Genomic DNA, 72089 nt, shown 5'->3' on the forward strand with positions numbered 1-72089 from the left:
TCTGAGGATCGTTCTGCAGACACTGAGAGAGCATGGTTTATATGCCAAGTTCTCGAAGTGTGAGTTTTGGTTACGGAGCATTGCCTTCTTGGGACATGTGGTATCAGCAGAGGGTATTGAGGTAGACCCCAAGAAGATAGAGGCTGTAGCTAACTGGCCCATACCCACGACAGTGATTGAGATTAAAAGCTTTCTGGGACTGGCAGGTTACTACAGGAGGTTCGTTCAGAACTTCTCAAAGATAGCAGCTCCTATGACCAAATTGACTCAGAAGAACCAGAAGTTTATCTGGTCAGACCAGTGTGAAGAGAGCTTTGAGGAGCTCAAGAGGAGATTGACAACAGCACCAGTGTTAGCTCTGCCTGTCAGTAATGAAGAGTTCACAGTGTTCTGTGATGCATCTCGAGTGGGATTGGGTTGTGTATTGATGCAGAGTGATAGAGTAATCGCTTATGCTTCTAGACAGTTGAAGAAGCACGAGTTGAATTACCCTACCCATGACCTAGAGATGGCAGCAGTTATCTTTGCACTTAAGATGTGGCGGCATTACCTCTACGGGGTTAAATGCGAGATCTTCACTGATCACAAGAGTTTACAGTACATCTTGAGTCAGAGAGAGCTAAATTTGCGGCAGAGGAGATGGGTAGAATTGCTCAGTGATTATGATTGTAAAATCCAGTATCATCCGGGTAAGGCGAATGTTGTCGCAGACGCCCTAAGCCGGAAGTCACTAGGCAGTTTATCCCATATAGCAGCAGAGCGGAGACCAGTTGTGATAGAGCTTTATAAGCTCTTCGACGAGGGATTACAGCTAGAGTTGTCTGGTACAGGTGCGTTGATAGCACAGATGAGAGTGACACCTGTGTTTCTGGAGCAGATAGCTCAGAGACAGCATGAGGACCCTGAATTGATGAAAATTGCCAAGACTGTTCAGTCAGGCAACAGTGCAGAGTTTCGTTTTGACAGCAAAGGGATCCTTCGCTATGGGAGTCGACTTTGTGTACCAGATAGGGGTAGTGTGAAGGAAGACATTATGAGGGAAGCTCATAATGCGAGGTATAGTGTTCACCCAGGAGCCACCAAGATGTATCAGGATCTGAAAAGGGTCTATTGGTGGCCAGCCATGAAGAAAGAAGTGGCGCAGTTCGTGACAGCCTGTGAGGTTTGTCAGCGGGTGAAATTAGAGCATCAGAAACCAGCCGGAATGCTTAACCCATTACCGATTCCAGAGTGGAAATGGGAGAACATAGCCATGGATTTTGTAGTGGGTTTACCAGTAGCATCCAACAGAATAGACTCGATATGGGTGATTGTGGACAGACTTACGAAATCTGCTCATTTTCTTCCAGTACGGAGTAACTATTCTGTGGATAAGTTGGCACAGGTCTATCTGGATGAGATAGTGAGATTACATGGAGTTCCAGTGTCTATAGTTTCAGACAGAGGACCTCAGTTTACCTCCCGCTTTTGGCGGAGTCTGCAAAGTGCGATGGGCACGAGATTGGATTTTAGTACTGCTTTCCACCCACAGACTGATGGACAGTCAGAAAGGACCATCCAGACCATAGAGGATATGCTTCGACTATGTGTGTTAGACTTTGGCGGTTCTTGGAGGCAGCATCTACCTTTGGTGGAGTTTGCCTACAATAACAGCCATCATGCGAGCATCGGGATGGCTCCTTATGAAGCTTTGTATGGGAGGAAGTGCAGATCCCCTGTTTGCTGGGAAGAGGTAGGCGAGAAGGCTCTTGCAGGGCCAGAGTTAGTAGACATTACCAGTAGAATGGTGCCCATGATCAGAGAGAGAATCAGAACAGCTCAGAGTAGACAGAAAAGTTATGCAGACGTTCGCAGAAAGCAGTTAGAGTTTCAAGAGGGTAATTGGGTATTGCTAAAAGTGTCTCCAATGAAAGGAGTGGTTCGTTTTGGAAAGAAAGGTAAATTGGCTCCACGGTACATTGGACCCTTTGAGGTGTTGCAGAGGATCGGAAATGTGTCGTATAAGCTGGATTTACCTGCTTCTATGGAGAGAATTCACCCGGTATTTCATGTTTCTATGCTCCGACAGTTTGTGTCAGATCCGAATCAGGTTCTGAGTGAGCCTGAGGTGGAGATTCATCCGGATCTCACCTATATAGAGCAGCCAGTGCGGATTCTGGACACGCAGATCAGACAGCTAAGGAACAAGGAGATTCCGATGGTGAAAGTTCTATGGAACCACCATAATCTAGAAGAGTGCACCTGGGAGACGCGGGAGTCTATGCTCCAGCAGTATCCATATTTGTTTTGAGGTTAGTTTTCTCCATTTCATGTGTTAATTGTGTGTTTTAGGAACCTTCGAGGACGAATGTTCTTAAGGGGGGGAGAATGTAATACCCGGCTAGAGTCCGGCACCGGAATTCTTGTCGTCCAGTGGACTCCAGGATGTCGGAATCCTCTAGAGGGTAGGAGATATGAGTTTCTCACGAATGTTGTGTGGTTTAGGTAAATGGAACCAAGTTTTGAGTTGAAATGAACCAAGGCAGAGGAGCCAAGTTCGGCCGCCGAAGGTAAGTTCGGCCGCCGAAAGTGCCCAATGTTCGGCTTCCGAATTCAGGTTCGGCCTCCGAATGTTGCATGGTTTTGCATGCGATTCGGCAGTCGAAGCTGAGTTGCTTAGCCAGCAGTTTGGTATCCCTTAGTCAGCTTTGTGGACAGGTGTTATCACCAGATCATGTCCAGAAGTTGGTCACATCTCCCATGCTTTATCTGCACGCTTTGAGCTGCTCAGGCTAAGGGTTTCACAGGTGTGGAAAGTTTTGAATGTTTTGAAGCAAAAAGCTTCGTTTGTGTGAGTTTGAGAGTTTGAGGAGAGTTGGTCCGTTTTCCTTAGTTCAGAGTGTTCAGCTTCTTGTTACAGGAGGTAAGTAATGCTCTTGGACCATGTTTCTATGTTTTCTGAAGGTTTTATGGGAGTTGTGGAGAGAGAGATGCATGTTTAGGTTTTAAATGGGAGTTTTGATGAGTTATGCATGTATACATGATTATGTGTTATGTTTGTTTTGTTGTTTGGGGTTATTAGATAGTTTTGGACCCCTGTGCACATGTACGTGAGTATATGTGAGTTGAGTAGAGGAGGTAGGCATGTTTGGAGAGATTGAAGGGAAGGAGGAGATGGTTTGCCGTTGAAGCTGAGTTCTGGATGAACTCAGGTTCGGCAGCCGAAGGATCATTCGGCCGCCGAACCTCTTGCATGGTGGCTTAGGCTGCCACAGCTTGCCCCCGCGAGTTTTGCATGTTCGGCTCTGTTTGGGGGATTCGGCCGCCGAAGGTGCCGCCGAAGGTGCTTGAGTTTCGTCTCTGGAGAGGACTTTCGGCCGCCGAACCTGCCGCCGAAAGTGTCCTGTCCAGCTTTCTTTTGCATGCTTTGCATGGATAGTTGAGTGAGTTTAAGGGGATTCTTGGGGAGTTTAAGAGAGTTATTTCTACGCTTGTTTGGTCCCTCATTTGAGTCCATCTGTATAGGTACAGACCAGAGGAACCAGAGAGAGCAGCAGTGAGTACTGCTCCAGAGGTTCAGAGCCTGCAGAGTCAGTCAGTCCAGATAGCCAGAGGTGAGTGGAACTAAACTTATGACTTTTAATTGAACCACAAACTGCTTTGAGCATATCTCATGCATCATGTTTATGCCATAGGTTGATTGCATTAGTATTCACGAATATGTTGCATTGCATCGTTATTTGGTGATGTGAGTGAATGCTGAATGATCCAATAGTCTCAGACAGGAAGTCCAGGAGCCTTTGACTACGCCCTGGCAGGTATAGCAAAGTCCAGGAGCCTTTGACTACGCCCTGGCAGGTATAGCAAAGTCCAGGAGCCTTTGACTACGCCCTGGCAATGGTAAGTACAGAGGTATTATATACACATATACATATATGACAGGAAGACCAGGTGCTCGATTCTACGCCCTGGCACAGAGTTACTGGGACTATGTGGTGACAGGTTTACTCTTGATGTGGCTTGTCTGTGATATGGCGCATTCCATGAGATCATATTTTACTGAGATGTTTTACTGTTCTACTCACTGGGCTATAGAGCTCATCCCACTCCCTTAACCCCAGTTTTGCAGGTTCAGTGTTCAGTGTACAGGGACAGTCCAGCAGAGTACAGGAAAAGAAAAGAGATCTGTAATAGCTTAGAGTGGACATGTAATATTACAGAGATGTAATAGTTGTTGCTTGACCTAGTGATGTATGTTTTGTACATGATCTGTATATGTATATATGTTTTCCTGTATGTGAAAACCAGGCTTAACAGGTATGAATTAACCCATCTAGAGCAAGCTCTAGTCAGGGATACAGAGTACAGAGTACATGAGTACAGAGTACAGAGATAGTGCATGCACAGGTTAAGCCTTGGTTCAGAAAAGAGTTTTATTTTCACAGAAAATGTATGATCATGTATGAGGTTTACAGGTACACAGAGAGTATAGCAGGCTTGCTACGGGTTCTGGCGGCCTTAAGCCGACCTGAATCCTAGCGCCGGTGACGGTCCATTTTGGGGTCGTTACAGATTGGTATCAGAGCCCTAGGTTCACATGATCGGACCTATAGAGACAGTGTTGGGCTCAGACAGGTTAGAAGTGGTCAAGCACAATAGGAAATTATGTCCACTAGGATAGGGTCTTGAGTCCTATCTGCTATGATATGCCATGAGTGTTGTATGTGTATGATTGATATGTGATGTTTATGTGCTAAAGTGGTCTGTTATATGTTGTGGTTCCAGAGTAAAGATGCGAGGTACTCGTCGATCAGCTCGCTTGACTGGAGTCCCACCAGAGAATGAGAGACCAGCTGCTCGTCCTCCTGCATTGCCAAGGGCAAGGTCTCAGAGATCTAGCAGGGAAGGTACGTCAATAGACCCTAGAAGGTCTGTCGACGAGAGCAGAAGAGGAACAGCTAGGGGAGGAAGATCAGAGGAAAGGAGGGAAGCTATGGAGATTGAGCAGTCCAGAGATGACAGTATGGGTATAGGCAGTTTTGAGGAAGGTATGGGAGAGTCGCAGGGAGGTGCTCAGACCTCAGGGTTTGGCTATCCAGAGTATCCGATGGAAGGTATGTCGGAGTACTCGAGTTTTGTGCCATATCCTCCTTATATGCCTTATATGCCTTATCCTTACTATCCACCATATCCTATGTATCCCTCTTCCCCTACCCATCCAAGTGCAGCACACCTAGAGCCAAATGAACCAGTACTACCACCAGAACCAGTAGCCCCTGTTGTTGACAGACATGAACCTAGCTCATCTGGAGGTAAAGTCCAAATGACGGAGTACTTGAAATTGGATGCTCCTAAATATAACACGGGAGATGATCCATTTGATTACCTCAGAGCAGTTAGGATGATAACCAGTGAATTGGGAGCAGATGATAGGAGAGCCATTGAGATGGCAGGTTTCACATTCAAATGCAAGAAAGCCAGAGAATGGTTTAAGAATTATGTGGAGCCTAGAATGGACAGCATGTCATGGGGAGCGTTCGCCAATGAGTTTGCAGGGTGGGCTTTTCCTGACAGTTCGAGGGAGATGAAAGTCATTGAATTTGAACAGTTGCGACAGACAGATGAGATGAGTGTTGATGAATTCACAGATAAGTTCCTGGATCTGCTTCAGTACGTGGGTCAAGCCTATGATACTGATCAGAAGAAAGCAAGGAGATATACTATGAGACTGCATCCCAGGTATGCTTCCTTGATTCTTCCAGCAGAAAAGGAGAGTTTCCATACCATAGTAGACGCAGCCAGGAAAATGGAAGCTAGTGCCAATATTCAGAAACAGTCAAAGGCACAGGCTTCGGGTTCTAAAGCCCCCACACCAAGCAGTAAAAGATGGGATAGAGCAAAAGGAACAAAGAGTAAGTTCTGGAGTAAAGTCAAGTCAGGTCTGGGAATAGGTAGTGGCTCCAGCTCTGGCACAGCTCCAGTCTGCAGAAGATGCGGAAAACCACATGGAGGAGTTTGTCGGTTGGGATCTACAGCTTGTTTTCGATGTGGACAGGAAGGGCATATTGCTCGGGATTGTCCGCAGATGACTTTTGCACCATCCCAGCAGATGAGTTCAGGCAGTGTGGTACAGCCAGTTGCACGGCCAGCAGCTCCAGTCATGCCTCAGACTAGTGGCAGAGGTAGAGGGAGAGGGGTAGCCTCTACTTCAGCAGCAGGTTCCCGAGGTGGAAATCCGGTAGCCCCAGCACGGATCTTCACAGTGACACAGGAGGAGGCTAACACGTCGAACACAGTGGTATCAGGTAATCTCATCATTGGGTGTTCAGATGTGTATGCTTTGATGGACCCCGGTGCTTCTCATTCCTTTATTGCTTCGAGAGCCATAGAGCAATTGGGTTTGATCAGTTCTGAGTTAGAGTATCCTCTCTGGGTCAGTGGACCCAAATGTGACCCATCAGTTGCAGTGTCAGTCTGTCGTTTCAGTCCAGTGTTCATAGAGGGTAGATGCCTTCCAGCTGACCTTGTGGTTCTAGATTTGACAGATTTTGATGTCATTCTAGGGATGGATTGGCTATCTGCATATAGTGCTACGTTGGACTGTCGAGAGAAGCTAATGAGTCTCAGAGATCAGGATGGGTCAGAGTGTGTCTTCAGAGGAGACAGGAGAGGTACACCCAGAGGTATGATTTCAGCCCTTCAGGCTCGTCGTTTGCTTAGGAGGGGTTGTCAGGGGTTTCTAGCTCATGTGAGAGAGCTCGACAGTCAGGTGAGGGAACCAGCCACAGTACCAGTAGTCCGAGAGTTTCTCGATGTGTTCCCAGACGACTTACCAGGACTACCACCTGATAGGGAGATAGGGTTTGAAATTGAATTGCTGCCAGGTACCAGACCTATCTCTATTCCTCCCTACAGGATGGCGCCAGCTGAGTTAACAGAGTTGAAAGAACAGTTGCAGGACTTGGTAGATAAGGGTTTCATCCGCCCTAGTACCTCACCTTGGGGTGCTCCAGTGCTCTTTGTCAGAAAGAAGGATGGATCCCTTAGACTTTGTATCGACTACAGACAGTTGAACAAGGTCACTATCAAAAATAGGTATCCCTTACCTCGGATTGATGATCTATTTGACCAGCTAGCTGGAGCAGGTTGTTTCTCGAAAATAGATCTGAGATCTGGGTATCATCAGTTGAGAGTCAGAGAGGCCGATGTGCCTAAGACAGCTTTTAGGACCAGATATGGGCATTATGAGTTCTTAGTGATGCCGTTCGGGTTGACTAACGCCCCTGCAGCATTTATGGATCTCATGAACAGGGTATTCAGTGAGTTTCTGGATCACTTTGTCATTGTGTTTATCGATGATATCTTAGTGTATTCCAGAGATGCAGAGGAGCATGCCCAGCATCTGAGGATCGTTCTGCAGACACTGAGAGAGCATGGTTTATATGCCAAGTTCTCGAAGTGTGAGTTTTGGTTACGGAGCATTGCCTTCTTGGGACATGTGGTATCAGCAGAGGGTATTGAGGTAGACCCCAAGAAGATAGAGGCTGTAGCTAACTGGCCCATACCCACGACAGTGACTGAGATTAAAAGCTTTCTGGGACTGGCAGGTTACTACAGGAGGTTCGTTCAGAACTTCTCAAAGATAGCAGCTCCTATGACCAAATTGACTCAGAAGAACCAGAAGTTTATCTGGTCAGACCAGTGTGAAGAGAGCTTTGAGGAGCTCAAGAGGAGATTGACAACAGCACCAGTGTTAGCTCTGCCTGTCAGTAATGAAGAGTTCACAGTGTTCTGTGATGCATCTCGAGTGGGATTGGGTTGTGTATTGATGCAGAGTGATAGAGTAATAGCTTATGCTTCTAGACAGTTGAAGAAGCACGAGTTGAATTACCCTACCCATGACCTAGAGATGGCAGCAGTTATCTTTGCACTTAAGATGTGGCGGCATTACCTCTACGGGGTTAAATGCGAGATCTTCACTGATCACAAGAGTTTACAGTACATCTTGAGTCAGAGAGAGCTGAATTTGCGGCAGAGGAGATGGGTCGAATTGCTCAGTGATTATGATTGTAAAATCCAGTATCATCCGGGTAAGGCGAATGTTGTCGCAGACGCCCTAAGCCGGAAGTCACTAGGCAGTTTATCCCATATAGCAGCAGAGCGGAGACCAGTTGTGATGGAGCTTTATAAGCTCTTTGACGAGGGATTACAGCTAGAGTTGTCTGGTACAGGTGCGTTGATAGCACAGATGAGAGTGACACCTGTGTTTCTGGAGCAGATAGCGTAGAGACAGCATGAGGACCCTGAGTTGATGAAAATTGCCAGGACTGTTCAGTCAGGCAATAGTGTAGAGTTCAGATTTGACAGCAAAGGGATCCTTCGCTATGGGAGTCGACTTTGTGTACCAGATAGGGACAGTGTGAAGGAAGACATTATGAGAGAAGCTCATAATGCGAGGTATAGTGTTCACCCAGGAGCCACCAAGATGTATCAGGATCTGAAAAAAGTCTATTGGTGGCCAGCCATGAAGAAAGAAGTGGCGCAGTTCGTGACAGCCTGTGAGGTTTGTCAGAGGGTGAAATTAGAGCATCAGAAACCAGCCGGAATGCTTAACCCATTACCGATTCCAGAGTGGAAATGGGAGAACATAGCCATGGATTTTGTAGTGGGTTTACCAGTAGCGTCCAACAGGATAGACTCGATATGGGTGATTGTGGACAGACTCACGAAATCTGCTCATTTTCTTCCAGTACGGAGTAACTATTCTGTGGATAAGTTGGCACAGGTCTATCTGGATGAGATAGTGAGATTACATGGAGTTCCAGTGTCCATAGTTTCAGACAGAGGACCTCAGTTTACCTCCCGCTTTTGGCAGAGTCTGCAAAGTGCGATGGGCACGAGATTGGATTTTAGTACTGCTTTCCACCCACAGACTGATGGACAGTCAGAAAGGACCATCCAGACCATAGAGGATATGCTTCGACTATGTGTGTTAGACTTTGGCGGTTCTTGGAGGCAGCATCTACCTTTAGTGGAGTTTGCCTACAATAACAGCCATCATGCGAGCATCGGGATGGCTCCTTATGAAGCGTTGTATGGGAGGAAGTGCAGATCCCCTGTTTGCTGGGAAGAGGTAGGAGAGAAGGCTCTTGCAGGGCCAGAGTTAGTAGACATTACCAGTAGAATGGTGCCCATGATTAGAGAAAGAATCAGAACAGCTCAGAGTAGACAGAAAAGTTATGCAGACGTTCGCAGAAAGCAGTTAGAGTTTCAAGAGGGTAATTGGGTATTGCTAAAAGTGTCTCCAATGAAAGGAGTGGTTCGTTTTGGAAAGAAAGGTAAATTAGCTCCACGGTACATTGGACCCTTTGAGGTGTTGCAGAGGATCGGAAATGTGTCGTATAAGCTGGATTTACCTGCTTCTATGGAGAGAATTCACCCGGTATTTCATGTTTCTATGCTACGACAGTTTGTGTCAGATCCGAATCAGGTTCTGAGTGAGCCTGAGGTGGAGATTCATACGGATCTCACCTATATAGAGCAGCCGGTGCGGATTCTGGACACGCAGATCAGACAGCTAAGGAACAAGGAGATTCCGATGGTGAAAGTGCTATGGAACCACCATAATCTAGAAGAGTGCACCTGGGAGACGCGGGAGTCTATGCTCCAGCAGTATCCATATTTATTTTGAGGTTTGTTTTCTCCGTTTCATGTGTTAATTGTGTGTTTTAGGAACCTTCGAGGACGAATGTTCTTTAAGGGGGGGAGAATGTAATACCCGGCTCGAGTCCGGCACCGGAATTCTTGTCGTCCGGTGGACTCCGGGATGTCGGAATCCTCTAGAGGGTAGGAGATATGAGTTTCTTACGAATGTTGTATGGTTTATTGTGTTACAGGTAAATGGAACCAAGTTTTGAGTTGAAATGAACCAAGGTAGAGGAGCCAAGTTCGGCCGCCGAAGATAAGTTCGGCCGCCGAAAGTGCCCAATGTTCGGCTTCCGAAGGTAAGTTCGGCCCCGAATGGTGCATGGATGTGCATGCGTTTTGGCAGCTGAAACTGAGTTGGCCAGCTAGCTTTTGGGCATCCTTAGTCAGCAGTGTGGACAGGTGTTATGTCCAACTTGTTGCCAGAAGCTTGGCCACGTCTCCTATGCTTTATTTGCTAAGTTTGAGCAGCTCATGCAGGAGTTTGCTCGTTTATCAAGTTTTGAAGGTTTTGAAGCAAAAAGTGAGCTGTGGAGAGTTAGTGAGGGTGAGGAAGAGTTGATCCATTTTCCTTTGTTTCGATCACTCATCTTCTTGTTCCAGGAGGTAAGTGATGTTCTTGAATATGTTTGTATGTTTTCTGACGGTTTTAAGGGGAGTTGTGGAAGGAGATGTATGCTTAGGTTCTTAATGATAATTTTGATGCTTTATGCATGTGTACATGTTTATGTGTTATGTTTGATTTGCTTGTTGGGGTGTTTAGGTAGTTTTGGACCCCTGTGATCATATACGTGAGTATATGTATGTTGAGGAGTTGGAGGATATATGGTTTGAGTGGTTGAAGGGAAGGAGAAGATGGTTTGCCGTTGAAGCTGAGTTCTGGATGAACTCAGGTTCGGCAGCCGAAAGTTCATTCGGCCGCCGAACCTCCTGCATGGTGGCTTGGTTGCCACAGCTTGCCCCCGAGTGTTTTTGCATGTTCGGCTCTGTTTGGGGGATTCGGCCGCCGAAGGTGCCTCCGAAGGTGCTTGAGTTTCGTCTCTGGAGAGGACATTCGGCCGCCGAACCTGCCGCCGAAAGTGTCCTGTCCAGCTTTCTTTTGCATGCTTTGCATGGATAGTTGAGTGAGTTTAAGGGGATTCTTGGGGAAGTTTAAGAGAGTTATGTCTACGCTTGTTTGGTCCCTCATTTGAGTCCATCTGTATAGGTACAGACCAGAGGAACCAGAGAGAGCAGCAGTGAGTACTGCTCCAGAGGATTAGAACCTGCAGAGTCAGTCAGGCCAGATAGCCAGAGGTGAGTGGAACTGAACTAAACTTATGACTTTTAATTGAACCACAAACTGCTTTTAGCATATCTCATGCATCATGTTTATGCCATAGGTTGTTTACATTAGTATTCACGAATATGTTGCATTGCATCGTTATGTGATGATGTGAGTGAATGCTGAATGATCCAATAGTCTCAGACAGGAAGTCCAGGAGCCTTTGACTACGCCCTGGCAGGTATAGTAAAGTCCAGGAGCCTTTGACTACGCCCTGGCAGGTATAGCAAAGTCCAGGAGCCTTTGACTACGCCCTGGCAATGGTAAGTACAGAGGTGTTATATACACATATACATATATGACAGGAAGACCAGGTGCTCGATTCTCCGCCCTGGCACAGAGTTACTGGGACTATGTGGTGACAGGTTTACTCTTGATGTGGCTTGTCTGTGATATGGTGCATTCCATGAGATCATATTTTACTGAGATGTTTTACTGTTCTACTCACTGGGCTATAGAGCTCATCCCACTCCCTTAACCCTAGTTTTGCAGGTTCAGTGTACAGTGTACAGGGACAGTCCAGCAGAGTACAAGAAAAGTAAAAAGATCTGTAATAGCTTAGAGTGGACATGTAATAGTAACGAGATGTAATAGTTGTTGCTTGACCTAGTGATGTATGTTTTGTACATGATCTGTATATGTATGTATGTTTTCCTGTATGTGAAAACCAGGCTTAACAGGTATGAGTAAACCCATCTAGAGCAAGCTCTAGTCAGGGATACAGAGTACAGAGTACATGAGTACAGAGTACAGAGATAGTGCATGCACAGGTTAAGCCTTGGTTCAGAAAAGAGTTTTATTTTCACAGAAAATGTATGATCATGTATGAGATTTACAGGTACACAGAGAGTATAGCAGGCTTGCTACGGGTTCTGGCGGCCTTAAGCCGACCTGAATCCTAGCGCCGGTGACGGTCCATTTTGGGGTCGTTACAAAAGGAGTCTGTCGGATTGGGACGACAGCTTGTTTTAGGTGTGGACAGGAAGGACACATAGCACGTGAGTGTCCTACTGTGCCCCGGTTAGCACAGTCTCAGCCAGCAGCTTCAGCCATGTTTCAGGTTAGTGGTCGAGGCAGAGGGAGAGGTTCAGTCCCTCAATCCTCAGGTTCCCGTGGAGAAGGTCCGTTAGCTGCAACTCGGATCTTCACCCAAGCTCATCAGGAGGCAGACACATCGAACATGGTGGTGTCAGGTATGCTCACTTTTAAATGTTCTGATGTGTATGTTTTGTGAACTCTGGTGGTTCTCTTTCTTTAGTCACTCTGGGAGCCGTCGAGAGGTTAAGTGATAGCTTCTAGGCTAGAGTGTTCTCTTTGGGTCAGTGGACTCAAGTGTGATCCATCTGTGGCAGAGTCAGTCTGCCGGTTCAGTTCTGTGTCAGTTGGGAGTAGATGCCTTCCACCCGACTTTGAGGTCCTAGACTTGACTGTCTGGACGTCAGTTTGGGGTTGGATTGGGTTTTTCTGCTCGTGGTGCTATATTGGTCTGTAGAGACAAGGTAGTCAGGTTCAGAGGACAGGATGGGTCAGAGGTAGTCTTCTGAGGGAACACAGTAGGGATGCCTAGAGGTTTGATGTCAGCCTATCAGGTTCGTAGGGAGCGTAGGAGGGGTTGTCAGAGGGTTCTAGCTCTTGTTTGAGAGTTTAGCAGTCAGGTCAGGGAACCAGCCTCAGTGTTTGTTGTTAGAGAGAGGTAGTAGTAGAGTAGAGGTGAGGCTTGGTAGTTAAGAGTTTTATCCGACCTAGTACCTTACCCTGGATTGTTCCAGTGTGGTGATGGGAAAAGAAGGATGAATTCTTGAGACTTTGTAACGACTGTAAGTAGTTGACCAAGGTCACTACCAAGGGCAGGTATTCCCATGCAGGATGGATGATCTATTGGGACAGCTAGTAGGAGCTGTTTGTTTTTCCAAGATAGATCTGAAATTCGGGTACTACCTGTGAGAGTTAGAGTTAGTTTTGGGTTAGAAGTGAGAAGAAGCCAGTTAGTAAAGATGAGAAGAGAAGAGAAGAGTAAGGTCAGAGTAGCGCATCAGAAGATGGATGAGTTTCAGAAGAAGTTGGGTATTGTTAAGGTGTTTCTTTTGGCAAAAAATGTGCCTGGAAGACCCGGGAGTTTTTACTCCAGCAGTACCCGTGCGTCTCTCTTTCAGGAGAGAGATTTTTAGGTTTTGCTTGCTTGTTTATGTATGATTGATGCTATGTTTCAGATGCCTGTTTGTTTGTGGAACATTCGGGGACGAATGTTCTTAAAGGAGGGAAGAATGTAATACCCGGCTAGATTCCGGCATCGGAATCCCTACCTTCCGGCGGAATCTCCGTTGGAATCTGGAATTCTGAATATGTCAGAGGTTTCTAGATGGGTAAAATGTGTTTTCTAAAATGTTTTTACTGATTTCATGGTTTTAAATGAAAAAGAATTGAGTTTTGAAAAGAAAAGACCAAGGAGGCATTTGCCAGGTTCGGCCGCCGAAAGTGAGGTTCATCCGCCGAACATGAGAAGGCTTCGGGGGTGCCTTTGGCCTCCGAAAGCTTTGTTTGAACGAGCCAAGGTTCGGCCGCCGAAAGTTAAGTTCAGCCGCCGAACATGCATGAGTTTAGGGGGCACGTTAGGCCGCCGAAGGTCTTCGACCAGGCCACCTATAAAGGGCCCTCAGATCGGAAATGGGTGAGTTTTCTCCCCATTCTCGAGCTCAGGTGAGTTCATGTCATTTCTTGGCCGTTTTCGTATTTTTCTTCATCTCTTTCATGTTTTCATGAGCTCCATGGTTGTTTTGAAGAGTTTTGAAGCTTGAAAGGGAGTTTTGGGAGCTTGGAGCTTTTGAAGCTTGGATTCTCCATACCTCCGCGTTAGAGATCACGCAACCCTTGATCTTCAAGAGGTAAGTGTGGATCTATGCTTCCTTTTATGTTTTAATGAAGTTTTAAGTAAGTTTAATGGTGTTTTAATGGGTAGATATGCATGTTTAGGTTTATGTGGGTTTTATGCCCAATGTATGTTTATATGTGTTTATGTGATGATATGTTGTTAGTTTATGCTCCTTTATGCATGTGGGAGTGAGTATGCATGATGGGGAGAGAGTATGTGAGGATTTGGGTTGTTTTGATGGTTTTGGCCTATGTGGGTCATAAACTATCTAGGTATGTTTTGATGTTGTTTTTGGAGTTTAATATAGTTATTAAGCTCCTTTATGCATGATTTAAGGTTTATGCATGTTTTGGTTAAGCTGGGTGCTTGTTTTGGGGTGTTGGAAGGTTTGGGAGGCTTGAATGCATGTGAAGCTGAGTTCTGCCCTTCTGGGAAGAACTCAGGTTCGGCCGCCGAAGGTGGTTTCGACCGCCGAACCTGCCTTTGGATGCATGGATTGGCCGCCTAACCTTGCCCCCGAAAGTTGAGTTTGGCTTGAAAGCAGACTTTCGGCCGCCGAAGGAAGGATTCGGCCGCCGAAAGTGCCTGACTTTCGTCTCTGGAGAAGGACTTTCGGCCGCCGTAGGTGCCGCCGAAAGTGCCCGAGTTTCGTCTCTGGAGGGAGGGTTCGGCCGCCGAAGGTGCCGCCAAAAGTGTCCTGTCCAGCCGTTTCTTAGGTGTTTTCTATGCATGTTTCAGTGATGTTTTAGGGGTTTTTGGGGGTATGTTTATGAGTTGTTTAGAATGTGTTTGGCACCTCATTCGAGTCCACCTGTGTAGGATCGGACCCGAGGGACCAAGGAGGCCAGTAGTGCTAGCTGTTGCAGAGTCAGTCAGCGTCTGCCAGGAGGTGAGTAGAACTAAACTTAATCTTTATTTTATGAAATCAAATGCCTAAAGCATGCTCATGCATCATGTTTATATGTAATAGGTTGATTGCACTAGTTCACGAATATGGCGCATTGCATTATTTGATGTTGATTCAGGAGGTTTGGACCAAGGCGACTTCAATAGCCCATTTCTGTCATTGAGTCTTGGGTAAGTCCTTTGCGAGCCGGACAAGTACATATAGGAAAGTCCCTGTGAGCTCTCTGTGGACTCGGTACCCTGTCATGTATGTGAAAGTCCTGTGTGAGCTCCTTTGGGGGAGCCGGGCACCGACAGAGGGATTTTTGAGGTCATGTCCGATCCTTGAGAGTAAAGGATGCTAGCAAAAAGAACTCTCAGAAACAGGTCCGTGGGGAGTAGATAGTTGCATGAACCCCGAGACGGACAAGATACAGTTATGTGATTTCTTTGTGTTATGACGCATTTCATGAGAGCATGTAATTAATGAATTGTTTTCTTTGTTTCTACTCACTGGGCTTTTTAGCTCACCCCTTTCCCCTAACCCCAGTTTTGCAGGTCAGAGATAGGCCAGGAAGACGTCAAGGGTAAAAGGTTTTGCTTATGTAATAGTATTAGCTTAGTACTTTTAGTGTGGACATGTAATGTAATTTGAGATAAGGTTATGTAATGTAAAGTTTAGTAGAGTTATGATTATGGATTAGTACTGTGCTTGGCCCTAAGACTTGGTTAGTCCTTGTTTAATACATGATGTATGTTATGCTAGATGTTGAGTTGTGTTTGAACTAATCTTGTGGCATGTGTTGTTTACCACGCTATGGTAATGGATGAGGACCCTAGAGGAGGTCTTATGTTTGTGGTTTGATGCATACACAGGTTAGGTTCTAGTTCTTTGGATGTGACTCTGGCTTGATGTATGTTGTGTTGACCCAGCTAGAGTTTTGATGAGGACTCTAGTAGGGGGTTCTTTTATGTTTTCAGTTATGTCGCATACAGGTTAAGCTCGGTAGTTACATCAGATGTTTCAGTTTTATGTTAAGTTTTTTATCATGTATGGGATTTGACCAGGTGATAGGAGGTATGTTTGGCTTGCTACGGGTCCCGGCGGCCTTAAGCCGATCTGGATCCTAGCGCCGGTGATGGTTCGGGCCGTTACAGAGGGGTACCGGTTTCCAGGCTGTTACAACAGGTTCTATGTCAGGCTTGCTACGGGTCCCGGCGGCCTTAAGCCGATCTGGATCCTAGCGCCGGTAGCGGTCCGATTTTCGGGTCGTTACAAAATGGTATCAGAGCCCTAAGTTCATAGGATCGGACCTAGAGTGTCGGGCTCATAGATGTTATAGAAGGTCAAGCACAATAGGAAGATCATGTCCACTAGGATAGGATGTGGAGTCCTGTCTTGTTGATGATGTGAAATGCCATGATAATATGCATGTGCATTAACGATATGCTATGCTATGTGATGTATATGTGATGAGGGTTCATGTGTGCCCACATGAACTGTAATACCCGGCTAGAATCCGGCATCGGGATTCCTGCCTTCCGGCGGAATCTAGGGTGTTGGATCTCTCTAGAAGGGGTAAAATGTGTTTTCTAAAATGTTTTTCACATGATTTCATGGTTTTAAATGGAAATGAATTGAGTTTGAAGGGAAAAGACCAAGGAGGCGTTTGCCAGGTTCGGCCGCCGAAAGTGAAGTTCGGCCGCCGAACATGGAAAGGCTTCGGGAGCGCCTTTGGCCTCCGAAAGTCTTGTTTGAACGAGCCAAGGTTCGGCCGCCGAAAGTCAAGTTCGGCCGCCGAACATGCATGAGATTAGGGGGCACGTTAGGCCGCCGAAGGTCTTCGACCAGGCCACCTATAAAGGGCCCTCAGATCGGAAATGGGTGAGTTTTCCCCCCATTCTCGAGCTCAGGTGAGTTTATGCCTTCCTTTGGTCGTTTTCGTGTTTTCTCTACCCATCTCTCAAGTTTTTCATGATTTCTACCCTTGTGTTTGAAGATTTAAAGCTTAAAAGGAGTTTTGGGAGCTTGGAGCTTTTGGAGCTTGGATTCTCCATACCTCCGAGTTAGAGATCACGCAACCCTTGATCTTCAAGAGGTAAGTGTAGATCTATGCTTCCTTTTATGTTTTAATGAGTTTTAAGTAAGTTTATTGGAGTTTTGAATGGGTAGAATGCATGTTTAGGTTTTTGTGGGTTTTATACCCAATGTATGTTATGTGATGTTTGTGTTGAGGAGTTTATGTTAGTTTATGCTCCTTTATGCTTGTGGGAGTGAGTATGCTTGTTGGGAGAGAGTATGTAAGGATTTGGGTATGTTGAGTTTGGTTTTTTTTTGGCTTGGCAGAATCGGACCTGTCGTCCAGAGGGGACCAGGTTCGGCCGCCGAAAGGAGTTTCGGCCGCCGAACCTGCATGGGAGGCAGTCTTTAGGCTGCCGAACGTGCCCCCGAAGGAGGGACTTTCGGATCTGTCCGAGGGTTTCGGCCGCCGAACCTGCCGCCGAACCTACCCGAGTTTCGTCTCTGGAAGGGACTTTCGGCCGCCGAAGGTGCCGCCGAAAGTGCCCTGTCCAGCCGTTTCTTGGGTGTTTTCCATGCATGTTTAAGTGATGTTTAGAGGAGTTTTTGGGGAGTTGTTTATGAGTTGTTAGAGTATGTTTGGCACCTCATTCGAGTCCACCTGTGTAGGATTGGACCCGAGAGACCGAGGAGGCCATTAGTGCTAGCAGGTGCAGAGTCAGTCGGCGTCTGCCAGGAGGTGAGTAGAACTAAACTTAATGTTTTATTTTAAGAAATTCTAATGCCTAAAGCATGAGCATGCATCATGATTATGTATAGTAGGTTGATTGCACTAGTTCACGAATATGTTGCATTGCATTAATTCATGTTGATGCTGAGGTAGGTTTGGACCAAGGCGACTTCAATAGCCCATATCTGTCATTGAGTCTTGGGTGAGTCCTTTGAGAGTCGGAAAAGTACATATAGGAAAGTCCTTGTGAGCTCTCTGTGGACTAGGCACCCTGTCATGTATGTGAAAGTCCTGTGTGAGCTCCTTTGGGGGAGCCGGGCACCGACAGAGGGATTTTTGAGGTCATGTCCGATCCTTGAGAGTAAAGATGCTAGCAATCCAAAGGAACTCTCTAAAAACAATCCGTGGGGAATATTTATCTGCATGAGCCCCGAGACGGACCAGGTTATGTGATTTCTTTGTGATATGACGCATTTCATGAGAGCATGTAATTAATGAACTGTTTTCTATGTTTCTACTCACTGGGCTTTTTAGCTCACCCCTCTCCCCTAACCCCAGTGTTGCAGGTTTAAGTCAGAGTTCAGAGGCTGCAGGGTAAAGTCAAGGTTAAGATATGCATGTTGTAATAGTTTAGATTATGTATCAGTTTAGTAGTTTTAGAAGTGGACATGTAATATAAGTTGGTGTAATGTAATTTGAGATAATGTATGTAACTGATAGTAGAGTTTATGTTTATGGATTAGAGTGTGCTTGGCCCTATAGACTGGTTAATCCCTGTTAATGCATGGTTATGTTTATGTTATATGTTGAGTTGAGAACCAAACTTGAGGCATGTAATGTTACCCCATTGGAGTATATGATGAGGACTCCAGTGGAGGTTTTATGATTTTTATGATGTATGTTTCATGTCAGGATACATGCACAGATCAGGTTTGGGTTCAGCAGATGTCCAGTTTTCATGTTATTATGGTTAAGTTTTAATCATGTATGGGAATTGACCAGGTAATTGTATGTAAGTTTGGCTTGCTATGGGTCCCGGCGGCCTTAAGCCGATCTAGATCCTAGCGCCGGTGATGGTTCGGGCCGTTACAGAGGGGTATCGGTTTCCGGGCTGTTACATGAACCATATGATGCTAATGCTTGCTTGATGTGTGCTGTTTTTCAGTAATAGGATGAGAGGAACCCGTCGATCGGCAAGATTGACCGGAGTACCACCTGAGGATGAGGGCACGAGCGCCTGTCCTCCTACGTTGCCTAGGGCAATGTCTTGTAGAGCCAACAGAGAAAGAGTGTCAAGGGACCCTAGAAGGTCTTTTGATGTTAGTAAAAGGGGGACAGATAGAGGAGGAAGTTCTTCAGATGTGAGGGAGGTTATGGAAGAGGAGCAGAGGAGGGATGGGAACCTGGATGTGAGCATGGAGGAAGAAGGGACAGGGGAGTCTCAGTGAGGCGTTCAGGCCTCGGGGTATGGTTTTCCACCCCATTATCCACCCTTCCCACAGGGTTCAGGGTATCCGATGGGAGGCACGTCGGATTACTCCAGCTTTAACCCCTACCCTACCTACATGCCTTATCCACCTTTCTATCCACCTTACACACAGTACCCAGCTTATCCACCCTCACCCTTCTATCCTAACCCGGCAAACCCCACCTCGAGGAATGCTGCACCTCCACCTCCACCACCTACAGAGCCAGCAGCCCCAGTTACTCAACCTCCTAGACCTAGCTCAGCTGATGGGAGCAAGGTAAAGATGACAGATTACCTCAAGCTAGATGCTCCCAAATACAAGTCAGGGGATGACCCCTTTGAGTATCTGAGGGTGGTGAAGACAATAACTGATGAGCTAGGGGCAAGTGACAGCAGGGCCATTCAGATGGCAGGGTTCACTTTAAAGTGCAAGAAGGCACGGGAATGGTTCAAGTGTTATGTGGACCCGAGACTAGATGGTATGACATGGGAAGAATTTGCGAACGAGTTCGCTGGATGGGCTTTTCCAGACAGTTCCAGAGAACTGAAGATGATTGAGTTTGAGCAACTGAGGCAGTCAGAGCACATGGGTGTAGAGGAGTTCACGGATAAATTCTTGGAGCTATTGCCTTTTTCAGGGCAAGCTCTAGATACAGATACGAAGAAAGCCAAGAGGTATGTTATGAAACTGCATTCCAGGTACTCCTCGTTGATTCAGTCAGCTGAGAGAGAAAGTTTCCACACTGTGGTGGATATAGCTCAAAGAATGGAAGCAAGTGCTATAGTTGAGGGGTCAGTGAAGCAGTCAGTGACCCAGTCTTCAGGGGTTAAGACCCCAGGCAGAGGAGGACCAGGTTTCTCTTCTCAGAGCTTAGGTAAGAAGAGGTGGGATAACACCACCAGGAAGCCGAAGAAGAATAAGTTTTGGAACAAGTTGAAATCCGGTCTGGGATTTGGCGGTGGCTCGAGCTTAGGCTCAGATGGTACAGAATGCCAGAGATGTGAAAGACCGCACAGGGGAGTGTGTCGAGGTGGGACTAATACATGTTTCAGATGTGGACAGGAAGGACACATAGCTCGGGAGTGTCCTAGAGCGCCTTTTATGGGCCAGCCCCAGCAGACAGCTTCTGGTAGTGTGGCACAGCCAGCAGTTCCAGCCACAACTCAGGGCAGTGGCAGAGGTAGAGGGAGAGGGGCAGCCTCTTCTTCTGGTTCCCGAGGTGAAGGTCCATCAGCTCCAGCCAGGATCTTCACCATGACTCAGCAGGAGGCTAACACATCCAACACCGTGGTGTCAGGTAATCTCGTCATTGGGTGTTCTGATGTGTATGCATTAATGGACCCGGGTGCATCTCATTCATTTATTGCTCCGAGAGCCGTTGAGAGGCTGGGTCTGATAGTCTCTGGGTTAGAGTGTCCCCTTTGGGTCAGTGGACCCAAGTGTGACCCGTCAGTGGTAGTGTCAGTCTGCCAGTACAGTCCAGTTTTTGTTGAGGGAAGATGCCTCTCCGCCGACCTTGTGGTTCTAGATTTGACAGACTTTGACGTCATTCTAGGGATGGATTGGCTATCTACCCATGGTGCTACCTTGGACTGCAAGGACAAGGTAGTCAGGTTCAGAGATCAGAACGGGTCAAAGGTCGTCTTCAGAGGAGACATGAGGGGCACACCTAGAGGTCTGATATCAGCTCTTCAGGCTCGTAGGTTGCTTAGAAAGGGATGTCAGGGGTACTTAGCTCATGTGAGAGAGCTAGACAGTCAGGTTAGGGAGCCGGCCTCGATGCCAGTTGTCAGAGAGTTTCAGGATGTTTTTCCGGATGAGCTTTCAGGTTTACCACCTGCTAGGGAGATAGAGTTCAAGATAGAATTGATGCCTGGAACCCGACCGATCTCTATCCCTCCCTACAGGATGGCTCCAGCCGAGTTGAAGGAATTGAAAGAACAGTTGCAAGAGCTGGTAGAGAAGGGCTTCATCCGACCAAGCACTTCACCTTGGGGTGCTCCGGTCTTGTTTGTGAGGAAGAAGGATGGATCCCTTAGACTTTGTATCGACTACAGGCAGTTGAACAAAGTCACTACCAAGAATAAGTACCCATTGCCAAGGATCGATGATCTATTCGACCAGCTAGCTGGAGCAGGTTGCTTCTTCAAAATAGATCTGAGATCGGGGTATCATCAGCTAAGGATAAGGGATGAGGATGTGCCGAAGACAGCCTTCAGGACCAGATATGGGCATTTTGAGTTCCTTGTAATGCCGTTCGGGTTAACCAACGCCCCTGCAGCATTCATGGATCTCATGAACAGAGTGTTTAGCCAGTACCTGGATCACTTCGTTATTGTCTTTATAGATGATATCTTAGTGTATTCCAGGAATGCAGAGGAGCATGCCCATCATCTGCAGTTGGTCTTGCAGACCTTGAGGGAACATGGCTTGTATGCCAAGTTCTCCAAGTGTGAGTTCTGGCTGAGGAGCATTTCATTCTTGGGGCATGTGGTGTCAGAAAATGGAATAGAGGTGGACCCCAAGAAGACAGAAGCTGTGGCTAACTGGCCTAGACCCACTTCAGTGACAGAGATTAGAAGTTTCTTGGGTTTGGCAGGTTACTACAGGAGGTTCGTTCAGGACTTCTCGAAGATAGCAGCTCCTCTGACCAGACTAACCAGGAAGAATCAGAAGTTTCTGTGGACCGACCAGTGCGAAGAGAGTTTCGAAGAGCTTAAGAAGAGGTTGACTTCAGCACCAGTTTTAGCTCTGCCATCTAGCGATGAGGACTTTACCGTCTTTTGTGACGCGTCCCGTGTGGGACTGGGTTGTGTACTGATGCAGAATGAGAGGGTGATTGCTTATGCTTCTAGACAGCTAAAGAAGCATGAGTTGAATTACCCCACACATGACCTAGAGATGGCAGCAGTAATCTTTGCACTCAAGATGTGGAGGCACTACCTCTATGGGGTAAAATGTGAGATCTTCACAGATCATAAAAGCCTGCAGTACATCCTGAGTCAAAGAGATTTGAATTTGAGGCAGAGGAGATGGGTAGAGCTGCTGAGTGACTATGATTGCAGGATTCAGTACCATCCGGGTAAGGCGAATGTCGTGGCAGACGCCCTAAGCCGGAAGTCACTAGGCAGTTTATTCCACATCATGGCAGAGAGGAGACCAGTGGTGAAGGAGTTTTACAAGCTCATTGATGAAGGTCTAAAGTTGGAATTGTCTGGTACAGGTGCTTTAATTGCTCAGATGAAAGTGACGCCCGTGTTTCTGGAGCAGGTGGCTCAGAAACAGCATGAGGACCCAAAGTTAGTGAAGATTGCCAGGACTGTTCAGTCAGGCAAGGACAGTGAGTTCAGATTCGACAACAAGGGGATCCTCCGCTATGGGAGTCGTTTATGTGTACCAGATGACATAGGGCTAAAAGGAGACATTATGAGAGAGGCTCATAATGCAAAATACAGCGTTCACCCCGGAGCCACCAAAATGTATCAAGATCTGAAGAAGGTTTATTGGTGGCCAGCTATGAAGAGAGAAGTGGCACAGTTTGTGTCAGCCTGCGAAGTGTGTCAGAGGGTGAAGCTGGAACATCAGAAGCCGGCTGGAATGCTTAACCCACTACCTATTCCAGAATGGAAATGGGAGAATATAGCTATGGATTTCGTAGTGGGGTTACCGGCAGCGTCCAACAGATTGGACTCCGTATGGGTGATTGTGGACAGACTCACCAAATCTGCTCACTTCATCCCTGTCAGGAGTGGCTATTCTGTGGACAAGTTGGCGCAGGTGTATGTAGATGAGATCGTCAGGCTGCATGGGGTTCCTGTTTCGATAGTGTCTGATAGAGGACCCCAGTTCACCTCCAGGTTTTGGTGGAGTCTGCAGAGTGCCATGGGTACCAGATTGGATTTTAGCACTGCTTTCCATCCACAGACGGACAGACAGTCGGAGAGGACCATCCAGACTATCGAGGATATGCTTAGAATGTGTGTGCTGGACTTTGGCGGTTCTTGGAGGCAGCATCTACCTTTGGTGGAGTTTGCCTACAATAACAGCCATCATGCTAGCATCGGGATGGCTGCATATGAAGCTTTGTATGGAAGGAAGTGCAGGTCACCTGTTTGTTGGGAAGAAGTTGGAGAAAAGGCCTTGGCAGGGCCTGAGTTAGTACAGATTACCAGCAGAGTGGTACCCATAATCAGGGAGAGAATCAAGACTGCTGCAAGCAGACAGAAGAGTTATGCAGACATCCGCAGGCGGCAAGTAGAGTTTCAGGAGGGGGATCTGGTATTGCTCAGGGTGTCTCCAATGAAGGGAGTGGTTCGCTTTGGGAAGAAGGGTAAACTAGCCCCACGATACATCAGACCCTTTGAAATCTTGCAGAAGATTGGGAATGTGTCGTACAAGCTAGATTTACCTGCTTCAATCGAGAGAATCCATCCGGTTTTCCATGTTTCAATGTTGAGGAAATTTGTGTCAGATCCGGGCAAGGTTCTTAGTGAGCCTGATGTGGAGATCCAAGAGGATCTCACCTATGTTGAGCAGCCAGTGCGGATCATAGACACCCAGATCAGAAAGCTGAGAAACAAGGAAATCCCGATGGTGAAAGTCCTGTGGAACCACCACAATATGGAAGAGTGCACTTGGGAGACACGGGAGTCCATGCTCCAGCAATATCCCCATCTCTTTTAAGGTTAGATCTTTATGTGTTTATGTATGTATGTATGTTATGTTGTTGCTATGCATGTACTAGTTGAGGAACATTCGGGGACGAATGTTCTTAAGGGGGGGAGAATGTAATACCCGGCTAGACTCCGGTATCGGAATTCCTACCGTCCGGTGGAATCTCGGATGTCGGAGACCTCTAGAAGGGTAGGATCATGTTTTATAAAAATGTTTAATGTGTTTTATGATTTTAGCATGAAAGAAAATGAGTTTTTGCATGAAAAGTCCTTGGAGGAAAAACCCAGGTTCGGCCGCCGAACATGCATGCGTTTTGGAGGCACGTTAGGCCCCCGAAAGCATGAGTGAGGAAAGTCCATGTTCGGCCGCCGAAACTCAAGTTTGGCCGCCGAACATGGAATGCATGCGGAAGCACTTTCGGCCCCCGAACGTGGCCTGGCCAGCCACCTATAAAAGGGTCACTTAGCCGAAATGGGCGAGCTTTCTCCCATTTTCGGCCACAGCTAGCTTCCGACCTCCCTCTCCCCAAATCTTGTGTTCTTTCTCCAAATCTCCTCCATTTTTCTTGAGTTTTCACCTCACATTGCAAGTTTTGAGCATTTAAGACAAGTTTTGGAGCTTTGGGAACTCAGGAGCTCATTTGCTTGGATCTCCGAGTTTAGGTCGCCTCTCTCTCGATCATCAAGAGGTAAGAGCCGATCTTAAGCTCATTGTATGTTTTAAGTAAGTTTTAAGTTGTTTTATGGGGTAGAATGGCATGTTTAGGGTTGTATGAGTTTAGAGCAAATGTTATGTTTTTGAACAATGTGGCATGTTGAAGTGTTGTAGTTGGGGTATTTGATAGTTTGAGACCCCTAGGTGTGATGTATGATATGTATGCATGTTTTAGAACAAGTTTATGCATGATTTGAGGTTTTGGGAGGCAAGAGGTTCATTTGAGCCAAGTTTCTGCCCATTTGGGAGAAACCAGGTTCGGCAGCCGAAGGAACTTTCGGCCGCCGAACCCCCTTGTGGAGGCAGCATTCGGCTGCCGAAGCTTGCCCCCGAAAGGAGACTTTCGTCTCTGTCTGGGACTTTCGGCCGCCGAAGGTGCCGCCGAAAGTGCCTGACTTTCGGCTCTGGAGGGATTTTCGGCTGCCGAAGGTGCCGCCGAACCTGCCCTGTCCAGCCTTCCTTTGCATGTTTTGCATGATTGTTTTGAGGTATTTTAGGGGGTTTTTGGGGGATGTTTTAGAGTTATGTCCATGTATGTTTGGTCCCCCATTGGAGTCCACCTGTGTAGGTTCGGACCCGAGGAACCGAGGACCCCAGCAGTGAGCCAGCTGTTACAGAGTTTGTCAGAGTTAGCCAGAGGTGAGTGAAATAAACCTTAAGTTTTAAAATAAATGAAAATATGAATTTTGAGCATGATCCATGCATCATGAATGCCATGAGATATAGTAGGTTGTTTGCATTAGTATTCACGAATATGTTGCATTGCATTTATGATGTTGATGTGGATTGGTTATTGGATGATCCTTTAGTCCTCATATGGTATGATGATGTTACGGCATGATATGGTATGGAAGTCCAGGTTGTACCCATTCTACGTCCCTGGCACATTGGTATGTATGATATGTTATGTTAAGAGAAAGACCGTTTGTACCCATTCTACGTCCCGGCACTTTGGAATGGAGAGGACTATAGGTGACAATACCATCCGAGATGTGATTTGTTGTGATGTGTGCATTTCATGATAGCATGAAATTTTAATATATGATTTCACTATTCTGCTCACTGGGCTTTGTAGCTCACCCCTCTCCCCTAACCCCAGATGTGCAGGTACAGGGTAGACCAGGAGGTTAGCCAGAGTTTTGAAGTATGTTTATGTAATAGTTAGATTGTGGACATGACAATTGTACTATGATGTAATGTAAGAGATTACAGTATGTTATGTAATGAGGTATTGAGGTTATAGTTGTGCTTGACCCTATGAGTTTTGTAATCCCTTGTTGATACATGATCTTAATGTCTATTGATGTTTATGTTTAACCAACTCAACTTATGATGTATCGCCCATTGGGGCATTGATGAGATCCTACTGAGGGATCAAGTTTATGATTATGTTAGTGCATGCACAGGTTGAGTTTGGTGTATGAGGAATGAATGAAAGAAAAGTTTTAATTTTTATGTATGATTGTCGATCATGTATGGGATTGAACAGGTTTACAGGTTCTATGTCAGGCTTGCTACGGGTCCCGGCGGCCTTAAGCCGATCTGGATCCTAGCGCCGGTAGCGGTCCGATTTTTGGGTCGTTACAGTTTCGGCAGCCGAAGGTGCCGCCGAACATGCATGAGTTTCAGATCTGGAAGGACCTTCGGCCGCCGAAGGTGCATGACTTTCGGCTCTGGAGGGACTTTCGGCCGCCGAACCTGCCGCCGAAAGTACCCTGTTCAGCCTTCCTTTGCATGTTTTCTATGAATATTTTGAGTTATTTTAGGGGGTTTTTGGGGAGTTGTTTAGAGTCATGTTAGTCTATGTTTGGTCCCTCATTTGAGTCCACTTGTGTAGGTTTGGACCCGAGGAACCGAGGACCCCAGCAGTGAGATAGCTGCTTTCCAGTCAGTTCAGAGTCTGCCAGAGGTGAGTAGAACTAAACTAAATTTTGAAATAATAAAGTTTTGAGTATGTTCATGCATCACGAATGCCATGATATATTTTAGGTTGTCGCATTAGAATTTCACGAATATGATGCATTGCATTCTATGTTGTTGATGTGGATGGATGTTGGATGATCCATTAGCCCTCAATATGATATGATGATTAATGAAAGTCCAGGGCTGCCCATATCCACGCGTCTTGGCATTGTGTGATGATTAAGAGGAAGTCCTGCGGAGCTCCGTCGAGGGCCGGACATATTGGTTTAGAGGGTTATTGGTGACAAGTCTATCCGTGATGTGAATTATATGTATTGTGATGTATTCCATGAAAACATGATTATGATAATGTTTTATGATTTTGCTCACTTGGCTTTTTAGCTCACTCCATTCCCTTAACCCCAGGTTTGCAGGTACGAAGCAGTCCGGGAAGTCTACTAGAGTAGGAAGATTTTATATATGTAATAGTTAGTTGTGGACATGAGAATATTGTAATGTAAAGTGTTGAACAGTCATGTAATGTAATGATGTTTATTGAGATTTAGAGTTGTGCTTGACCCTAGTATGTATGGTTAATCCCTTTTTATACATGATCTATATAATGTTTTTATGGTGTTTATGTTTAACCAAGCTTAGTGTATGGTATGTTACTCCATTGGAGCATTTGATGAGGGCTACAGTGTGGGGTTTATGTTTATTAGTTTATGCATGCACAGGTTAAGCTTGGTGAATGAAAGAAAAAGTTTATAGTTTTATGTATATGTATGATCATGTATGGGATTTATCAGATATGCAGGATGTATGTTAGGCTTGCTACAGGTCCCGGCAACCTTAAGTCGATCTGGATCCTAGCGCCGGTAGCGGTCCGAATTCCGGGTCGTACCTTTGCTTTTGGTCTTTTGAGTTACTGGTGCAGTTCTTTCTGTTGCTGGTGCTGAAGCTGTCTGCTTCTTAGGACAATCTCTCATAATGTGATCCATAGAGCCACATATGAAACAAGCTCCTATCAGCAATCTGCAAGTACCAGTATGTCTCTTTCTGCAATGGTCGCACTCTGGTGGAAGACTTCTTCCTGAGCCCCTTGAACTGGCCACAGAAGTAGTCTGTTGAATAGGCCCACTTGCTAAACTCTGAGCTGATTTTTGGCCTTGCCTTTGAGACTGGCTTGATCTAGCAGGTTGAAAACTTTTCTGTCTCTTACTAGAGCCATGTGAAGCTATCATATGTCCTTGACTCTGATTCTGACTGTGAGTCCTTTTTTGCTGACTCCTTTGTCTTCTACTCTGGTCTTCTTCCCTCACTTTCTCTACATTTAAAGCTGCATTCACCAGTGCTGAAAAGTCTCTGATCTGAAGAGCAACTAGAAGCATCTTGATCTCAGTGTTTAACCCTTGCTCAAATCTTTTACATTTTGCCTCCTTTGTAGGAATAATCTTCCTGGCATATCTGCTCAATCTAATAAACTCTCTTTTATACTCAGCTACTGTCATACGTCCCTGCCTCAAATAGATAAACTCCATTTTTCTCTTCTTCAAATAAATATCTCCTACATATCTCTTTCTAAATTCATTCAAGAAAAACTCTCATATCCTCTGTATTGGTTGCACTGTCTGTGCCACAGTGTCCCACCATTGGTAGGCTTCTTCTTTTAGTAGTGACACTGCACATATGAGACTATCTCCTAGGGAACACTGTAACTGTTGAAGTACTCTGTCTGTACTTTGCAACTAATATTCTGCTGCAAATGCATCATCTTCCTTTCGTCCTTTAAATTCTGTAGCACCATACTTTCTCAATTTATCAATAGGCGGCCTAGCTGGTGCTGGTGCAGGAGCCAGTGGTGGAACTATAGCTGGCTGAGCTACTCTTGCCACCTGCCTAAAAATCTCTGTTAATTGTTGTAGTAAGACCTCCTGCTCTGGCCTTCTAGCACCAGGAGGAGCCTGTGGCAGTGCATGGCCAATGCCCTCAGTCGGTACATGACTTTCTACCTCTTCTCCAACTTGAAATTCTCTCTGTTCTTCAGTCATCCTATAATATTAAAATTCATAAAATAGATCTGCATCAGAGTTACATCATATTTTTAATATATATGGCATTTACATATTCTTATACCTAACTATTTACCCACATACTGTCTAGAATCGACTAAACCAGGCTCTGATACCACTAAATATAACACCCCCTACCCGGTTATTTAATTAACCGAGCATAAGACATTATATTTTGTAACCGTTCTCTTATTTTTCCTTTAATTTATATCATGTAATTCATGGCCCGCGTTTTTTTTTTTTGAAAATCCAGCAGAATTTCCCTTGAAATATGGGCTTAATTCCACATGTAAATAGTAATATCACACTTCTATAAACTTCAACCTTAACCCCCAAACTTCTTTTAACATCAACACAATTTCAACTCATATCAAACACTTCATAAACATCTCATTAAACTCAACACAAAAACTTATACTAATAACCCATATTTACACCAAAATTAAAATCTTCAAATATATCTAATTCAAACCATATACAACTTTATCTCTAAAACCTTATGTACATGCCATATTTTCAAAATTAACTATATATAAAATTTATAAAATATACTCCAATATAGTTAATGATGTAACTCTGACTGGATTGATGCAGATCTTGATCTACTGCTCCTTGGATCTACAACCTGCGCAAGGAAAAATAAATTCCTACGCGCTAAGCAAATTGCTTAGTGGTGCTCAACCAAAATTTTTTTCAAAAAAAAAAAAATAAATCATTTAAATCAAAATTCATTTATCCGCAATAAATCAAACAAATAACAATAAATTATATGGCAAATAATTTGAAACAATTCTAAATCATATTATTATTTCACATATATACAAATTTTAATTTCAGTCTTTTTCTTTTTCTTCATGTAAAAAGTTTTATTTTCTCTTAATACTTTTATTTATTTATTATTTTTCTTTTGGCCCCTATAAATTCAAATGGGACTGTTAAGTCAGATAAGGAAACTGTATCTGTAGGGCACAAAGTGCCAAATAACTGTATGGCTCAAAAGCCGAGTCTATAACTGTAGGGTACCTCATTGTATCCCAAAAATCAGTGTAACTGTAGTGTAGTACTACAAGACCTGTATATGGCATGCCACACTCTTAAACTAACTCACAATTCCCACCAAACTTACTAGGGCCATACTTTAAATAATTTATACATTTAAACATGGGGACAAAAACTTTCAATACAGTATAACTTTCAATTATTCAAACTATAATACTTTATTATATTACAACTCTGCTTTTAAACATTGCTTTTAAACATTATCATATCATATAAATCTATTAATTTAATTCAACTACATAAATTACAAATTCATAATTTAATCCTTAATTAATTAAATATTATTATTTTTATTATTATCATTTTTTTTTCTAATCTAATTTTTTTTCCTATTTACCACGATATACCATATCTCATTTTTCTTTTTCTTTTAATTTTTATTTCTATCCAATAACTTTCTTTCAACCCTAATTTAACTATTTTACCATGTTTAACATAATATTTCTTATTTAGACTAATAATTATATTTTTTTTTTGTTACTATATCATAGCCAAATTACATCCTTAGAGACATTCCACTTAGTCCATAACTTGAGTTTTGCTCAAATTACATATAAATTTCAAAATTTTCTATTTATCAAATTTATCATTTCTTCAAACTTTAATCATGCTATATAACTAAAATATTATTCATTTGATCTAGTTCTACTAAGGTAGTAGAATTTTCAAATAAAACCTAATTAACAAATTATTGAGTTTATTCAAATAAAGTTGAGCACAAACTTTAAATCTTTCAAAATCTTCCACAAGCTTAAAATTTATGATCTTCCTTTTCTTTCCCTTTAGAGTTTCCACTCTTCCCTTCCACTTATTCTTAATGGAAAATAAATAAATAAATCATATTAATACAATATTTTTCATAAATATTCACAATTTTCTCTTTAATTTCTCTTTTTTTCTTCAAATTCTACTTTGAAAATGTGTTGGGAGAAAATGGGTAATTGATTGGGAGTGAAAATTTGAAGAAATTTTGGTATAGAGAAAAAGAGATGGAGGAATGGGTTCTTTCTCTTGGTTGACGGGAAGGAGACGAAAAAAAAAAGGAAGATGTTGTTCTAGCTTTTTCTTTTCTTTCTTCTTCTTTTTTTTTATTTTTATTTACAAAATTTATTTGGTTAAGTGGCTACAAATGAGCCACTTGTCCTTAAATTAAATTTTAATTTATTTTTTTTTCTCTCTTTTTTCTTTTTTTTTTCTTTTTTTTTATTTTTATTCTTTTTTATTTATTCTTTTATTTTATTTTGGGATGTTACATTTCTCGTCCTGCCCATTCTCGTCTTTATCATCCTTCTCCTCTGAGAAGATGTCATCTATCCAAGTAAATTTCTCAGTGGAAAATTGCTTTACCAGCTCTTTCTTGACTAAGTTTTGGCCTTCGATGAATATCTCCCCTCCCCGGGCCACCGTCTCTTGAAGTTCAGCTTTTAGTTTAGCAATCTTAGTGGAGGTGGCCCAGTTCTCCTCAGCTTGAGACTGCAACGTATGGACTTGCCACTGGAGGATAGCCACTTGATTTTCTGCATTTTTAGCCCAAGTCTCAAGGGCAAGCTTAGAAGCGTTGGCCTCGTCCAGGTCCACCTGGAACTTGTCCACAGATTCCAGTGTCTCTTTCATAGTACCATCCACTTCATCAACCCAAGCCTTCAGCCTCGAGCTCTCCTCTTGTAGGAGACTTTTGTCCATTTTCTATGTTCCGAACTCTCACCTCAGAGTATTGTTCTGCTGCTTAGCCATATACACACAGAGAACACTCTCCATTGCTGAGTGGATTATGTGTCGATCTCGACCTCATTCAATCAGTGGCGGTTCCCGAGCCTCAGAGCGCTCTTGGCGATTAGGATAGGCAGGCGAGACTCCTCGAGAAGAGAGGTGGTATGGCTCAAAGCTAATGCCGGATGCAAGATGCCCTAAGGCCATGTTGCTCTAACACCAACTTCTTGTGGAGCATTGGTTTAAGCAAGGGCTGCAGGGGGAGTAGAGGAAGACTCTGGCTGATTGGAGGTTGTTCCCTTAGTTGCAGGTGGGGGTAGAGGAGGGGGAAGCATCATAATCTGCTCTGCCCGACAACTTGCTTTGGAGGTGGACTGGTGGTTGCAACGGCACACGCTGCTTCGGCAAGTTTGTTCCTTATCCCAGCCATATCTACACAAAACAAAGGGTGAGTAAGTAGGGCAGTTTTAAAAGTAAAAAGAGTTAGAAAGAAAAATACTCTACTCGCTAATATGAGATATGCTTTTCCAAAGGTTTGAAAGACTAGGCGAGTGAGGAGCCTGAGCTTGGCCTACCTAGATGTGACTCTGCCAGGATAAAATAGCGTTCCTCACCGTCACAGTAATATCAATCCTCTATGTCAAGGCCATCCTCCGAAGGAGGTCCAAAGACTCCTCCTCGTCCTGCCGTGGCTGGATCCCATTCTTCTAAAACTCCACGTATACATTTCAGTCAGTTTAGAGCCGCCCAAACTCAGATACCCTGTGATGTAGGATGAAAAATTTATTCTTCCAATGATTGAGTAAAGGTCAAAGAGGGTTTGATGCTTTTTTCCGCTGAAGAACCAGAATTCTTCGTTCTTATGGATTCTTAGCTGGTATAGCTAGGAGAACAACACAACACTCGGCTCGATGGAAGAAGAGAAAAACCACCAAAATCCTCTAACTGTTGGGATGCAGTTGGGCGACTGCAAGCTTGTGGAAACGGAGCACTTCAACCTAGAATGGATCCATCAAAAATCAAAGATCTGCCTTCAGTTGCTCTTCATAGACGATGATTGTGTCTTTCATAGGAATTCAGTCATTCACCTAAGCACGCGGGATGGGAGCGTAAATCTGAAAGGTCTCTCGAGAGATTGATAGTGATCATAAAGGCGGTCTACATCTTTATCAGTTAACACAGAAGGGATGTCATTTACCAGGACGCTTTCGTTATCATGGACCACTCTCAGTGGGATGACGGAAGCAGGGGCGCGAATGGGGGCTATTGAAGGAGGAGCTTGAGGTTGGACTTCCACCAGAGAAAGAGGAAGAAGAAGAAGAATTTCTATTTATTTTTATGAAGGAAAGCACGAATTACCTTGAGTAAAAAAATGTGGGAATAAAGAAGCTGAGTGATCGAGTCTTTTCTAAAGTGTAGAGATCAGTTGTGAGCAAAAGTGGGAATTGGAGGAGAAGAAGATTTTTCATATGACGATTATAACGACAGGTTTTGAATGCGAAGAAGACGATTGTAATTTTCGAATCTAAAGAATTGAAAATCAGTGGGAGGACCTCTGATGGGACACAACGATTGTTCAAAGTAAGTCATGAGTTGTAATTATAAGGCAGAGCCACGTGGCAAGGGTTTAATAAACTGATACGCAGTCCCACCCGTAGAAAAAAAAATCTGGACACCATAGCGCTTGGTTCTTCATCCAAGACTCACCCTCTCCTGAGTAGAACGAGATTTCATGAAAAGTTACTGTTAACAGATACAATCCAATGGATCTCCATTATACTTATAATCATGGGATCTCTTATCCACTAGTCGGTACCAATTGAATTTTTAAGATATTTGATAACCAACTCCACCTTTTAAAAGTATAACAACTAATAAACACAGAGATTAAGTTACACATTCATATATAAACATTTTTTAGTTCTAAACAATTCATTATCTCTCTTTTATTAGTTTATTGATTTTAGCGTCGAAATGGCCGCCGTAGACGCCAACCATCTTATATTTTTTTTTGTAGATCGACCAATCACAGTTCAGCTCTATTTCTGACACATTAATTCCTATTACCTGAATTTATTTATATAAATAATTAATTTAATTTAAAATTATATTTTATTATAATATATAAAAAATTTTTATGTTTTTATTGAAAAATTAGATTTTAAATTTTTTTAAAAGTATTTCTTTTAAATGAAAATTAATAATAAAAAATATTTTTTATATAAATTATTAATTAAAATATATAAAATTAAATCAATATTTTAATTAATAATAATCGAGTTTGAAACGAGTTTAAATAATTTATAATATACGAATTAAGTATTGATAATATTAATAGTGATGGAATTTCACATTGTAAATATACAAAAATTTATAATTATATATTTACCTCCCTAATTCTATTTAATTTTAAATAAAAAAATTTTAATTATTTATATTTTAAATTATAATATACCGGACAAGTTTTTTCCCTCATATTTATATTAGTTGCAGGAAACTATAACTTGGCCGAAGGTCCCTTGAGCAGTTAAACTGTTAAGCATTGAAATATCAGATGAGGGTAAATGGGGTTATTTTTATGGTCAATTTTGTGCAAAACAAATTGATAGATATTTTGCTATAAAAATTAATAAAATTTTATAAAAGTTTTGTATTTTATTTTAAATTTTTATAAGATGAATTTAATTTTTAATTAATCTTATTAAAAAAATATGATATTAACAAAATTAATATAATAGTTTACAAAAATATGTGGATATAATTTTTATATAATATTTCTATTTATTTTATAAAATAATAAAAATATATATTTATAATCATTAATATTTTATAAAAAAATATTCAATTAATAAAAATAGTAACATTTGCAAAAAAAATTAAAAATCATTAACACTTTAAAATATAAAGATAGTAATATATTATTTTTAATTAATAATTATTTCATTAATAATATATTATTTATTAATAAATGTTTTTATATTTTTAAAATTTTAATTTTTATTAACTTAATATATTTTTCATAAAATAATTACTTTACAAAAATAAATATTATTTTACATAAATTTATAAAATAAAATATGTCATTCCTGTAAAATTTAATATTTTTAATTACCTAATTACGGATATCTTATCTTAATTAATTATCCTTTAAAAAACTTGTTTCAAATTATAGTAAAAATTGATTAAATAGAATTTGAGTTGAAAAAATTGTGTCCAAAGATACTCTTCCTATTTCGTGTCTTTGGTTTTATTATTATTATTTTTTTAATACGGATTTCTTATCTTAATTAATTACTTCCTATATTATTTGGGTTTTCTATATTTGTTAGGATCCCCTAGTTTCCTGTATAGTATTAATGTTATGGTATCAGACCGGTGAATATAATAAGGTGATGAAAAATCTGGTTCATTATACGGAGGGCTTAAGCAATTGCAATTCTGTTTGATTAACGCAGGAAAGGCCTCAGCGTCCAGTTCATCAATAGCTACAGATCTACCAGAAGCAATTTCTTCTCGTTTTCAAGGTATATTGATATTTTCAATTTCTTTCCTCTTTTATGACGTCAAAATTACTAAGTGATATAGAGTGAATAATTTTCAGAACTTGAGAAAACAACTGAAGCCGGTTGTAGCAAAGCAACGTCATCAGCAGAACCAAAGATTTTGCAGATTCAGGAGATGCATGCAGAAAGTCATCACTCTGCTCTGGAACCGGCTGCTATGCTATCCGATACTTCACTTGAGGCTACAGCACCTCTTTCAAGGCTTATAAAAAATGATCGTATTCTAAACGAAATTTTGAGTAGAATTGGATATTCGAAAACAAGAATCGGAGTTTATGGAGGAGCAGTCGGAAAAACCACCCTATTAAAGTCATTGAAGGTTCATCCTGATATAAGGGAAATGTTTCAGTTTGTCATTTGGGTAACTGTTCCCAAGGTTTGGAAACTGGAAGCGGTGCAGCTAGAAATTGCAAAACAATTGCCTTTGGATGATAAAAAGTCTATAAGCTCATGGAAACTGATGAGCTTTCTAAACAAGGTCAAGTTTTTGCTGATTCTAGCTGGTATTCATCAGGTTATTAGCTTGGACTTTATCGGAATCCCTGACCCAACTCCAGAAAATGGTTGCAATATAGTTTTGACGGCTGTATCAGAGGAAATATGCGACAGAATGGAAGTGGATTGGAAGATAAATTTGGAGGGTTTATTGAAGGAATTTTGCGAGAATGCTGGTAAAATTGACTATTCTTCTGACCTTCAACCGCTAGCTCTAGAAGTAGTTGACTTGTGTGGCTACCATTGGCATGCTATCTTCCTAATGTCAAAGGCATTGAAAGATGAATATGATGTTTGTGTTTGGAACAATGCTATTGAAATATTGAGAACGCAGCCTGCATTTCCTGGACGAGATTTAGAAAACATCATGGCTGATGTGTTAAAATTCAGCTATAGTCGTCTTCCAGATGATACAACTAGAAGATGCCTAAAAAATTGTGCATTGTTCTTTGAGAACCAGGAGATTGCAAGAGATTCATTGATAGACAACTGGATGTCTGATGACTTGACAGATATGTATTCAAAAGGCCAAAAAGTTCTTGAAACTCTTGTCGCCTGGTAGAGTGTTCAGAGGATGGACAAGTTTTCAAGCTACGTGAGATAGATCGCTATTTATTAGTGGAACATGTTTTCCCGTCCATGGAAGGAGTATTTCTTATGAGAAATGATAGCAGATTGACCGAGCTGCCAAAGGATGTGAACTGGACAAAGTTATGTGAGATTTACTTGATGGATAACGAGCTAACCGAGTTATCTGACGAGCTGAGCTGCCCCCAATCCCAAGCATTCTTCCTTCAAAAAAACCTTAAATTGAGGAAAATATCAGACATTTTTCCAAGATATGCTTGCTCTACAAATCCTTAACTTGTCAGGAACTCCCATTAAATCTTTGCCGGATTCTCTTTTTGGATTGGTCAATCTCAAAAGGTTCTCTTTGAATCACTGTGTTCTGTTGAAATTACTACCATCTGGAATTGGAAATCTCAATTGCCTTGAGGTATTTCATCTTGAAGGGACAGCAATAGTGGCTTTACCGAGAGAAGTTGAACAGCTCACGAATCTCACATCCCTAAAAGTGTCATTTCGTGAACCTGTGAGTCTCGATCATCCAAGAAAAATGATTCCCGACGGGGTTATACCACAGCTGTCCAAGTTGAAAAATTTATATATTGATGTGAGTCCAAAAGATGAGCGTTGGAAAGCATCTGTGGAAAGTGTTGTTTTAGAGATTTGCACACTGACAACATTAGATACACTTCAGTTCTACTTCCCTAACATGAAACTTTTGAGCCGATTTAATTGGGACAGTATACCAATATCTCCACCATTATCACATTTCAGATTTACTATTGGTGATCATACCAGTCGCATCATTTGTCGAGTCCCTCGTGAGGCTGAGCTTGAGTTAGTACGATATGATAAATGTTTGAAGTATGTCAATGGTGAAGGTGCACCTAAAGAAATCAAGAAAGTGCTTAGACACGCATCTGCCCTTTTTTTGGATCGCAATATGACTATTGAGAAGCTATCAGAATTTGAAATCTCAAATATGATGCAATTGAAATGTTGTTTAGCAGGAGAATGTGACAAACTCCAATCAATCCTAGATGGAGATCAAATGGTAATCGGCGCTTCTGAAGAAGTAGTAGTTGGTTTTGAATCACTTGAATGTCTATATATATATTATGCTAAGAGTTTGAGGAGCATATGTGAGGGGCGATTGGATAATAGTAGCTTCAAAAAACTAAAATATTTGACCTTGCACATGTGTCCAGAGCTAACCATAGTTTTCACACTGGAGTTGCTTGGTAATCTTTCCAGGCTTGAAGAGTTCACAGTTGATGATTGCTCCAACATCAGGAGGTTAGTGCAATGCAAAGATATTGAGAATGAGATCAAGCATGTTCTCCCAGCCTTGAAGAAGATTTCTCTCCATTTCTTACCTGAATTGGATAGTATCTCCGATGTGTTATCCATTGCCCCAAGAATAAAATGGATGAGCTTTTACTATTGCCCAAATCTCAAAAATCTCCCAATTAGCAAAGCTTTCCACACAGAATTGGGGCAGATCAAGAGTGAGAAGAGCTGGTGGCAAGCTTTGGAGTGGCAAAACACCGAGCAAGATTCTAATTGGAAAGACATTTTTGTTGGGGTTGATGAAGGGGATTGAATCACATGGCATATACCAGAGGTAGTGTTTTATCTAAAACTAAGCCAACACTATTAACTTCTGTGTTCTTCAATTTTTTATTACATGCATGATGGTATTGAATTTCATTTTTCAGTCTTTTTGTAGAGTGAAGGACACTGGAGAGCTACAAAAGCAGATCAATTTCATTCAATGGAATAATGGTCAATGATGGCAAAGATCTCAACTAGTTTAGGATCAAAGCTTAAATATTGTGTTGTGTGTTGTGATGGCAATAATGATCATAATTCGCCATTATAGATTATATAATTACCTGGTTGGTTATTAATATATGTATAGCTATTTGTTTTGAACTACTGGTTACTGTTTGTAGTTGTATTCAGCTTATGAGCATATTATTATGGACAATGACAATTACTATTTTAAGTAATTTGAAATGTGTTATTCTTATAATAAATAATTGATGTAAAAGTTAAATAATATTTTGGTGATAGATAATTACATTTGAGAGATTGGAGATGATTATGTTCTTTATCTTTGCTTGATTCTACATTCCACAAAAAGCGTAAACGCCAATTTTTTCATATTAAAAATTTAGATTTGCAGACAATAATACCAGGGTCCAATGTGTCCAAGAAGTCTAAGATTCTCACGTTTCATTTGGGAAGGCAGTTCCACAATTGGTCACAACAATTTATGTAAACAATTTCCAGATCTTACAAGCAAAATGGTGAGATTACTGTTTTTGACTTTCATGCTATGTAAATCTATAACTGTACATTTTGCATAGGGTCAACAAAAGTTATCAGTGATTTTCTGTAGATGCAACAATAAAATTAACCACTATGGAATGAATTTTCAGTTTTGTATCATTTTACCAAATGATTACTGTAAATTTTGCAAGAAAACAAATTTTTTATTTTTATCATATAATCATTTAAAAGAAAATTTCATTTTATTGAGAAATTCAACCATGCCATTTACTTTTAAAAATCATGTATCATTACTGTCTATGTTGCGTCTTTGTGATGTTAATAAAGATTGTGATTGTTAATAAAGATACAAGGATCCAGTTCAAAAAAAAAAAAAAAAAAAAATACAAGGATGACCATTATAGACTATATAGGGACATGTTTTAGTACTATATTTAAAATTATTTTTGATTCATACCATTTGCTATAGGAATGACAATTGGAATGGGATGACAGGACCTTTTTATCTTTTTAAGTTAAAAAAAATTTTATACTCTAATAAAAGTAAAAGTTGACTCCGTCGCACTTTAAAATAGAATTTACTGAATTTACTGCATTTTTAAAGCACCTTACTGCCTAAATTTTATAAATATTACTACACTTGAAACGTACAATAATACTTATAAAAATCAGTCTGGACGCAACCATTACTGCACTGTAGTAATAAATACCGCACATTTAAAGTAAGCAATTAATATTATTTATTTATTTAATTATTATATTATATCATATTTATTTAATTATATATTAAATTTATATAAATATAGTTATAAAAATTTTATTATTATTATTATTATTATTATTATTATTATTATTATTAATTTTCTAATTTATTTACAATATAATATTAATAATTTTATTTCATTTATTTAATTAATTTATTTAATTATATATTAAATTTATATAAATATAATTATTAAAATTTTATTAATAATATTATTATTTTATTTATTTATAATATATCATTATATCTTTTATATTTATAATTCTATTTTATTAAAATATTATAATTGATTTATAAATATTTAATTTAAATATTTATGAATAGTAAAAAATATTAAAAATAAAATAAAAAATACTATAAAATACTTATGAAACATGAAATGTAATAAAAATAAAGTAAAAATTTATAAATAATAAAGTTAGAAAATAATGTTAAGAATGATGTAAATGTCCTCTCGTGCCATATGAGCATCCCCTTCTTTTATGTGGATATCAAGTTTCATATGATCGGTGGTCACCGTTTATAGTCTCACCTTCAGCAGCAGAATTAATATTTGTGGAGGTCATAGTAATATTAAGATTAGGGCTACCGACCTCGGATGTTATGTTACAATATATTGTGATTGTAAAAAGATATTGTGAGATGCAACAGTAGAGTAGTGTTGGCTCAATGTGTGCTGTACAAAATGGTTAAAAAATAGTTGTACTCCTAGACTAGATAAAAGAATATCCACAGAATATCTAGCAGAAAATGCATTAATAGAGTTAGTATATCGGGCAAAAGTATCAAAAGTACTACCTACCAGGGTCTGCATCTGAAATGGATGATTTGGAATAACGACTTGCTAGAAGGACCACTGTATCGAGATTATATGAGATAGTGACATATAACTACCAGGTGTCTACGTAGTATATTGTGATTCACTGTTTTGTGGAACACTAGATCCTGCTGATCACTGTCCAACCTTACCAAATGGTCGATGAGTGTGGAATGAAACGGGTGCCGAAATTATGATATTTACTAGGATAGTGGTATGTGCATCAACATTGGCTTCTTATCGTGAGCTATGTCTACACCTAGGTCTTCTCGGTGGGTCAATAGGCTCATTAGGATCATCTGGCATAAGTTGCGCCTGAGGAGCAGGCTGTGGTAGATGTATCTCAGTTATTCATTCTTTTCCTCCATAGCATAGAACATAATTGTTGTCTGTATTTCAATAAGATCAGTGCTCGGATTAGGAAACTGTCAATTTATCAGATAAATATTCTCGATATCGTTCTCATATTTGAATTATATAATTAAACAATGATATTGTAAATTAATATAAACATATGAAAATACATTGAATAATAAAATATTATCATTGTGCCAATAACTGCACCACGATGCGATATCCATCTACGAGATACTCTTCTATACCATTTTAGGTATTCTGAATGATAATGGAATTGTCCATCTAATGGTGCTGTTTCAACCAACCTCTGCCATCTATCTTCCCATATGGCAATCCAATGCGCATGAACTATAATCCAATTACTATTAGATGATAGTATAAATGTGTTATGAAATAAATGTGTTATGAAATAAATGTGTTATGAAGATTAGATGGCTGGCGTGGTGGATTTGGTATTAATTGTTGCATGCCGAATTGGCGTAACACCTATCTAGTTGATGTCATTCTACCACATAGAAGCATATTAGAGGAACCACTACTCTCCAAATGTCACGACCTTGTATAATGGTAATGATGCAAGGACTTCATCGGAATATGACTTCCATATCATTTGAAAAAAATAGATTTATTACAATAACATAAGAAATGTCCTAATAATCAAAGTACAAAAAATATTTTATATTATATTTCTAGATCGTCCATTCTGTCAAATTTATAATGTATCTCTGTCAATACATGTGTCACGATTTGAGTGATATGTCGTGCATTGCTCGACTTGAAAATAATATAAAATAAAACTTAAGAATTTGATGTAAATGCGCTATATGCAAGGTAAAATAATATCATAATAAGTATAAAATACTAACTGACTTCTAAGTGGGACATTATTATGTGGAACTCGTATATTTATACATGATGCGATTGAAGTAAATCGGTCTCATGTCCATATATAGAGAATGTATAGAGCTCTACCTTATTAAGATACTCTCGGATCTGTGCCCCGATAAAATTTTCCTATATAACCAAGCAAAACATGCGGAACCCCAACTATACATACTGGCTCTATGTATGTAACGACCCGGAAATCCGACCCGTTACCGGCGCTAGGATCCAGATCGGCTTAAGGCCGCCGGGACCCGTAGCAAGCCTACATACCTCCTGTAAACCTGTGGAATCCCATACATAACAACATATACATGATCTGTAAAAATTTTTCTTTTCTCTTATCCAAGCAAAACCTGTGCATGCACAAAATCATACATAAACCCCACACTGGAGTCCTCATCAAATACTCCAATGGGGTATCATCATCATACATATCAGCTTGGATAATCATGGTCATTAACATCATTACTCATTAAACACTCTATACATAATGGGGATTCACACACCTCTAGGTCAAGCACTACTATAATCCTCAATACATCATCAAATCATTCATTACATTACATGGTCATAAATACTCATTACATCATGTTCATGTCCACTACTATCTATTACAACATACATGACTTAACTTCACTCTAGCCGACTTCCTGATCTATCCTGTACCTGCAACTCTGGGGATAAAGGGAGTGGGGTGAGCTACTAGAGCCCAGTGAGCAGAATAATAAAACATCAATTTAAATCATGCTTTCATGTATGCGCCATAACACAAACATTTCACAACAAGGATGAACTTGTCACCATTTAGCCCCTATCTTTCTTACTTATACATGCCGGGGGCGTAGAGCCGTAGCAGGCACACCCGGACTTCCATAATCTGTCATAGTGCCAGGGGCGTAGAGCCGTAGCAGGCACACCTGGACTCACATAGGCTATCATGACATACAAGGGCTAATGGATCATTCAACATTCATCCACATCAACAACAAAGTATGCAATGCAACATATTCGTGAATTCTAATGCAAACAACCTAATATATCTCATGGCATTCATGATGCGTGAATCATGCTAAAACATTTCATTAATTTGCTTTAAAACTTAAAGTTTATTCCACTCACCTCTGGCTAGCTCTGAAGAGACTCTGAAGCAGCTGGCTCACTGCTGGGGGTCTCGGTTCCTCGGGTCCGAACCTACACAGGCGGACTCAAATGAGGGACCAAACATACATGAATATGACTCTAAAATACTCCCCAAAAACCCCCTAAAACATCCTGAAAACATCACATGAAAACATGCAAGAAATGGCTGAACAGGGCACTTTCGGCGGCAGGTTCGGCAGCCGAAAGTCCCTCTGCAGTCGAAAGTCATGCAGGTTCGGCGGCACTTTCGGCGGCCGAACCTCCCAGACAGAGACGTAACTTGAGTTTCGGGGGCAGGCTTCGGCAGCCGAAACTGCCTCCACAAGGGGGTTCGGCGGCCGAAAGTCACTTCGGCGGCCGAACCTGAGTTTCTGCCGAAGGGCAGAAACTTGGCTCCCTTGTGTCCACAGCCTCCAAAACGCCTCAAAACATGCATAAACTTGTTTCTACACATGCATACACATCATACATCACACCTAGGGGTCTCAAACTATAATATACCCCAACTACAACACTTCAAACAACACATTTCCAACATACATTGTTCAAATCACAACATAAACCCATAAACCTAACAACAAGCCTAAACATGCATTCTACCCCATCAACTTGCATAAAACTTTCATAAAACATAAAAGAAGCATAGATCGAAGCTTACCTCTTGAAGATCGAGAGGAAGAACGACCCTAGCTCGGAAAATGGAGGGATTTAGCTCCAAGACTTCCAAGCTCCAAACTTGCTTAAAAACACTCAAAAACTTTTGTGGTACCTTAAAACTCAAAGAAAATGGTGGGGATTGAAGGAAAAACACAAGATTTGGGAGAGGGAGGTCGGAAGCTTGCTGTGGCCGAAAATGGGAGAAAACTCTCCCATTTCGGCTAAGTGCCCCTTTTTATAGGTGGCTGGCCAGGCCACGTTCGGGGGCCGAAAGTGCCTCCGCATGCATGCAAGGTTCGGCGGCCGAACTTGGAGTTCGGCGGCCGAACCTGCATTTCCCTCACTCAAAATTTTCGGGCGCCTAAAGTCCCTCCGAAAGCATGCATGTTCGGCGGCCGAACTTCGGAGTCCGGCGGCCGAACCTGGGTTTTCCTCCAAAGATTTTTCATGCAAAAACTCATTTAATTTCTTACTTAAAAACATGAAATACATGAAAACATTTCATAAAATCATAGTTTTACCCTTCTAGAGGTTTCCGACATCCGAGGTCCCACCGGACGGTAGGGATTCCGATACCGGAGTCTAGCCGGGTATTACATTCTCCCCCCCTTAAGAACATTCGTCCCCGAATGTTCCTCAGCTAACATACAAAGCATGGCATCAATCATAACATACAACATAGCATACAATATATCATACATGCAACACATAGAACAACTAACACTCACCTCAAAACAGATGGGGGTATTGCTGGAGCATGGACTCCCGTGTCTCCCAGGTGCATTCTTCAATATTGTGGTGGTTCCAAAGGACTTTCACCATCGGGATTTCCTTGTTCCTCAGCTTTCTGATCTGAGTGTCTAGGATCCGCACTGGTTGTTCTACATAGGTGAGATCCTCATGGATCTCCATATCAGGCTCACTAAGAACCTTTCCAGGATCCGACACGAACTTCCGTAACAGAGAAACATGGAAAACCGGATGGATTCTCTCCATCGAAGCAGGCAAGTCTAGCTTGTACGACACATTACCGACCCTCTGAAGCACCTCGAAAGGACCGATGTACCGTGGAGCTAACTTACCCTTCTTCCCGAACCGAACCACTCCTTTCATAGGAGACACCTTGAGCAAAACCAAATCCCCCTCCTGAAACTCTAGCTGTCTTCTGCGGATATCTGCATAACTCTTCTGCCGACTAGCAGCAGTCTTGATCCTCTCTTTGATTATGGGTACCATCCTGCTGGTAAGCTCTACTAACTCCGGACCCGCAAGAGTCCTCTCTCCTACTTCCTCCCAGCAGATAGGTGATCTGCACTTCCTCCCATACAAAGCTTCATATGGAGCCATCCCTATGCTAGCATGATAGCTGTTATTGTAGGCAAACTCCACCAAAGGTAGATGCTGCCTCCAAGAACCGCCAAAATCTAGCACACACATTCTGAGCATATCCTCTATTGTCTGGATGGTCCTCTCTGACTGTCCGTCTGTCTGTGGGTGGAAGGCAGTACTGAAGTCTAATCTGGTACCCATAGCGTTCTGCAGACTCCGCCAAAACCTGGAGGTGAACTGGGGCCCTCTATCTGACACTATAGATACCGGGACCCCATGCAGTCTGACAATCTCATCTATGTACACCTGCGCCAACTTGTCCACAGAGTAACCACTCCTGACAGGGATGAAGTGAGCAGATTTGGTGAGTCTGTCCACAATCACCCATATGGAGTCCAATCTGTTGGACGTCGCCGGTAACCCCACTACGAAGTCCATAGCTATATTCTCCCATTTCCACTCTGGAATCGGTAGTGGATTCAACATTCCAGCCGGCTTCTGATGCTCTAGTTTCACCCTCTGACACACATCGCAGGCTGACACGAACAGTGCCACGTCCTTCTTCATAGCTGGCCACCAATACACTCTCTTCAGATCCTGATACATCTTGGTGGCTCCAGGGTGAACACTATACCTGGTATTATGGGCTTCCCCCATAATATCTCCCTTCAGACCAATGTCATCTGGCACACATAATCTGTTCCCGTAGCGGAGGATCCCCTTATCATCAAACTTGAACTCATTACTCTGGCCTGACTGAACCGTTCTGGCTATCCTGACCAACTCTGGGTCCTCATGCTGTTTCTGAGCTACCTGCTCCAGAAACACGGGTGTCACTCTCATCTGAGCCACTAAGGCACCTGTGCCAGACAACTCCAACTGTAATCCCTCACTCATAAGTCTGTGGAACTCCTTCACCACCGGCCTCCTCTCTGCTGAAATGTGGGATAGACTGCCGAGTGATTTCCGGCTTAGGGCGTCTGCCACAACATTCGCCTTACCCGGATGGTACTGAATCTTGCAATCATAGTCACTCAACAGCTCTACCCATCTCCTCTGCCTCAAGTTCAGTTCTCTCTGACTCAGGATGTACTGCAGGCTCTTATGATCTGTGAAGATCTCACACTTTACCCCATAAAGGTAATGCCTCCACATCTTGAGTGCAAAGATCACTGCTGCCATCTCTAGGTCATGTGTGGGGTAATTCAGCTCATGCTTCTTCAGCTGCCTAGAAGCATAAGCGATCACTCTCTCATTTTGCATTAGCACACAACCCAGTCCCACACGGGACGCATCACAATATACTGAGAAGTCATCATCACTTTTTGGCAGAGCTAACACCGGTGCTGAAGTCAACCTCCTCTTAAGCTCCTCAAAGCTTTCCTCACACTGATCGGTCCATATGAACTTCTGATTCTTCTTTGTCAATTTGGTCATAGGAGCAGCAATCTTTGAGAAGTCCTGAACGAACCTCCTGTAGTAACCTGCTAAACCAAGAAAACTCTTGATCTCGGTCACTGTGGTGGGTCTAGGCCAGTTAGCTACAGCCTCTACCTTCTTGGGGTCTACTTCAATACCCTGTTCTGACACAATGTGCCCCAAGAATGAAATGCTCCTAAGCCAAAACTCACACTTGGAGAACTTGGCATACAAGCCATGCTCTCTCAAGGTCTGCAAAACTGTCCTCAGGTGATGGGCATGCTCCTCTGCATTTCTGGAATACACTAAGATATCATCTATGAAGACAATAACGAAGTGATCCAGATACTGACTGAATACTCTGTTCATGAGGTCCATGAATGCTGCAGGGGCGTTGGTCAACCCAAACGGCATCACAAGGAACTCATAGTGCCCATACCTGGTCCTGAAAGCTGTCTTCGGTACATCTTCATTCCTTATCCTCAACTGATGGTACCCTGATCTCAGATCTATTTTGGAGAAACAACCTGCTCCTGCTAGCTGGTCGAATAGATCGTCGATCCTCGGCAAAGGGTACTTGTTCTTGGTAGTGACCTTGTTCAACTGTCTGTAGTCGATACAAAGTCTAAGGGATCCATCCTTCTTCCTCACAAACAAAACCGGAGCACCCCAAGGTGAAGTACTCGGTCGGATGAAACCCTTATCTACCAGCTCTTGCAACTGTTCCTTCAGTTCTTTCAATTTAGCTGGTGCCATCCTGTAGGGGGGAATAGAGATCGGTCTGGTACCAGGCATTAACTCAATCTCGAACTCTATCTCCCTAGCAGGTGGTAACCCTGGCAGCTCGTCTGGGAAAACATCTAAGAACTCACTCACCACAGGCACTGAGGCGGGCTCTCTGACATGACTATCTAACTCCCTCACATGAGCTAGAAACCCCTGACATCCCCTCCTAAGCAACCTACGAGCCTGAAGAGCTGAGATCAGACCTCTAGGTGTACCCCTCTTGTCTCCTCTGAAGACGACCTCTGACCCATCCTGATCTCTGAATCTGACTACCTTGTCTCTACAGTCCAAGGTAGCACCATGGGTCGATAACCAATCCATCCCTAGAATGACGTCAAAATCTGTCAAATCTAGAACCACGAGGTCGGCGGAAAGGCATCTTCCCTCTATGAAAACTGGACTACATTGGCAGACTGCCTCTGCCACTGACGGGTCACACTTGGGTCCACTGACCTATAGGGGACACTCTAACCCAGAGACCATCAATCCTACCCTCTCCACGACTCTCGGAGCAATAAAAGAATGAGATGCACCCGGGTCCATTAAGGCATACACATCAGAACAACCAATGATGAGATTACCTGCCACCACAGTGTTGGATGTGTTGGCCTCCTGCTGAGTCATAGTGAAGATCCGTGCCGGAGCTGATGGACCTTCACCTCTGTATCCTGCTGATGAAGAGGCTGACCCTCTCCCTCTGCCTCTGCCACTGGCCTGTGTTGCGGCTGGAGCTACTGGCTGCACCACACTGCCGGAGGCTGTCTGCTGAGACGGTGCTGCAAAGGCTGCTCTAGGACAATCTCGAGCCAAATGACCCGCCTGTCCGCATCTGAAACATGTGTTTGTCCCTGCCAGACATACTCCCTTGTGTGGTCTCCCACATCTCATACATGCTGTAACCTCTGCGCCAGAGCTTGAGCCACTGCCTAAACCCAGACCTGACTTGATCTTGTTCCAGAACTTATTCTTCTTAGATTTTCTGTGGCCTCTGTCCCACTTCTTACTGCCTGCAACTGCTGCACTCAGAGAAGAAGAGTCTAACCTTTCCCCACCTGGGGTCTTGGAACCAGAAGACTGTGCCACTGACTGTTTTACCTTCCCCTCAATGATAGCACTAGCCTCCATTCTCCTAGCCATATCCACTATGGCATGGAAACTCTCCCTCTCTGCTGACTGTATCAAAGAAGAATACCTGGAGTGCAGCCTCATAATATATCTCCTTGACTTCTTTTGATCTGTGTCCAAATTCTGCCCAGCATATGGCAATAACTCCAGGAACCTGTCTGTGTACTCCTCCACACTCATCTGTTCAGTCTGCCTCAACTGTTCGAATTCTATCATCTTCTGCTCTCTAGAGCTCTCAGGGAAAGCCCATCCTGCAAACTCATTTGCGAACTCCTCCCAGGACATACTGTCCGCTCTCGGGTCCACATAGTTCTTAAACCAACCACGTGCCTTCTTGCACTCCAGTGTGAACCCAGCCATCTGAATGGCTCTACTGTCATCAGCCCCTATCTCATCTGTAATAGTCTTGACCCTGCTCAGATACTCAAATGGGTCATCGCCTGCTCTGTACTGAGGAGCACCCAACTTCATGTAATCGGTCATCTTGACCTTGCTCCCTCCAGATGAGGTAGGTTTGGGTACTTGTGTTTCCGGGACAGTAGGTACTGGTGGTGGTGGAGGTGCAACATCCCCTGGGGTAGGGTTTGCTGTACTGGTATAGGGAGGTGGAGGTGGGTACATGGGGTACTGAGAGTATGGTGGGTAGTAAGGTGGGTATGGCATATGTGGAGGATAAGGGCTAAAACTGGGGTAATCCGATGTACCTCCCATCGAATACCCTGGATGGTGTGAATAGGGTGGGTAGTGATGTGGCTGGACATAACTCGAGGCCTGAGTGCCTCCTTCTGATTCTCCCATGCCCTCTTCCGGCATGCTCACACCGAGACTGCCATCCCTCCTCTGATCTACTTCCATATCCTCAGACATTCCTCCCTGCACTGTTCCCCTTACTGATCTGCTTCTACCCAGATCCAAAGACCTTCTAGGGTCTCTAGCTACTCTGTCTCTGTTGGACCTACTGGACATTGCCCTAGGCAATGCTGGAGGACGGGCATCAGCGCCCTCGTCCTGAGGTGGCACTCCAGTCAATCGTGCAGATCGACGAGTTCCTCTCATTCTATCTTCTGAAAAACAGCACATAGTATAAGCAATCATTAGCATCATATGGTTCATGTGGAAACACATGAACCCTCATCACATACATAGCATCACATCATAGCATTTATGCACATGCATATCATCATGGCATATCATATCATCATATAGACAGGACTCTACATCCTATCCTAGTGGACATGATTTTCCTAGTGTGCTTGACCTTCTAGAACATCTATGAGCCCGACACACTAGGTCCGACCATATGAACCTGGCTCTGATACCACTCTGTAACGACCCGGAAATCCGACCCGTTACCGGCGCTAGGATCCAGATCGGCTTAAGGCCGCCGGGACCCGTAGCAAGCCTACATACCTCCTGTAAACCTGTGGAATCCCATACATAACAACATATACATGATCTGTAAAAATTTTTCTTTTCTCTTATCCAAGCAAAACCTGTGCATGCACAAAATCATACATAAACCCCACACTGGAGTCCTCATCAAATACTCCAATGGGGTATCATCATCATACATATCAGCTTGGATAATCATGGTCATTAACATCATTACTCATTAAACACTCTATACATAATGGGGATTCACACACCTCTAGGTCAAGCACTACTATAATCCTCAATACATCATCAAATCATTCATTACATTACATGGTCATAAATACTCATTACATCATGTTCATGTCCACTACTATCTATTACAACATACATGACTTAACTTCACTCTAGCCGACTTCCTGATCTATCCTGTACCTGCAACTCTGGGGATAAAGGGAGTGGGGTGAGCTACTAGAGCCCAGTGAGCAGAATAATAAAACATCAATTTAAATCATGCTTTCATGTATGCGCCATAACACAAACATTTCACAACAAGGATGAACTTGTCACCATTTAGCCCCTATCTTTCTTACTTATACATGCCGGGGGCGTAGAGCCGTAGTAGGCACACCCGGACTTCCATAATCTGTCATAGTGCCAGGGGCGTAGAGCCGTAGCAGGCACACCTGGACTCACATAGGCTATCATGACATACAAGGGCTAATGGATCATTCAACATTCATCCACATCAACAACAAAGTATGCAATGCAACATATTCGTGAATTCTAATGCAAACAACCTAATATATCTCATGGCATTCATGATGCGTGAATCATGCTAAAACATTTCATTAATTTGCTTTAAAACTTAAAGTTTATTCCACTCACCTCTGGCTAGCTCTGAAGAGACTCTGAAGCAGCTGGCTCACTGCTGGGGGTCTCGGTTCCTCGGGTCCGAACCTACACAGGCGGACTCAAATGAGGGACCAAACATACATGAATATGACTCTAAAATACTCCCCAAAAACCCCCTAAAACATCCTGAAAACATCACATGAAAACATGCAAGAAATGGCTGAACAGGGCACTTTCGGCGGCAGGTTCGGCAGCCGAAAGTCCCTCTGCAGCCGAAAGTCATGCAGGTTCGGCGGCACTTTCGGCGGTCGAACCTCCCAGACAGAGACGAAACTTGAGTTTCGGGGGCAGGCTTCGGCAGCCGAAACTGCCTCCACAGGGGGGTTCGGCGGCCGAAAGTCACTTCGGCGGCCGAACCTGAGTTTCTGCCGAAGGGCAGAAACTTGGCTCCCTTGTGTCCACAGCCTCCAAAACGCCTCAAAACATGCATAAACTTGTTTCTACACATGCATACACATCATACATCACACCTAGGGGTCTCAAACTATAATATACCCCAACTACAACACTTCAAACAACACATTTCCAACATACATTGTTCAAATCACAACATAAACCCATAAACCTAACAACAAGCCTAAACATGCATTCTACCCCATCAACTTGCATAAAACTTTCATAAAACATAAAAGAAGCATAGATCGAAGCTTACCTCTTGAAGATCGAGAGGAAGAACGACCCTAGCTCGGAAAATGGAGGGATTTAGCTCCAAGACTTCCAAGCTCCAAACTTGCTTAAAAACACTCAAAAACTTTTGTGGAACCTGAAAACTCAAAGAAAATGGTGGGGATTGAAGGAAAAACACAAGATTTGGGAGAGGGAGGTCGGAAGCTTGCTGTGGCCGAAAATGGGAGAAAACTCTCCCATTTCGGCTAAGTGCCCCTTTTTATAGGTGGCTGGCCAGGCCACGTTCGGGGGCCGAAAGTGCCTCCGCATGCATGCAAGGTTCGGCGGCCGAACTTGGAGTTCGGCGGCCGAACCTGCATTTCCCTCACTCAAAATTTTCAGGCGCCTAAAGTCCCTCCGAAAGCATGCATGTTCGGCGGCCGAACTTCGGAGTCCGGCGGCCGAACCTGGGTTTTCCTCCAAAGATTTTTCATGCAAAAACTCATTTAATTTCTTACTTAAAAACATGAAATACATGAAAACATTTCATAAAATCATAGTTTTACCCTTCTAGAGGTTTCCGACATCCGAGGTCCCACCGGACGGTAGGGATTCCGATACCGGAGTCTAGCCGGGTATTACAATGTAAATTGGCAAAAAGAAGCAGAAACATTAGGTTAACCCTACTAGGATTTCTATCCGTGAAAAGGAAATCTCCAATAATTCTTAAAATATAAATACAGGCATGTCTCTGGACCACTTCATCATCAGCATCATCTAATAGCTTATTACAATTTTCGATTAACCAACTTAATGGCAAAGAGTTACCACGTATTATATTAGCGGGAGGTACGAGACTCAAAAACTGTTGACAATGTATCATTCAATTTATAATAGAGTTACCGACGACAACATCTCCATCTATAGGTAGGTATGAATAACACCTATGTCCTTGAGAATAATTATAGACTCTCCCACTGGCATCATAAATATGTGTCTTTGAACGCCATCTCTCAACTAATTTGACAATACCATAAAATGTAGAAAGTCTAAGATATGCTTCAATAAGAGGATGAAAATCCTACTTTAAAACACTCGCAGATTGCCTACAATATAATGGCTCATTTGTAATTTTCTCATTCCAAACCGACTGCGATCTATAAAACTATTGTTGTGTCAATAAAGACTGATCATGAGGTCCTGGACTTGTATAATCACGGTAATTTTATCTACTCGTCATATCTATAAAATAAAATGTGAATAAATAAGTCATAAATTTAGAATAATTATCATTAAAAAATAAGTATTATGTAGCAAATGCAAATTTTCTGGACAAAAAAATCACAAGCAACTTTTGCAGGTACAAGTAACATGCAATGTTAACGAATGCTTTCAAATGCATAATAGCATGATAGTTTGCATGCATTTTGTGCATTTATGGGTCACATTCAGTATTCGCATAATAGTTCACATTCAAGGTTGAAGTACATGTCATTATTGTGTTGTATATTTCAGAACAAGTCACATGTAAAGTCAAAATTTGTAGTACGTATCAGAATAGATCACATGCAAGATCGAAGTACATATCATAATTTTGTAGTATGTATCAGAACAAGTCACATGCAAGGTCGAAAATAAATATCATAAATTTGTATTATTTATCATAACAAGTCACATGCAATGTTGAAATATATGTCATAATTTTATAGTATGTATCAGACCAGGTCACATGCATGATCAAAGTACATGTCATAATTGTAATAGTGTATAATAGGTCACATGCAACTTTACAGGAAAGTTAAGTTTCAAGTTGAGTAAATAATTCACATGTAATATTGTTTGTGTTGTATATAAATAAAGAGCATTCATCATTTTTATATGCTCATAAAAGAATGATAGGATGTTCATCATTCAAGAGAGAGGGTCGAGTGTGGTTATTTCCAACTTTTAATGACGACTATAAGAGTGAGAAGTATAGAGATCGTAGGGAATATTATGCTGGTTTGAGAAAAGAGCGGAGTTTAGAGTTGACGAATCAAACAAACTTATTGTTGATTTGCAATCTTTAGGTGCTCCTATTATAAAATGCCATTCTCTTGTTATGACAAGAAATAATATAGGGGCATATGAAGAAAGTCTACGTATAATTCGAAAATAAAATAATAAATTGTTGTTTCATCGTTGCAGGTTTTACATGTATAAACTAGTAAAAGAACAAACAGTTGCGGTAAATCGTAAACTCACAAAAGCTGAGGTAAGAAATATAATGAATTATGCAAATTATACGTCTGATGAAGAAATGTCTGATGATGAATAATTGTGCTTCTATGTTACTTATATTTACTGTAATACCCGGCTAAACTCCGGCGTTAAAATTTTCACTTTTCGACGAAAGCTCCATTGAAATCTGAAATCTCGAAACTGGAATCTTTAGAAGAGTAAAATAAGGTTTTCATAAAATTTTTTTGACATTTTTTTTGAAATCGTGTTAAAAGAAAAGAGAAAAGAGTTTTAGGAAAATTTCAAGGTTCAGTGCCGAACGTGGTTTCCTCAGCTACCTATAAAAGGCCATCAGCCCGAAAAATGCGAGGTTTCTTTCTTCATTTTCGAGCAGAGGTGAGTTCATGCATCCTCTATGGCATTTTTGCTGAATTTCTCCAAATCCCTCAAGAATACATGTTTTTCTTCTGTGGTTTTGAAGATTTGAGTTCGAATCCGAAAGTTTCAAACCTTAGAGACCTCCAGAGATCATTTTCCCCTCTTCTCCAAGTTTGGGTTGTTGTCACTATTGTGTCTCCAAGAGGCAAGTTTAAAACCTTGCTTTTCATATGTTTTCGAAAGGTTTTCAGCTTGTGTTTTGAGGATTTAATGGGTTGTTGATGCATGTTTGTTTTTCTAAAGTTTTAGGGTTGAGTTTCTTGATGAACGTTTTCTCTTGGTTTCTGTTGGTGCATGTTGGTTTAGAGTAAGTTTTTGAGGTCTCTTATGTATGTTAAATATGTTTGGTTGTTGTGAGGCTTTTGCATGTGAGTTTTGAAGTATTTTGGAGGCTGCATGTATAAAGCAGAATCAGGTTCTGCCTTGCTGAAGAACCCAAGTTCGGCTGCCGAACCTGCCTGTGGAGGCAGCCTTTTGGCCGTCTAAACTGCCCCTAAAGACTTGACTTTCAGATCTGTGTGGGGCTTTAGGCCGCCGAACCTGCCCCCAAAGGTTTGGCTTTCGGATCTGTAACAGGCTTTAGACCACCAAACCTACCCCCGAAAGTATTGGCTTTCGGATCTGTGAGGGACCTTCGACCGCCGAACCTGCCGCCGAAGTCCCTGCCCAGCCTTTCCCTGCTTGCTTTTTATACATGTTCTAGTATGTTTTAGGAGTTATTGGGGAGTTGTTTAAAGTTTTATAAAAGTTATGTTTGGTCCCTCATTTGAGTCCATCTGTGTAGGATCGGACTTGGGAGACCGTAGAAGCCTGCAGTGAGATAACTGCATCAGTTTCAGGCGAGCATCAGCCAGAGGTAAGTAGAACTAAACTAATCTATTATTTTAAAAAAATCAAACTTTTTAAGTATGCTCATGCATCACGAATTTTATGTATATGTAATTAGGTTGTTTGTATTAGAATTCATAAATATGATGCATTGCATAATTTACTGTTGTTGTGGATGGATGTTGGATGACCCACTAGCCCTCGAGTATGATATGTTATGATGGATATGGAAAGACCAGGGATGTCCATTCTATGCCCCTGACGTTATGGATATGTTATGATATGTTTAAGAGGAAGTTCTGAGGAGCACCCGTTGTGGGTCCGGCACTATTGGAATTTGTAGAGGGTTACTGGTAACAAATCCATCTTGATGTGAATTGTTTGTGTTGTGACGCATTTCATTCGATCATATATTTATTGAACTGTATTTATGTTCTGCTCACTAGTCTCTTGTAGCTTATCCCTTTTCCCTAACCCCAAGTTAGCAGGATCAAAGTTAGCTCGGGAAATTTGGCTGAGTTGTTGGTATAGTCTATTGTAATAGCATAGATGTGGATGTGTATTGTTTCATGGTTTTAGATTTGTGTTTTGCCTTAGTGTTCGTCTTGTAATCCCTGTTTTCATTATTCTTATGTAAAAGTTTTAAGTATGATTTTTATGTTTGGACCGAGCTTGAGGCATGTTATGTTAGCCATACTGGAGCATTTGATAAGGGCTCTAGTATGGGTTTTATGATTTCAGTTTTAATACATGCATAGGTCAAGCCTTGATTCATGAAATATTTATATTTTTGTTAAATCGTGTGATCATGTATGAGGTTTTATCAGGTATAACAAAATGTATAGTAGGTTTGCTACAGGCTCCAGCGATCTTAAGTCGATCTGAACCCTAGTGCCGGTAGCGGTCTAATTTTTGGGCCGTTACAGAGTGGTATTAGAGCCCTAGGTTCATATGGTCGGACCTAGAGTGCTGGGCTCATAGATGTTATAGAGGGCAAGCACAATTAGAAAAAATCATGTCCACTAGGATAGGATGTAGAGTCCTGTCCTGATGAATATATGATGATGTGTAAGGCCATGATTATATGCATGTGCATTGATTGTATGTTACGTATGATGAGGATTCATGTGTATTCACATGAACCATATGATGTTAATGTTTATGCGTTAAATGTTGTTTTTCAGAAGACAGGATGCGAGGACGTCGATTTGCATGGTTGACTGGAGTTTCACCTAAAAATAAGGGTATGGATGCCCTTCCTCCTACTGCTCCGTCAAGAGCACGGTCGAGTAGAACTATCGGAGGTGAAACGTCAAAGGAACCTAGAAGGTTTTTTTGATGTAAACAGAAGAAGAACAGATCTGGGAAGGATGTCTACAGATGTCAGGGACATAGTGGGGGATGATCAGAGGAGAGATGGAATTCTGGGTGTGAGTTTTGAAGGAGAGGGTATGGGAGAATCTGAAGGAGACGCTCAGGCCTCAAGACCTGCCTATCCACCTCAGTACCAACCTTACCCACATGGACCCGAGTATCCGATGGGAGGCACATCGGATTACTCTAACTACCACCCGTACCCCTCATACATACCTTATCTTGCCTACTATCCACCATATCCACCTTACCCTATGTTTTCACCTCCATCTTATTACCAGAATCCAGCAAACCCTAATCCAGCGAGCGCTAAACCACCTTCTCCTCCCCTAACAGAACCAGTAATTCTTGAAATCCAACCACCCAAACCTAACCCATCAGCAGGAAGCAAGGTCAAAATGACGGATTACCTAAAGTTAGATGCTCCTAAGTATAAAGAGGGTGATGACCCATTTGAGTACATAAAGGCAGTGAAAATGGTGGCTGATGAGTTAGAGGCCAGTGACAACAAAGCCATTCAGATGGCGGGGTTCACTCTAAAGTGCAAGAAGGCAAAGGAGTGGTTCAAGAATTATGTGGACCCAAATCTGGACGGCTTATCTTGGGAGCAATTTGCAAATGAATTTGCAGGGTGGCCTTTCCAGACAGTTCAAGGGAGTTGAAAGTAATAGAGTTAGAGCAGCTAAGGCAGACTGAAGAAATGAGTGTGGATGAATATACAAATAAATTTTTGGAGTTGCTTCAGTTTGTGTGGCAAGCTTATGACATTGACCAGAAGAAGGCTAGGAGGTATACCATGAGACTCCACTCTAGGTATTCCTCCCTGATCTTAGCAGCAGAGAGAGAGCTTCCACACTATAGTGGATGCAGCTAGGAAGATGGAGGCTAGTGCCATCATCCAGAGAACAGTAAAACAACAAGTGGTACAGCCCTCAGGTTCCAAAACCTCGAGTACAGGAAGATTTGATCTCTCTTCTTTGAGTGCAGCTGCCATGGGAAGTAAAAAGTAGAATAGATCCCCTAAAAAGACGAAGAAGAACAAGTTATGGAACAGATTGAAATCTGGTCTGAGGATGAGTAGTGGTTCAAGCTCTGGTTCGGATAGCTCAGGATGTGTGAGGTGTGGTAAGCCGCACAAAGGGCTTTATCGGTTTGGGACTATAGCTTGTTACAGATGTAGACAAGAGGGGCACATGGCACGTGAGTGTCCCAATGCAGCTAGGATGGCGCAGTCCCAATAGACAGCTTCTGGCAGCGTGGTTCAGCCAGCAGTTTTAGCCACATCACAGGGCAGAGGGCGAGGTAGAGGGAGAGGGACAGCCTCTTCTTCAGCAAGTTCCCAAGGGGAAGGTCCTTCAGCCCCAGCACAGATCTTCATCATGACACAACAGGAGGCCAACACATCAAACATAGTGGTGTCAGGTAAACTCACTATTGGGTGTTCTGATATGTATGCTCTTATGGACTCTGGTGCCTCTCATTCTTTTGTTTCTCTGAGAGCCGTAGACAGTTTGGGTTTGATAGCTTCCAGGTTAGAGTGTCCTTTTTGAATCAGTGGGCTCAAGTCTGATCCATCTGTGGCAAAGACAGTCTGCCGATTCAGTCCAGTTGTAGTTGAGGATAGGTGCCTTCCAGCGACCTTGTGGTTCTAGATTTGACTGACTTTAACGTCATTCTAAGGATGGATTGGCTCTCTACTCATGGTGCTACCTTGGATTAAAAAGACAAGGTAGTTAGGTTCAGAGAACCAGATGGATCAGAGGTCGTCTTTCGAGGAGACAAGTCAGGAATGCCTAGAAATTTGATATCTGCCCTACAGGCTCATAGGTTGCTTAGGAGGGGTTGTCAAGGGTTTCTTGCTCATGTCAGAGAGTTTAATGGTCAAGTTAGGAAACCAGCTTCAGTGCCCGTGGTCAGAGAGTTTCTCGATGTTTTCCCAGACGAGCTACCAGGATTACCATCTGCTAGGGAGATAGAGTTTGAAATTGAAGTGATGCCAGAAACTAGACCCATCTCTATTCCTCCATATAGGATGGCACCTGCCGAGTTGAAACAGCTAAAAGAACAGTTATAAGAATTGGTAGATAAGGATTTCATCCGACCTAGTACCTCACCTTGGAGTGCTCCAGTTTTGTTTGTGAAAAATAAGGATGGATCCCTAAGGCTTTGTATTGACTACAGATAGTTGAACAAAGTCACTACCAAGAATAAGTATCTATTACCCAGGATTGATAATTTGTTTGACCAGCTAGCAGGAGCCGATTGTTTCTCCAAGATAGATTTGAGATCCGGGTACCATCGGCTGAGAGTCAGAGAAGAAGACGTGTCTAAGACAGCTTTTAGGACCAGATATAGGCATTATGAGTTCCTAGTTATGCCGTTCGGGCTAACCAATGCCCTTGCAACATTCATAGATCTCATGAACAAAGTTTTCAGACAATTTCTGGATCACTTTGTTATTGTTTTCATTGATGATATCTTAGTGTATTCCAGAAATGCAGAGGAGCATGCTCATCATTTGAGAAGAGTGTTGCAGACCTTGAAAGAACACAGTTTGTACGCCAAGTTCTCTAAATGTGAGTTCTGATTGAGGAGTATCTCTTTCTTGGGGCACATAGTGTTAGAAAAGGGAATTGAGATGAACGCTAAGAAAGCAGAAGCTGTTGCTAACTGGTCCAAACCCACTACAGTGATGGAAATCAAAAACTTTTTGGGTTTGGCAGGTTACTTGTAACGATCCGAAAATCGGACCGCTACTGGCGCTAGGATCCAGATCGACTTAAGATCGCCGGGACCCGTAGCAAGCCTAACATACATCCTGTATACCTATTAAATCCCATACATGATCATACCATATACATAAAACTGTAAACTTTTTCTTTCCTTCACCAAGCTTAACCTGTGCATGCACATACTCATAAACATAGACCTCACACTGGAGCCCTCATCAAATGCTCCAATGGGGTATCATAACATACATTAAGCTTGGTTTACATAAAACATTATAGAAATATTACATAGATCATGTGAAAGAAGGGATTAACTATACATACTAGGGTCAAGCACAATACTAATCCTCAATAACATCATTACATTCCAACATTACTGTACTATACTTTACAACATTTCTCATGTCCATAGCTAAATATTACATAAAACATGACTCTACTCTTGCTGACCTTCTGGTCTATCCCGTACCTGCACACCTGGAGGTTAAGGGAATGGGGTGAGCCTAGTGAGTAGAATGATAAAAACATTTAAACATATGATAGTATGGAATGCATCACATCATAAACAAATCACATCAAGGATGAATGTAACGCCCCGAAAATCTGGACCGCTACCGGCGCTAGGATCCGGGTCGACTTAAGGCCGCCGGGACCCGTAGCAAGCCAGATATATAACCTGTAAACCTGTATAATCCCATACATGATCAACAACATGCATAAAAATTAAAACTTTTCTTCATACATACTGTCATCAACTAACTCAACCTGTGCATACTCTGAACATATACATAACATAGTCCCTCTGTGGGATCTCATCCAGCCTCAAAGGCAAAACAATCTGTGTTGAGTTAGTTTGCATAAACATCATAACATAAGATCATGTATATACAAAAGGATTAACAATATACTATGGTCAAGCACAACTCTATCCTCAATAACCTCATTACATACATACTGTAATCTTTTACACATCATCATAATACAATTGTCATGTCCACAAACTAACTATTACATACATATGACCTTTTTCTCTTCTTGCCTTCTCTATCTATTCCGTACCTGCAAACCTGGGGGTTAGGGGAGAGGGGTGAGCTACAAAGCCCAGTGAGTAGAACTGTAAAAAGAATATTTAAAACATGCTCTCATGAAATGCGTCACTGCACAAATAAATCACATCACGGATGGACTGATTCAAAAATCCCTCAACTCCATGCCCGGCCCTATTATGGGCACCACAGGACTTCGTATTGCCCGGCCCTATTATGGACACCACAGGACTTCGTACTCGGAGTTATTGCCCGGCCCTATTATGGGCACCACAGGTCTTCGTATTGCCCGGCCCTATTATGGGCACCACAGGACTTCGTATATAGAAGGCTAATGAATCATCCTAGTGTCCATCCACTATCATCTATCACAACAATACAATGCGGCATATTCGTGAGTTCTAATGCAACAACCTATAATATGATCATGATGCATGAAGCATGATAAAAGCATTTCATTTCTTAATTTAAAAGGTTAAGTTTAGTTCCACTCACCTCTGGCAGACTCTAACAAACTCTGTAGCAGCTGGCTCACTGCTGGGGTCCTTGGTTCCTCGGGTCCGAACCTACACAGGCGGACTCCAATGAGGGACCAAACATACATAAACATTACTCTAATATATTCCCCAAAAACCCCCCTAAACATCCTGAAAATATCACATAGAGGTATGCATGAAGTGGCTGAACAGGGCACTTTCGGCGGCACCTTCGGCGGCCGAAAGTCCTGGACAGAGACGAAACTCAGGCAGGTTCGGCGGCACCTTCGGCGGCCGAAAGTCCCAGACAGAGACGAAAGTCTCTTTTCGGGGGCACCTTCGGCAGCCGAATGCTGCCTCCACAAGAGGGGTTCGGCGGCCGAAACTTCCTTCGGCTGCCGAACCTGGTTTCTGCCAAACGGGCAGAAACTTGGTTCACATGAACCTCCTGCCTCCCAAACCCACAAATCATGCATATACTCCAACCAAATCATGCATACAAGTTCCTAGGGGCCTCAAACATGCATATACCCCCTCTACAACACTTCAAGCATACTCAAACATGCCACAATGCTCAAGAATCACATAAAACCTACCATTTGCTTAAAAACTCATACAACCCTATACATGCCATTCTATCCCATAAAATCACTTACAACTTACTTAAAACACATGAGGAGCTTAAGATCGGCTCTTACCTCTTGAAGATCGAGGGTTGAGGAGATCTAAACTCGGAGATGGGAGAAGTTCCAACTTTTGGTCTCCAAGCTCCAAAACTCGTTCTAAGCTCAAAGATCTTCAAAACCAAAGTTATAAACTTGTAAAAATCATGGAAAAAGGAAGGAAAAACTCAAGATTGGAGAAGGATGGCGGAAATGCTCACCTTGGCCGAAATGGGGAGAAAAAGCTCGCCCATTTTCGGCTAAGGGACCCTTTTATAGTGGCTGGCCAGGCCACGTTCGGGGGCCGAATGTGCCTCCGCATCCATGCAAATGTTCGGCGGCCGAACATGAGGTTCGGCGGCCGAACCTGCACTTTCCTCACTCATGCTTTCGGGGGCCTAACGTGCCTCCAAAACGCATGCATGTTCGGCGGCCGAACTTGACTTTCGGCGGCCGAACCTGGTTTTCCTCCAATGCTATTTTTTATGCAAAACTCATTTAGTTTCATACTTTAAAACATTAAAATACATGAAAACATTTTATAAAACAAGATTCTACCCTTCTAGAGGTCTCCGACATCCGAGATTCCACCGGACGGTAGGAATTCCGATACCGGAGTCTAGCCGGGTATTACATTCTCCCCCCCTTAAGAACATTCGTCCCCGAATGTTCCTCACTAGCACACATAGCATGGTAAAGAACATAACACACATACTAGGCACATAAACACATAGGGATCTAACCTTAAAAGAGATGAGGGTACTGCTGGAGCATAGACTCCCGTGTCTCCCAAGTGCATTCCTCTAAATTGTGGTGGTTCCACAGGACTTTCACCATCGGGATTTCCTTATTTCTTAACTTTCTGATCTGGGTGTCTATGATCCGCACTGGCTGTTCAACATAGGTGAGATCCTCTTGGACCTCCACATCAGGCTCACTAAGAACCTTGCTCGGATCTGACACAAACTTCCTCAACATTGAAACATGGAAAACCGGATGGATTCTATCCATCGAAGCAGGTAAATCCAGCTTGTACGACACATTCCCAATCTTTTGCAAGATTTCGAAGGGTCCGATGTATCGTGGGGCTAGTTTACCTTTCTTCCCAAAGCGAACCACTCCTTTCATTGGAGACACCTTGAGCAGTACCAGATCCCCCTCCTGAAACTCTAACTGTCTTCTGCGGACGTCTGCATAGCTCTTCTGTCTGCTTGCAGCAGTCTTGATTCTTTCTCTGATTATGGGTACCACCCTGCTGGTGATCTCTACTAACTCAGGCCCTGCCAAGGCCTTTTCTCCAACTTCCTCCCAGCAAACAGGTGATCTGCACTTCCTCCCATATAAAGCTTCATATGGAGCCATCCCGATGCTAGCATGATGGCTGTTATTGTAGGCAAACTCCACCAAAGGTAGATGCTGCCTCCAAGAACCGCCAAAGTCCAGCACACACATTCTGAGCATATCCTCGATAGTCTGGATGGTCCTTTCTGACTGTCCATCAGTCTGGGGGTGGAAGGCAGTACTGAAATCCAACCTAGTACCCATGGCATTCTGCAGACTCCGCCAAAATCTGGAGGTGAACTGGGGCCCTCTATCTGACACTATCGAAACAGGAACCCCATGCAACCTGACGATCTCGTCCACATATACCTGCGCCAACTTGTCCACAGAGTAGCCACTCCTGACAGGGATGAAGTGAGCAGATTTGGTGAGTCTGTCCACAATCACCCATATGGAGTCCACTCTGTTGGACGCCGCCGGTAACCCTACTACGAAATCCATAGCTATATTCTCCCATTTCCACTCTGGAATAGGTAGCGGGTTAAGCATTCCAGCCGGCTTCTGATGTTCCAGCTTCACCCTCTGACATACTTCGCAGGCGGACACAAACTGTGCCACTTCTTTCTTCATAGCTGGCCACCAATAAACCTTCTTTAGATCTTGATACATCTTGGTGGCTCCGGGTGAACGCTGTATCTTGCATTATGAGCCTCTCTCATAATGTCTCCTTTTAGCCCAATGTCATCTAGCACACATAGTCTGCTCCCATAGCGGAGGATCCCCTTACTGTCGAATCTGAACTCACTATTATTGCCTGACTGAACAGTCCTGGAAATTTTCACTAACTCCGGGTCCTCATGCTGTTTCTGAGCCACCTGCTCCAGAAACACGGGTGCCACTCTCATCTGAGCCACCAAGGCACCTGTACCAGACAACTCCATCTGTAAACCTTCCTCAATAAGCTTGTAGAACTCCTTTACCACGGGTCTCCTCTCTGCCGCGATGTGGGATAGACTACCGAGTGATTTCCGGCTTAAGGCGTCTGCCACAACATTCGCCTTACCCGGATGGTACTGAATCTTGCAATCATAGTCACTCAGCAGTTCTACCCACCTTCTCTGCCTCAGATTCAGATCCCTCTGACTCAAGATGTACTGCAGGCTTTTATGATCTGTGAAGATCTCACATTTTACCCCATAGAGGTAGTGCCTCCACATCTTGAGTGCAAAGATTACTGCTGCCATCTCAAGGTCATGTGTGGGGTAATTCAACTCATGCTTCTTCAGCTGCCTAGAAGCATAAGCGATCACCCTCTCATTCTGCATCAGTACACAACCCAGTCCCACACGGGACGCATCACAAAAGACTGTAAAGTCCTCATCACTAGATGGCAGAGCTAACACTGGTGCTGAAGTCAACCTCTTCTTAAGCTCTTCGAAGCTCTCCTCGCACTGGTCGGTCCACAGAAACTTCTGATTCTTCCTGGTTAGTCTGGTCAGAGGAGCTGCTATCTTTGAGAAGTCCTGAACGAACCTCCTGTAGTAACCTGCCAAACCCAAGAAACTTCTAATCTCTGTCACTGAAGTGGGTCTAGGCCAGTTAGCCACAGTTTCTGTCTTCTTGGGGTCCACCTCAATACCATTCTCTGACACTACATGCCCCAAGAACGAAATGCTCCTCAGCCAGAACTCACATTTAGAGAACTTGGCATACAAGCCATGTTCCCTCAAAGTCTGTAGAACCAACCTCAGATGATGGGCATGCTCCTCTGCATTCCTGGAATACACTAAGATATCATCTATGAAGACAATAACAAAGTGATCCAGGTACTGGCTAAACACTCTGTTCATGAGATCCATGAATGCTGCAGGGGCGTTAGTTAACCCGAACGGCATCACAAGGAACTCAAAATGCCCATATCTGGTCCTGAAAGCTGTCTTCGGCACGTCTTCATCCCTTATCCTTAGCTGATGGTACCCCGATCTTAGATCTATTTTGGAGAAACAACCCGCTCCTGCTAGCTGGTCGAATAGATCATCGATCCTTGGCAGAGGGTACCTATTCTTGGTAGTGACTTTGTTCAACTGCCTGTAGTCGATACAAAGTCTAAGGGATCCATCCTTCTTTCTCACGAACAAGACCGGAGCACCCCAAGGTGAGGTACTCTGTCGGATGAAACCCTTTTCTACCAGCTCTTGCAACTGTTCTTTCAACTCCTTTAACTCGGCTGGAGCCATCCTGTAGGGAGGGATAGAGATCGGTCTAGTTCCAGGCACCAACTCTATCTCGAACTCTATCTCCCTAGCAGGTGGTAATCCTGGAAGCTCATCAGGAAAGACATCCTGAAACTCTCTGACAACTGGCACCGAGGCCGGCTCCCTGACCTGACTGTCTAGCTCTCTCACATGAGCTAAGTACCCCTGACATCCCTTCCTAAGCAACCTATGAGCCTGAAGAGCTGATATCAGACCTCTAGGTGTGCCCCTCTTGTCTCCTCTGAAGACCACCTCTGACCCGTTCTGATCTCTGAACCTGACTACCTTGTCCCTGCAGTCCAAGGTAGCACCATGGGTAGATAGCCAATCCATCCCTAGAATGACGTCAAAGTCTGTCAAATCTAGAACCACTAGGTCGGCGGAGAGGCATCTTCCCTCAATAAAAACTGGACTGTACTGGCAGACTGACACTGCCACTGACGGGTCACACTTGGGTCCACTGACCCATAGGGGACACTCTAACCCAGAGACTATCAGACCTAACCTCTCAACGGCTCTCGGAGCAATAAATGAATGAGATGCACCCGGGTCCATTAATGCATACACATCAGAACACCCAATGACGAGATTACCTGACACCACGGTGTTGGATGTGTTAGCCTCCTGCTGTGTCATGGTGAAGATCCTGGCTGGAGCTGATGGACCTTCACCTCGGGAACCAGAAGAAGAGGCTGCCCCTCTCCCTCTACCTCTGCCACTGCCCTGAGTTGTGGCTGGAACTGCTGGCTGTGCCACACTACCAGAAGCTGTCTGCTGGGGCTGGCCCATAAAAGGCGCTCTAGGACAATCCCGAGCTATGTGTCCCTCCTGTCCACATCTGAAACATGCATTAGTCCCAACTCGACACACTCCCCTGTGTGGTCTTCCACATCTCTGGCATTCTGTACCATCTGAGCCTGAGCTCGAGCCACCGCCAAATCCCAGACCGGATTTCAACTTGTTCCAAAACTTATTCTTCTTCGGCTTCTTGGTGGTGTTATCCCACCTCTTCTTACTTGAGCTCTGAGAAGAGAAACCTGGTCCTCCTCTGTTTGGGGTCTTAACCCCTGAAGACTGGGTCACTGATTGCTTCACTGACCCCTCAACTATAGCACTTGCTTCCATTCTTCGAGCCATATCCACCACAGTGTGGAAACTTTCTCTCTCAGCTGACTGAACCAACGAGGAGTACCTGGAATGCAGCTTCATAACATATTTTTTGGCTTTCTTCGTATCTGAATCTAGAGCTTGCCCTGAAAAAGGCAATAGCTCCAAGAATTTATCCGTGAACTCCTCTACACTCATGTGCTCTGACTGCCTCAGTTGCTCAAACTCAATCATTTTCAGTTCTCTAGAACTGTCTGGAAAAGCCCATCCAGCGAACTCATTCGCAAAGTCTTCCCATGTCATACCGTCTAGTCTCGGGTCCACATAACACTTGAACCATTCCCGTGCCTTCTTGCACTTTAAAGTGAACCCTGCCATCTGAATGGCCCTGCTGTCACTTGCCCCTAGCTCATCAGTTATTGTCTTCACTACTCTCAGATACTCAAAGGGGTCATCCCCTGACTTGTATTTGGGAGCATCTAGCTTGAGGTAATCTGTCATCTTTACCTTGCTCCCATCCACTGAGCTAGGTCTAGGAGGTTGAGTAACTGGGGCAGCTGGTTCTGTAGGTGGTGGAGGTGGAGGTGCAGCATTCCCCGAGGTGGGGTTTGCCGGATTTGGATAGAAGGGTGAGGGTGGATAAGCTGGGTACTGTGGGTAAGGTGGATAGAAAGGTGGATAAGGCATGTAGGTAGGGTAGGGGTTAAAGCTGGAGTAATCCGATGTACCTCCCATCGGGTACCCTGAACCCTGTGGGAAGGGTGGATAATGGGGTGGAAAACCATACCCCGAGGCCTGAACGCCTCCCTGTGACTCCCCTGTCCCTTCTTCCTGCATGCTCACATCCAGGTTCCCATCTCTCCTCTGATCCTCTTCCATAACCTCCCTCACATCTGAAGAACTTCCGCCTCTATCTGTCCCCCTTCTGCTAGCATCAAAAGACCTTCTAGGGTCCCTTGACACCCTTTCTCTGTTGGCTCTACAAGACATTGCCCTAGGCAATGTAGGAGGACGGGCGCTCGTGCCCTCATCCTCAGGTGGCACTCCAGTCAATCGCGCAGATCGACGAGTTCCTCTCATCCTATTCTCTGAAAAACAGTTCATAACAAGCAAACATTAGCATCATATGGTTCATATGGGCACACATGAACCCTCATCACATACATCATATAGCATAGCATATCATAGCATCAATGCACATGTATATAATCATGGCATTTCACATCATCATGCAAGACAGGACTCAACATCCTATCCTAGTGGACATGACCTTCCTATTGTGCTTGACCTTCTATCACATCTATGAGCCCGACACTCTAGGTCCGATCCTATGAACCTAGGGCTCTGATACCATTCTGTAACGCCCCGAAAATCCGGACCGCTACCGGCGCTAGGATCCGGGTCGACTTAAGGCCGCCGGGACCCGTAGCAAGCCTGATATATAACCTGTAAACCTGTATAATCCCATACATGATCAACAACATGCATAAAAATTAAAACTTTTCTTCATACATACTGTCATCAACTAACTCAACCTGTGCATACTCTGAACATATACATAACATAGTCCCTATGTGGGATCTCATCCAGCCTCAAAGGCAAAACAATCTGTGTTGAGTTAGTTTGCATAAACATCATAACATAAGATCATGTATATACAAAAGGATTAACAATATACTATGGTCAAGCACAACTCTATCCTCAATAACCTCATTACATACATACTGTAATCTTTTACACATCATCATAATACAATTGTCATGTCCACAAACTAACTATTACATACATATGACCTTTTTCTCTTCTTGCCTTCTCTATCTATTCCGTACCTGCAAACCTGGGGGTTAGGGGAGAGGGGTGAGCTACAAAGCCCAGTGAGTAGAACTGTAAAAAGAATATTTAAAACATGCTCTCATGAAATGCGTCACTGCACAAATAAATCACATCACGGATGGACTGATTCAAAAATCCCTCAACTCCATGCCCGGCCCTATTATGGGCACCACAGGACTTCGTATTGCCCGGCCCTATTATGGGCACCACAGGACTTCGTACTCGGAGTTATTGCCCGGCCCTATTATGGGCACTACAGGTCTTCGTATTGCCTGGCCCTATTATGGGCACCACAGGACTTCGTATATAGAAGGCTAATGAATCATCCTAGTGTCCATCCACTATCATCTATCACAACAATACAATGCGGCATATTCGTGAGTTCTAATGCAACAACCTATAATATGATCATGATGCATGAAGCATGATAAAAGCATTTCATTTCTTAATTTAAAAGGTTAAGTTTAGTTCCACTCACCTCTGGCAGACTCTAACAAACTCTGTAGCAGCTGGCTCACTGCTGGGGTCCTTGGTTCCTCGGGTCCGAACCTACACAGGCGGACTCCAATGAGGGACCAAACATACATAAACATTACTCTAATATATTCCCCAAAAACCCCCCCTAAACATCCTGAAAATATCACATAGAGGTATGCATGAAGTGGCTGAACAGGGCACTTTCGGCGGCACCTTCGGCGGCCGAAAGTCCTGGACAGAGACGAAACTCAGGCAGGTTCGGCGGCACCTTCGGCGGCCGAAAGTCCCAGACAGAGACGAAAGTCTCTTTTCGGGGGCACCTTCGGCAGCCGAATGCTGCCTCCACAAGAGGGGTTCGGCGGCCGAAACTTCCTTCGGCTGCCGAACCTGGTTTCTGCCAAACGGGCAGAAACTTGGTTCACATGAACCTCCTGCCTCCCAAACCCACAAATCATGCATATACTCCAACCAAATCATGCATACAAGTTCCTAGGGGCCTCAAACATGCATATACCCCCTCTACAACACTTCAAGCATACTCAAACATGCCACAATGCTCAAGAATCACATAAAACCTACCATTTGCTTAAAAACTCATACAACCCTATACATGCCATTCTATCCCATAAAATCACTTACAACTTACTTAAAACACATGAGGAGCTTAAGATCGGCTCTTACCTCTTGAAGATCGAGGGTTGAGGAGATCTAAACTCGGAGATGGGAGAAGTTCCAACTTTTGGTCTCCAAGCTCCAAAACTCGTTCTAAGCTCAAAGATCTTCAAAACCAAAGTTATAAACTTGTAAAAATCATGGAAAAAGGAAGGAAAAACTCAAGATTGGAGAAGGATGGCGGAAATGCTCACCTTGGCCGAAATGGGGAGAAAAAGCTCGCCCATTTTCGGCTAAGGGACCCTTTTATAGTGGCTGGCCAGGCCACGTTCGGGGGCCGAATGTGCCTCCGCATCCATGCAAATGTTCGGCGGCCGAACATGAGGTTCGGCGGCCGAACCTGCACTTTCCTCACTCATGCTTTCGGGGGCCTAACGTGCCTCCAAAACGCATGCATGTTCGGCGGCCGAACTTGACTTTCGGCGGCCGAACCTGGTTTTCCTCCAATGCTATTTTTTATGCAAAACTCATTTAGTTTCATACTTTAAAACATTAAAATACATGAAAACATTTTATAAAACATGATTCTACCCTTCTAGAGGTCTCCGACATCCGAGATTCCACCGGACGGTAGGAATTCCGATACCGGAGTCTAGCCGGGTATTACAATGAACTTGTCACCAATAGCCCTCTACATATCCAATAGTGCCAGAACGTATAATGGGTCCTGGTCTTTCCCTTACATAGCATAGCATAACATTCCAATGTGCCAGGGACGTAGAATGAGTCTTCCTGGACTTTCTCTTACATAGTGCCAGGGATGTAGAATGGGTCTTCCTAGACTTCCATACCGTGTCATCATATCATATCATATCATCATATCATATAATCATACCATACGAGGGCTAATGGATCATCCAATATTCATCCACATCAACATCATAATATGCAATGCAACATATTCGTGAATTCTAATGCAAACAACCTAATATATTTCATGGCATTCGTGATACATGAATCATGCTAAAACTTTCATTAATTTAAAACATAAAGGTTTATTCTACTCACCTCTGCCTGACTCTGAAGTAGCTAGCTCACTGCTGGAGTCCTCGGTTCCTCGGGTCCGAACCTACACAGGTGGACTCAAATGAGGGACCAACATAGACTAACATGACTCTAAACAACTCCCCAAAAACCCCCTAAAACACCTCAAAATAATCATAGAAAACATGCAAAGGAAGGCTGAACAAGGCACTTTCGGTGGCAGGTTCGGCGGTCGAAAGTCCCTCCAGAGCCGAAACTCAGCCACTTTCGGCGGCAGGTTCAGCGGCCAAAAGTGGTTCTAGAGCCGAAACTCATGCATGTTCGGCGGCCGAAACTCCCCTCCAGAGCCGAAAGTCCAACTTTCGGGGGCAGGGTTCGGCAGCTAAAACATGCCACCACAGGCAGGTTCGGCGGTCGAAAGTGCCTTCGGCTGCCGAACTTGAGTTCTTCCAGAAATGGCAGAACTCAGCCTTCTATGCACAAATGCCTCCTAAACCTTCAAAACTCACATCCAACACTTCCAAAACATGCATACACACATACATAAGCATATAAGGGTCTCAAACTAGCCTAAACCCCAACTAAAACACATCTAGCATACATATACAACACACATTTAGCATACATATACAACACACATTATCCATAAAAGCATATAAGCCCTAACAACAAACAACTAACCTAAACATTCATTTCTACCTCATAAACTTCATAAAACTTTCATAAAACATACAAGAAGAGTAGGATCTAAGCTTACCTCTTGAAGATCGAGAGGAGAAATAATCCTTAACTTGGAGGTAGGAGAAATCTAGCTCATTGGGTCTCCAAGCTCCACAACTTGATCTTAACTCCAAAAATCTTCAAAACCGAGTAAAAACTAGTTAAAATTTGAAAGATTTGAAGAAAATCATCAAAACCAACCATGGGAGGGCATGGACTCACCTCTAGCCGGAAATGGGGAAGAAAACTCACCCATTTTCGGCCATGGGGCCTTTTATAGGTGGCTGGCCAGACCACCTTCAGAAGTCAAAGGTGCCTCCAAAATACATGCATGTTCGGCGGCCGAACCTGGATTTCCCTCTATGGTCATTTTCATTCAAAACTCAATTTCTTTCTTACTTAAAACCATAAAATACATGAAAACATTTTATAAAAATATGATTTTACCCTTCTAGAGGTTTTTGACATCTGAGATTCCACCGGACGGTAGAAATTTCGATACCGGAGTCTAGCCGGGTATTACATTACTACTAGAGATTCATTTAGGATTTCTCCAAAATAGCTGCTTCTATAACCAGGTTGACCAAGAAGAATCAGAGGTTTGTCTGGTCATATCAGTGTGAGAAAAGTTTCAAAGAGCTAAAGAGGAGACTGACATCAGCACCAGTGTTACCTCTGCCTACAAGTAATGACGATTTTACAGTGTTTTATGATGTATTCCGAGTGGGACTAGGTTGTGTATTGATGCAGAATGAGAGGGTAATTGCTTATGCTTCTAGACAGTTGAAGAAGCATGAGTTAAATTATCCTACGCACGATCTAGAGATGGCAGTTGTGATCTTTGCATTCAAGATATGGAGGCATTACCTGTATAGGGTAAAATATGAGATATTTACATATCATAAGAGTTTATAATACATCTTGAGTCAGAAAGAGTTAAACTTGAGGCAGAGGAGATGGGTAGAACTGCTTAGTGATTATGATTGTAAAATCCAGTATCATCCGGGTAAAGCAAATGTGGTAGCAGACGCTCTTAGCTGGAAATCGCTTGGCAGTTTGTCCCACATCTCAGTAGAGAGAAGACCAGTGGCGAAAGAATTTTACAGACTCGTTAACGAAGGTTTACAGCTAGAGTTATTTGGTATAGGTGCCTTAGTAGCACAGATAAAGGTGATACATGTGTTTCTAGAACAAGTGGCTCAGTACATTTCTCATCAAAAATGTAAAACATGATACATGTACAAAGGGATTATCCATACACTAGGGCATAGCACCACTCTATCCACTATTTGACAATACATATCTCTACATTTCTTTACAACAAATCTTTAATTACATCATGTCCACTACTCTATTACATGCATACATCCTTGCGGAACTGTACCCTTTACTCTTGCTGACTCTGACTTCCCATAGCTACCTCAGAACCTGCAAAACTGGGGTTAAGGGAGAGGGATGAGCTTCTAAAGCCCAGTGAGTAGGAACAATAAAACAGTTCATTAATTACATGCTATCATGAAATGCATCACATCACAAATATATCATCAAACGGATGAACTTGTCACCAATAGCCCCCGACTATATACCCTACTTGCTAGGGAGGCGGAGCCATCACCTAGACTTCTATGCCCAACTGTGCTAGGGAGGTAGAACCATCACCCAGTCTTCTCTTTACTGTAACATATCACAACAAATCCAATAGTGCTAGGGAGGCGTAGCCATCACCCAGTCTTCTCTTGTACTATCTGACTAACTGTATCATAGTACCAGGAGCGACCTGGACTATCCTGGTGCGACCTGGAATGGCTATCTCATGCCATATCTCTATCATAGTGTCTCATCTCCTATCAAGGGCTAAGGATCATCCAACATTCATCCACAAGAACAATAACTTATGCAATGCATCAGATTCGTGTATTCTAATGCAACACAACCTAATATATAACATGGCAATTAATGATGCATGGATCATGCTAGAAACGTGTCATTTCTTAATTAAAACATTAAGTTAGTTCCACTCACCTGTAGCCACTGCTTGGCTAACTCTGGGCCAACTCTCACTCTGAAGCAGCTACTACTGCTGAACACCTCGGTTCCTCGGGTCCAATCCTACAATGGAGGACTCAAATGAGGTACCAAACATACTCTATCATAACTCTAAACATCTCCCCAAAATCCCTCTAAAACACCTCAAAACATACATGCAAAACAAGCAAAAGAAAGCTGGACAGGGCACCTTCGGCGGCACCTTCGGCGGCCGAATGCTCCCTCCAGAGCCGAAACTCATGCATGTTCGGTGGCACCTTCGGCGGCCGAATGTGCATGACAGATCCGAAAGTCCAACTTCCGGAGGCAACCTTAGGCAGCCGAATCCATCTCCTCAAAGGGTTCGGCGGCCGAACATACCTTCGGCTGCCGAACCTGAGTTCATCCAGAACTTAGCTTCATGCACAACCAAGCTCCTCCATCCTTCCAACACTCAAAACATGCATAACTTCACCTCCTCAACTTGCATATACTCAAGTACATGCTCAAAGGGGTCCAAAACTACCTAAAACCCCAACACAACAACATATCATAACACATAATCATACTTTCATCACAAAACACACATAAACATACTTCTAAACCTAATCATGCAAACTCATGCATAAACTCCCTTTTCCCTTCATCAAACTTACTTAAAACACTCTAAAAACTGAAGATCAACACTTACCTCTTGCTGAACAAAGGCTGGTGTAATCCAACTTAAAGCTATGGAGGATCTAAACTCCAAACTTCTCCA

At 43.1% G+C, this 72089-nt stretch overlaps 2 protein-coding genes across 2 annotated transcripts; both read left to right on the forward strand.

Annotated features, from left to right (window-relative positions):
- Window positions 1-32023: 32023 nt before the first annotated feature.
- Window positions 32024-35732, forward strand: LOC110624306 (probable disease resistance protein At1g15890). Its single transcript, XM_021769411.1, has 3 exons — window positions 32024-32234; window positions 34568-34636; window positions 34714-35732. The coding sequence occupies exons 1-3, from the start codon at window positions 32024-32026 to the stop codon at window positions 35730-35732; spliced, it is 1299 nt and encodes a 432-aa protein (XP_021625103.1).
- Window positions 35733-36011: 279 nt separating this feature from the next.
- On the forward strand, window positions 36012-37340 carry LOC110624308 (probable disease resistance protein At4g27220). The gene has a single exon (XM_021769412.1). The coding sequence runs from the start codon at window positions 36012-36014 to the stop codon at window positions 37338-37340; it is 1329 nt and encodes a 442-aa protein (XP_021625104.1).
- Window positions 37341-72089: the final 34749 nt, after the last annotated feature.

This window comes from Manihot esculenta, chromosome 10 (assembly GCF_001659605.2).
Source record: "Manihot esculenta cultivar AM560-2 chromosome 10, M.esculenta_v8, whole genome shotgun sequence".
In the NCBI taxonomy this organism is placed as follows: domain Eukaryota; kingdom Viridiplantae; phylum Streptophyta; class Magnoliopsida; order Malpighiales; family Euphorbiaceae; genus Manihot; species Manihot esculenta.

Bases quoted from the DNA above. Each gene is read 5' to 3' on its own strand.
- LOC110624306 (XM_021769411.1), top strand. From the start codon at position 32,024: ATGGAAGAAGAGAAAAACCACCAAAATCCTCTAACTGTTGGGATGCAG. The intron at 32,235-34,567 runs GTCTCTCGAGAG...TGATTAACGCAG, and splicing joins TGGGAGCGTAAATCTGAAAG to GAAAGGCCTCAGCGTCCAGT. The intron at 34,637-34,713 runs GTATATTGATAT...AATAATTTTCAG, and splicing joins AATTTCTTCTCGTTTTCAAG to AACTTGAGAAAACAACTGAA.
- LOC110624308 (XM_021769412.1), top strand. From the start codon at position 36,012: ATGCTTGCTCTACAAATCCTTAACTTGTCAGGAACTCCCATTAAATCT.